The 72089-nt window shown below is 34.0% G+C and overlaps 1 protein-coding gene, 1 non-coding gene and 1 pseudogene across 2 annotated transcripts; 2 read left to right on the top strand and 1 right to left on the bottom strand.

Moving 5' to 3' along the window:
* Positions 1 to 35681: 35681 nt before the first annotated feature.
* Positions 35682 to 37101, bottom strand: LOC112709012 (protein RETICULATA-RELATED 4, chloroplastic-like; annotated as a pseudogene).
* Positions 37102 to 39001: 1900 nt separating this feature from the next.
* LOC112710699 (Golgi apparatus membrane protein-like protein ECHIDNA) lies at positions 39002 to 42008 on the top strand. Its single transcript, XM_025763064.3, has 6 exons — positions 39002 to 39222; positions 39709 to 39765; positions 39869 to 40072; positions 40175 to 40234; positions 40616 to 40742; positions 41659 to 42008. The coding sequence occupies exons 1-6, from the start codon at positions 39208 to 39210 to the stop codon at positions 41745 to 41747; spliced, it is 552 nt and encodes a 183-aa protein (XP_025618849.1). The 5' UTR covers positions 39002 to 39207; the 3' UTR covers positions 41748 to 42008.
* Positions 42009 to 56246: 14238 nt separating this feature from the next.
* On the top strand, positions 56247 to 56354 carry LOC112713826 (small nucleolar RNA R71). Its single transcript, XR_003158786.1, has one exon. It is a non-coding gene; the product is annotated as a small nucleolar RNA R71 (small nucleolar RNA).
* The last annotated feature ends 15735 nt before the right edge of the window (positions 56355 to 72089 follow it).

Raw genomic sequence — 72089 nt, 5'->3', positions numbered from 1 at the left:
TAGATAATGCTTCTGCAAATGACAACATGCAAAACATCTTAAAAACTCATCTACGTAAGCAGAATAATTTGCTTTGTGATGGAGAATATTTTCATGTACTTTGCTCCGCTCACATTTTAAATTTGATTGTGCAAGAAGGGTTAAAGGTAGCTGCTGGAACTTTATTTAAAATCAGAGAGAATGTAAATATATGTGAAAGCTTCTGATGGGAGAATGGTGAAATTTAAAGATTGTATGCAGCAAGCATAAATTGAAGAAGGTGTTGGTCTAAATTTAATGTTAAAAAGTGCAATTAAATTTGAAAAAGTATTTGACATCCTTAGTGTTGTAGATGGAGTTTATAAACATTATCCGACAAATGAAGAATGGATCTTAGCAAAAAAAAATGTATGAATTTTTTAGAGCCATTTTATGAAACTACAAACCTCATTTCGGATTCATCATATCCAACATCAAATTTCTATTTTATGCAAGTTTGAAAAATTGAATGTCTTTTGGAAGACAATCAAATTTGTGATGATATTATTATGAACATGGCTTTCAGAATGAAGATGAAGTTTGATAAATATTGGAAGGATTATAGCACCGTCTTGCCTTTTGGGGTAATTCTTGACCTTCGATTAAAGTTAAAGTTCTTGACGTTTTGTTACAGAAAACTATATCTTCAACCTTTGAATTGAAGACAAATTAAGTATTGAAGAAATTTAAAAGGTTGTATGGAGAGTATATAAATACTTTTGGTAGTTCAATAATTTCTCAAAGTGGTAACCAATCTCTTAAGTCACCTGAATAAGGAAGACTTACAAAGAAGAGCAAAATGGTGATGAAGGTATTTAATTTTAATATAGTATTATTTTTTTCCTATTATGTTTATTCGTTACTTAAATAATCTTTATACTATATTTTTTTAGGACTTCAGAGAATTTGACTGTGAAACCCAAACTTCTAAGGATAAAGATGAATTAGGGATTTATCTAAAAGAAGGTTTGATTCACACCAATGAAGATGATTTGAAGTATAATATGTTGAATTTTTGGAAGACTAATGAGGATAGGTTTTCCACTCTGTCAGTTATGGCTAGAGATGTTTTAAGTATTCCCATCAGTCCGTAGCATCTGAGTCTGAATTCAGTATTAGTGGACGTGTTTTAACAAATATAGAAATTCCACTCTTCATGAGCATGTCCAAATGCTTATTTGCACAAGGAGTTGCGTGGATTTGTTCCAAACCATAATGGTAAATATTTATGCTATTTTTTAAATAATATTTTAAATTGAATTTCTAACTGTTTTTTAATTGGTTGATTTTAGATGATAAAATTGGTGAAATTCATAAAAAAGAGGTGTCAACAGAAACAATGCATCCCCCTTGACATTCATGATTTTAGATGATGAATTTTTGTGTCAACATTATTTTGATTTTCTAAAGACATTATTGATGGTAGATACTAAAGAGTAAGAAGAAGGGTGATGAGATAGTGAATACCATGTTTGATTTCTTGATGTATATAGTTAAAAATTGGATTTACTATGATCAATGCACATTATTAACATTTATTTTTCAATTTCTTTATTTTCTACGCATAAAAATAACAAAGGGATAGAGTAAACTAGTGACTTTTAATAAGTTTTATGTGTGTTGTTGAGATAGAGAATGTAATAAAAAAAAGAGGATTAGGTGGCCCGTGGATTGGTCCTAAGACTTTTGGCCCATGAGAATTTTTGGCTCGGAAAATTTTTTAAAAATTTGACCCTATTAGTTATAGGATTTTTTATTCTTTTGGCACTATAAAATAGGGCCAAAGTCCTGTAACGTCAAACATATTGACACATATAGTAACAACTAATAATACTAGTCATGCCTTTGGGATTATTTTTCCTATGTTGTTCTTCCTTTTACAATTTGTTGCAGCTATAATAATATAGTTTGATTTGTATAATAAATAAAAGGAAAGGAAAATGCTAGGAAAAAAATAATGTTGTATTTTGATTTAAGTTACAGCATTTCATTTTATTTTTGTAAAAAATTTAAGTTTAGTTTCCCATGATGTTTGAAAGTAATACTGAAAAGTCATACCCAACATAGCTTTTTCCTTCATTTAGTGTTTCATTGTTCTAAAATTCCAAATTTATTATTTAATTTGATGTAGAAAATAAATTCAACAATATCTATATGATAAGGTTTAGTAGCTATTTATTATTGGGTATAAAGCAAAAATATGTTCAAATGTAATTCGATGTTATTTCCTTAAACATCCAAAAAATATAATAAAAAGTAAAAGGTAATTTTATAAGCAAAAAAGACTACATGTGGCAAGATGGTTTAAAGTGTAAACATATGTAAAAATATTTACAGCTCATTAAATTGAACTTAAAAAAATCTAGTGTGATTTGAATCTATTTCTTATCCTCTACAAAAATATGGATATAGATGATTTGTACACAATGGACAAACAAGGGTTTTGCTTTTATTATTATTACTTTAGCTTAGGCTGGGACAGATGAAGCAAGTACACGTGACCATTTGGAGGGTAGTGAAAAACAAATTGTCAAATAGACCAGTTGACTCAATGTAATTGGAAGGCCATGATTAGACTTCATGAATTTGGTTATTCAATCAAATTACTTTTATGCTGGTTGGTGCTTGTGTCACCATATGAATATTATTTTAATTGATAAATTTCTCCATGATGCTGTCTTTTTGTCAAGAACTGGAAAAAGTGAATTATGACTTTTAGGTTCATAAACTATTTACATATTTGAATGGAGAATACGAACATGAGTGGCATAACATATGCCTTCTTAATAACCACACCTGAGTTTAAGTCTTATGAGAAAAAATGAATCCTTAAATAAATTCATGTAGTGTATGAATATATTGTGTGGATGTGTAATACATGAATAATATCTAGGATTAAGGGCTGTCTAATCTATCTGACAAAAAAAAATGAGTACATCAATAAAAAATAATGATTCATACTAATAGATATTGTAATTTTTTATTTTAGGATTTGGTACTTTTATATTTTGTAAGATATCATACAAATATATTTATAGGTATGGTATCCATGTCCTGTCTAAAAAAATTAGTAGATAGAAAAAAGATGAAAACATTTACTGCCATGGATGATATGATATGACTTTTTATATTTATCTTTGGTGTAACTATATAATTAGACTCAAAACTCTAATGTTTATGTGTTCTTAGCTCAAAAATATATTTCACAATATATTTCAAGCAAGTTTTAATGAAACAAATATCAACTCAAATCAATTAAGATATCAATGCCTTATTAAAAATGTTTTTCTTGAAAAATTTTATTATTCTAACTAAGCTTATTATATATGTATATATGAAAAAAATGCAATAAACTAAGAAGAATGCAATTAAAGCTCTAAAATATATACAAACTAAGAAAAAATAAAATGTGAAAGTATTTAGAATTAGAATTATTTTACCCAAAATTGCCAATCGGTCGGACAACCTTCCCACACTTAAAGGTTTACACCGTCTTCGGTGCCTTTAGAGGTGAGCAAGGGGATACGGCGACTATATAGATCATAGTTATCAGAACTGAACCGGTAATTGACCCGGTCATACGACCGGATCACTGGTTCAAAAATAAAAAATAAAATGCATATTAAAAATTAAATTAAAATAAAAAATTAAAATTATAAATTAAATTTAAAATTATAAAATTAAAAATTAAAATTATAAATTAAATTTAAAATTATAAAAATAAAAATAAAATTAAAAATTAAATGCATATTTTTAGAAAATATATTAATAACAATCAAATATCAATTCTTAGATATAATTTATGGTGTAAAAAGAGATAATAAATTAGTCACTAGTACAAAATACTTTCTCAATTTAAAAGAACGAGTGAAAACAAATGACAACTAATATCAATATGTTTGTATATTATGTGTTGTTACTTGTTTGGTATCCATATTAATCCATGCTTAAAAGAATAAAAAATAAAAATCCATTGATGGTTTATTATATATTTAGTTTTTGTCACATATATTATTAAGAAGTAAGATAACACAGTGGCAAAGGAGAGATGTTGTAAACTTGCTTACCCCTGTTTGAACCTTTCTGGTTACATTTTTAGTGTTGCAGGTACGGTCTAATTAACTAATCGAATCGGCCAGATTACCAAACTGATTTTTCAATTAAATTGGTTCGGTTCTAATAACTATGATACGGATTGCCATCTTCAGCTGGTGGGTCAATTGGTTATTGCGTGTCCTTTCTTCCGCTTCCCTTGTTGCTAATGATGACTCACCCATGAAAGATAGAAAATAAGTTTGTGATATGAAGGAAACAATGGTTTAGCACACACACTAGCAAAGAAAGTTATGTCACAATTACACAAAAGAAGCATGCACTTCACTCATTCTAGTATACTTGAGATACTTTAAAAGGAAACTTATAGGTTAAGATAAACAAACAAGTACTCAAGGAGCATAAAAGCAATCAAGCAATAATCAAGCAAATTGTGAAAGTATAATAGATGAAAATTAGTTGATGTGCAAGAGAATTCAATGAACCAAATGAACTGTAGAACTCACACATCAAGCAATAACACACTTTGAAATTTGTTTGCATCACCTAATTGACATGAAGTGGAAAACATGGTTGCCATGCAACTTAGGAAAAGAGAGATATAAGATGAGATGAATCACATAGCAAGCATGGTCCACAAAACTCAAAAAGCTCAAAAAAATGTTATTAGGTAAGCTTACGATCCGATTTCACAATTCCTCAATTTCAATGCATCAACTAGGTGACGTAAATAAAAATCAATCATAACAAGTATTACCTAACAAAAAATGCATCAACTACATACAGTTGCCTAGTAGTAGACAGTGAATTCAAATTACATGGTGGCTAGCTACAACATGCAATTTAAAAATTCAACAATATTGTTGAAGGCAATATCATAAGTACTTGGTATGTACAAATGTTTAACATTCAAAATTCAATACCAAGCAGCAAAGTATGACCTCAATAAAGATATCCAACAATATTTAGCAACAACAATATCAATAATCCAACACTTATCACAAAAATCTAACCTATACTGACAACCTAATCTACTAAAAATAGAAAATTTAAACTAACTAATAAATGGAGATGGTGGTGGATGGTAAGTGAGAAGAGAGGAGAAACATGGAAAAAGAATAGAGAAGAAAGAAGAAGAAAAGAAGTGGGGTGGTTGTGTTAAAGCAACTCTGCGTATGCACAAAAGGTGAAAAAAAAGGGGTTTGTGCGCACGCACAAGCATGTGCAGACGCTCCCGACAAATGTGTACGTACGCACACTAAGATTTCTTTTTACCTGAAAAAGGATCATGTGTGCATGCACACATAAGCGTGCATATGGACGGAGAGGGTAAAAGGCTGGGGTGCGACGCACAAGTGTGTGCGGACGCTCCCGGTAGAGGGTGTGCAAACGGGTGTGTATACGCACAAGATGTAAAATTTTGGGGTAGGTGTGTGTACGTATAGGGGTGTACATATGCACACTGCTCTGTTTCTCTAAAATTTTTTTTCCAAACTCTAAGGTACCACACTTGATCTAAACAAAGGGTTTCAACCTTAAAATATATTATTCCTCAAGATTCCATGATCAAAACTAAAATTCAACTAAACCAAGCTAAGCAAAAGAAGAAAAAAACTCAACAAACTAATGCAAAAGGAGAGGAATTAGAATGGTGTTACCATGGTGGGGTGTCTCCCATCTAGCACTTTTATTTATTGTCCTTAAGTTGGATAATTGGGGATGCCCTTGCTATGGTGGCTTATACTTGAATTCTTCCTTGAATCCCCATCAATGCTTGTATTTTCAATAGCTTCCAGAATCCCAAATCTTGTACACCCGATCTTCTTGTTGACTCATGTAATTTCATCCAGGTGACGAGCACTTAGAACTCTCAATTAAGCATCCAAACATTTTCCGAAATCCATCCAATTTGGCATCACACCCACCATTGAAACAAGCTTTAAAGACTTAACATCAATGAACCTAGGATCATGTTTTCAACCACTACCTAACTCCTTCTTACTTTCCAATCCAGAAAGATTCCTAAGTTGCCTATTCGTTTCAATTAAACCATACTCAAGCAGGATAATAAAGTTTAAAGTTAAGGATTTTACCCACTTAAATGAAGGAGTAGATGTTACTTCTTGTATGATCTCCACCTATTGACAAGCTTTCTCAAGCTTGTTTCCTTGTTCAACTTCTAATTCTTCAACCATTTTCTTCTAATTGCTTGATCTCAACCTCATCCACTTGTTGCAACTCAAGCATTAACTCATCTTCTTTTTCTTGTAGTTTTGAGCTCTTTTCCACTCCACGTGCTTCAATTGAAGTTGGTTCTTCACTTTTATCCATGAAGGTGCTTGCTTGAATTGTTGAAAGAATGTAGTGAGGCTAGGCGAGATAGAGCTCTAGCTAAGGTAGCCATGATGTTTTATTGCTTCTTTTGGTACTCGTCTTGCTCTTGAAGGAAGAATTAGAGTGCTTCCTCCGTTGAAGGTTGTGGAAAAAAAAGAAGGTTCATCATGTGGGAAAGGGTCCTCATATGTAGAAGGTAGTTGATATTGATGAGAGTATTGAGGTGGTGTGGGGTATTGGTATTGAAATTGTGGTGGTTCTAAGTGTAGTTCATAAGGTTGTTCATGAGGCACATAAAGTTGATGGTATGGTAGGTATAGGTTAGGCTCATATACAGGTGTTTGGTGATAGTGTGATGTGACTTATGAGTAAGGTTGATCATAATATTGAGGGTTTGATTTGTATTGATGTGCATCAAAAGGTGGATAGTAGCTATAAGGATATGAAGGAGGTTGTTGCCAAAAGGGTTGCCTAGAAGTATATGGCTCCTCACTCAATTGATCCCACAATCCATGATGCATTCCATCATTAAGGTTCTCACTTCCTACAACATCATAACAACCAAACTCCAAGTCAAAAGGGTGAGAATTTATAGAAAAGAAGGAAAATAAAAAATAAAAGCTAATAAGAACAAGTAAAATAAACTCCTAAAACTAGCAAAAACAAGCAACCAATCAAAAACAAATTATTCACACATTCACATATTAACAATAGCCAACAATGTAACACCATTAAAACTCTCTGACAATGGCGCCAAAAACTTGATGAAGAGGATTTATGCCGATTCGGAATTCATAAAATAACTTTCGTTGCAAGTATAGTCCGAACCGGCAATGGATCCTCACATCAAAGTTTAAACAAGGAATTGTCATAATTCAAATCAAATAATCGGGAGTTTTAAATCCTGAGTCATTCTCCCTAGGAATTGCCATGAAATGCTTAATTATTGGCTATGAGAAAATGGGGGTTTGATGGCAAGAGGCAAGTAATGTAAATAGCAAGAAATTAAAGAAACAAATAATAATAAAATCTAAAGTATATTAAATTGCAATAAAAATAAAATCTAAAGCTACCAAATGCAAGATAACAATAACAATAATTCAATTAACAATAATATGACAAGTTCAATGCACATTCACATACATATTAGTTATTGAATAGCTATTGTTAGTTATTCAATAATATTTTTAACACTCAACATAATTGTATCTTAAATTCAACAAAAACATGAAGCTTATACCTATTCGGCTATTCCTTCCACAAAATTAAAAAGTAAAAGTAACAAATCTCTCATAAGCAAGGACTAAAATAGAAATTTGTCACAGTCATGCTTTTGTGCATTTAGTAGATAAATTTGAATCGTCAAACATCAAGATTTAAATAACCTAATGCATTTAAGTTATGATTTTTTAAATATGAAAGTCATGGCAATATGAATTGTTTTTTATTTTTTTTTTGTGCATGACAAAATCAAAGTATGTATTTTCTGTCATAGTCTTACAAAACATCTTTTCGATTATAGACTATTTATTTAAGTTTAGGAATAGTTATAGAACTTTATTTATAACATAAATTTGCATTTATTTTTTTATATAGTTTTACTTAATGAATTAATTTGTGGATTATGAGAATATTTCTTCGATTAAAATCAATTGTTGAAAAAATATTTTAGGCTTTTTTTGGGTTGTTAAAACAATGAATTGTTTTTTACTATTCACTTTTTTCATGGTCTAACAAACAAAATTTTTTGAAAACAACGTACTAGACTCCATCTTATATATTATTTATTAGACCCAACAAAAAATTGAAAATATTGCCACGTAACACCATACTTAACCATGCTTAATTAATAATTATAGCTAACACACACCTACTCCTTTCAGTTATCCACAGCTACCAATCTGTGAATCTTCTGCCATGATGTAGCGCTTGCAACCCTATTTGCATGTCCCCATGTGACCACTAATACACAATCTATTTATGAGAGGCTGACATGTGTCTTCTATATGTATAGAAAGAATCTTTCTTCTACACCATAGAACTTACTTAAATAAAAAGAAACAAAATAAATGCCAAAACTTAGGTTAGCTTGGTGGCTAACGCTACTCTACTCTTTGAGGAGTACTTGGATTCATTTCCCATAATACAAGAGAAGGAAGCGGTTATAAGCCTTATGAGAGAAGCTCGGTGTATATCATGTAGGAGCGTGGGTGTTGTGCAGTTACTACAGTTATATCATAGGATATGTAGGTGCAGTGTTTTTTTTTTCGGTTAGGTGAGGAGCTTAATTAGGCAGAATTAAAATGCTGTACAAATTTTTGGACTGCTAACACTGAGATATAGAGTTGGACAAATTATGTTGGGCTAATTATTTTTTTTCCAAAACTTTGTGATAGGGTTATGAGAGGAAAAAAAGGTGGATAATCCATTTTATAAAATTTTTGTGCAAGATTTTGTTTATTACTCTCTTAAACCTTTTCACTTGATAATACTAAGTTATAAAATTCTATGAATTTTTTAAATATGTTGATTTTGAATAATAAAATAATTATATTTCTAAATAAATAAATAAATCATTCAAAAAATAATAAGAAGAATAAAAAATAAAAATAAAATCTTTCAATGTCACATGCATCTTTTTTTTTAAAATTTTTTTAGAGGCCTAATTATACTAGTATTTTCAAGTGGTTAGCAAGAGATATATGCTAGCTAAATTTTAAATAATTAATAATTAAGCTTTATATAGCATACATAGAAAGTACTCCTTTTAGTTATCCATAGAGTGTGATTTTGCTTCTTATTAGTTGATGATGTAATTTTTTATTTTATGTTATTTTTATCTTAATCTCTATGAAAAAATTTATAAAAAATAAAAGAGTAAAATGAATGATATATGTGCAAAATGATAAAAAAAAATGTATTTTACCAAAATAGTTACCAATAAAAGTCATAATAAAAATCTACCAACTCTTCAATCCATTCTTACAAAAAAAAGGGGAATGGAATAAGAGAAAATACTCATTTTATAGAGATTCATTAAAATTGTATGACACAATTATTAAATAATCATTAATTTTTATATTATATAAATTTAAGACTAAATTAAAAGTTATATTCTAATTGAAATAACAAATCATGATGGATATAAATTTTTATGTTATGTTTTTCCAATTGTGTTATTATTTTAATGAATAAATTATAAATTTTTAGTTTGTATGTTAGATTATATTTATTCTATTGTGTTATTTTTAAATTTTTTTATTTTTTGGTTAATATCCATAAACTTAATGATATAATAACATTTTTCATTAAAAAAAAAACAAAGATAAATGAGGATATACAAACAAAGGAAATAAAGATAACATGCGTCTTATGAGTAATAGCAAATTAGATATAAATATCAAAGTTTAAAAAAGAATATTATTGTTAAAAAGAAAAGAAAAAAAATTACATGAGAGATTATTATTGTTGTTATTAAATTAGAGTGTAATGGGACGTTTTTTACTATTGTGTTATTTGTGTATAGGTACAGTAGAATAACGAAAGAATTTTGAATTTTTAAAGTAGCAGAGACAGAGAGACTATTTTAACATTTAAAAATTATTTATCCGTATTTTTTCTCCATTTGAAATAAAATAAAAATTATATAACTTAAACAAACTGGGCCTAACCCTCTAGCTACTATATTCCTTGTAACAATCCCGACAACCTACTCAACAAAACAACTTAACTAAGCCTAATTAAGCTCTCTATCTCCAACAAAGAATGAGGCAATTATCATTCTATTATAGAACCGCATCACATTCGGATCCCATTCCACATATGGTGATTCACGTGTCACTCTCTTATCTGGACACGCAGGAATATCATCATATACTTTCTTCTGTCGTTAGCACCATAAAACTTTCCTAAGATAAATTCATTAAAGATTGTCAATTAAAAATGATAATTTTCTCATATTTCATCCATATTAAGTAATTTGTAATTAATTTTCATATTTGATATTCAAAAATTAATTTATTAATGGAAGTTAAAAAGGTGATGTGCAACTATATGGTGAGTAATCCACAAATGTGAAACTGCTGAAGTCAATAACCTGCAAAACGCAGATTACGTTTTGACTGAGCTGAAATAAAAAAAGTTGCATGCATTACAAAATGCAGCTTGCGTTTGGCATGGGAGGAGAACGAAGCTTCGAAACGTGTCTCCGCCTCTTGCATGCTAACACCTCGAAACTCCAAAACGCAACATACGTTTGGTAGGGTGTACGGACAAAACGTAACCTGTGTTTGGCAGCTTCCTGGTGTAGAATGTATAACCTACAAACTAACCGGCAAGTGCACCGGGTCGTACCAAGTAATACTTCAGGTGAGTGAGGGTCGATCCTACGATGATTGATGGATTAAGCAACAATGGTTAAATAATTTACTTAGTTAGACAAGCAGAAAATGGTGTTTGAGAGTTCAATTGCATTAATCAGTAAATTCAGTAAATCAGAGAGTAAGCAGTAAACAAGTTGTGAAATATATAATGAGAAACAGTTAAGCCTTCAGAGATATCTATTTTCCGGATTGACTTTTCTTACTAACTATTTTAATCATGCAAGATTTAATTCATGGCAAACTATATGTGACTAAACTCTAATTCCTTAGACCATTTTAGTCTCCTCTAAAATTTATCAACCGCCAATTCCTTGGTCACTTAATTCCAATTAGAGGGTGAAGTTCAATTCTAGTTATATGCCACAGAAATCCTAATTACCCAAATATAAGAGGATTATATGTCACATATTCCGTTAAGTCCAGATAATTAGAAATTTAGGAGAAATTATTTTCAAGCTGTTGTTCAAGTAAAGGGATTTTTCAAGTTATACAAGAACTCAATTAGAACAAGGGTCATACTTCCGTTCCACCCAAATTCATAAGATAAAGAACGAAAACAATTCTTAAATTATAAATCAGTACATGAATTAAAATAGAAAAATAATAGTATCAATCCATACAATAGATAGAGCTCCTAACCTTAACAGTGGAGGTTTAGTTGCTCATGGTTCAAAGAAAAAAACTAGGATTCAGGTAAAAACTGTAAAGTGCAGAATGAGGTAGAAGAGAAGAGAGTGCCCGAAGGGATGATTCTTTTCCCCTTTTATATCTAATCCTAATTAATGTAAAATATATTTTCTAAAACTAAAATAATATCTTTTTCTATTTTAAAATAATATACAAATTTAATCAAAATTAACTAATCATTCGTGCAAGCTCTTGAACGTACGTGGGGACCATTGGCGTTATTGGAGTCCACCCTGTACTTGGCTTTTCCCAAGTTCAGCGTGGGATGTAGCGTGTGCTTTCCTGGGAGTTCTCAAATCCACGCTAAACTTGACAGGAGCCAAGTTCAACGTGGAGAAGGCAAAGGTTGCTGGAAAATAAATGTGCACTATTATATATCGTTGGAAAGCCCTGCAAGTTAGCTTTCCAATGCCGTTAAAGTCATGTCAATTTGACCTCTATAACTCAAGTTATTTCTGTTTGAATGCAAGGAGGTCAGAGTTGATAACATCATTCGCTTTCTTCTTTTTCTGCTACAAAACTCCGTCAAATCCATCTGAATGCTACCTGAAATAAATAGAATTGTACACAAATTAAAGTAACATCCATAGTGGCTAAAAGATATTTAAATTTTTATTAAACTCAACAATTTGAATACAAATTTACTAGGAAAAGATAAAGAAGATGCTCACGCATCACAACACCAAACTTGAATTGTTGCTTATCCTCAAGCAACCAAAATAAGTGCATGATTAAGATGTAAATTTGCATGAGAAGTGAGAGTTTAGTTATGCTCAAGTTTATTCTTAAAGTGGGGTTTATTCATTGTAACTTTGAACAGTTTTGGCATCTCACTCTCCTTTGAATCAGAAGAATGTTACTGTCATTTGGAATTAGAATCCGAATAATATTATGAATTCTCTAGTCTTTTATACTTCAGTTTAATCCTTGAACACAACAAATCTCCTTTTGGTGTTTTGCACCTTGAGCCTAGCCATGACCTTAAATGTTTTGTCTCAAGGGTTACTTGACACAAAAACACCACAAGCACTTAACTGAAGAATTCTCTTTAAGTTTGATTTTTCTTTCAGTTACTCCCAGACAATGGTGCTCAAAGCCTTTGGCATACTCTACTGAATGCATTTGGTCATGACTTTAAATATTCTGTCTCAAGGATTACTTGACACAAGAATACCACAAGCATATGACTACGGAAACAACTCTTTGAGCTTTTAATCATGTCTGACCTCCTTACTCATTGATACTCAGAGCCTTGGACCTTTCTTTTATTTTTCTTTTGCTGTTTTTTTTTACTTCAAGGATTAAGCTTTCACTAATTTCAGAGAAGTCATAATAGTTCTCTAAATTCTTGTTCCTTATACATCAACATCCTTTGATTCAAATTTAGATATGCACTGTTCATGTCATGCATTCAAAATTACAAAAAATATCACCACATTTAAGTAAATAAGACTACTCTTAAATATAAAATCAATTTCTCCTACAATACATCTCTTCTTTTCTTTTCTTTTGATTTCAAGCTCAGTGAGCAATACATGAGACACCTTTTCAGAATAAAAACCAAATATCAAAATAAACAGTAAATTAAACTAGAACCTAGGAATTAAAATAACAAATGATCATGCAGTAACTAAAACAAAGCAGCAGAAAATCGAAACATAACATAGTAAGAACGTGAAGGAATATAAAATGAAAGGAACTCAACCACCTTAGTTATCCTAGTGGCCGTTTCATTCTTCAAGCTGTGCTCCTCTGTGAAGATGATTCACCTCCTTTGGTGCCATTAAAATAAACAGAAAAGTCACCAGCGAAGCAACAACACCAAACTTAAAAGTTTGCTTGTCCTCGAGCAAAAGAAAATCTAAAAACAAGGAGGGATATAAAAAATACATGAAGGATGAAAAACAAAAATAAAAGAAAAAGAAAATAATAAAAGGAAAAGAAAAGTTAAAATTAATATATATATATATATATATATATATATATTTTATTAAATATATATGTAGTTATTTATGTATTTATTTATTTTTATTATATTTTTTCTTTATATATATATATATATATATATATATATATATCGGCCGGGGGGTTATATACGGAAAAATAGGGTAAAACACTGTAATAAGCTAAGGAGAATGAAATTTTACACAAATAAGCCAAATGAAAAATTGGTTCATGAATCCACCAACGCACATTACTATATAGTTCGAATCAGGTTCATTCGAACTCTATTCACACATAATTCGAATCATGTTGATTCGAATTATGCACAAACGTGCACACACACTAATTCGAATCATGTTGATTCGAATTACATTCACACACGCTGCACATAGTAATTCGAATTGAATAGATTCGAATTACTCATGATTTAATTATGTTCATTTTTTATTAAAAATTTAATAATTGGTTAAAAAAATTAATAATTTAAAAATTAAAAAATATATATTTTATTTCATGCATTAAAAAAAAGCTAACAAAATATTTTATTACGAGACTTCTTTAAAATATTAGTGAGCTATCAATTCGAATTTCATACAATACTCTTTTGCGCATTTTTAATAGCTCATGAATATTTTTTTTATAAATTTTTTAAATAAATTTATTTAAATTATACCACAAAAAATATTTTATTCTATACAAAATAATTTTAAAAATGGCTTAAAAGATGTTAGGAGTACTATAAAAATTTGTAATGTCCTAATGACTTAGGACATTAAAGAAATACTCTACATAGTCAATAATAATTTAGAAATTAAAAAAAATATAGTTATAACCAGTATTTACCTAAATTAGTAGAATATTACAAACTTTCATAGTACTCCTAATATTTTTTAAGCAATTTTTTTAAAATTATTTTGCATAGAAAATGGCTTAAAAATGCTCTTTATTCTAGGCAAAACAATTTTAAAAAATAGCTTAAAAAAATATTAGGAGTACTATAAAAATTTGTAATGTCCTAGTAATTTAGGTAAATATTGGTTGTAACTATATTTTTTTAATTTCTAAATTAGTATTGACTATGTAGAGTATTTTTTTAATGTCCTAAGTCATTAGGACATTAAAATTTTTTATAGTACTCCTAACATTTTTTAAGTCATTTTTTAAATTATTTTGCCTATAATAAAGTGCATTTTAAGCCATTTTAAGCCATTTTCTATACAAAACAATTTAAAAAATGGCTTAAAAAATGTTAGGAGTACTATAAAAATTTGTAATATTCTAGTAATTTAGGTAAATACTGGTTATAACTATATTTTTTTAATTTCTAAATTATTATTGACTATGTAGAGTATTTCTTTAATGTCCTAAGTTATTAGGACATTACAAATTTTTATAGTATTCCTAATATCTTTTAAGCCATTTTTTAAAATTATTTTGTATAGAGTAAAATATTTTGTTAGCTTTTTTTTAATGCATGAAATAAAATATATATTTTTTAATTTTTAAATTATTAATTTTTTTAATCAATTATTAAATTTTTAATAAAAAAATAGACATAATTAAATCATGAGTAATTCGAATCTGTTCAATTCGAATTACTATGTGTAGCGTGTGTGAATGTATTTCGAATCAACATGATTCGAATTAGTGTGTATGCACGTTTGTGCATAATTCGAATCAACATGATTCGAATCATGTGTGAATAGAGTTCGAATGAACCTGATTCGAATTATATAGTAATGTGCGTTGGTGGATTTATGAACCAATTTTTTATTTGGCTTATTTGTGTAAAATTTTATTCTCCTTGATTTATTATAGCGTTTTACCCGAAAAAATATATAGGAGGGGGGAGGGGGATAATGTATATATACGTATATAAAGGGTGGGGTGGGGGAGAGGGGGTAGTAATATGATTATATATGTTATACAAGGGGGGAATTAAAAAGAAAGGGAATGGGATAGAAAGGAAGGGAATCTGGGATGGGGATTTGGTGAAGATTCGTTGGGGATTCACTAAGTATATGCCATATTAACCGAATCCACGCTGAATGTGAAGAAATGCAAGTTCAACGTCACTTGCTTCGTGGGTGTATTCATATGCATATCCCATGTTCAAGTTCAGCGTGGACTCTTCCCTCTTTGCCCCTTTTTGACGTCGTTTACCATGCTGAATTTGAAAATTTCAAGTTTAGCATGGACTTGATGTCAATGAGCCTTGGCTCTAGTGACATTTCTCTCCCCTCCCCACTTCAAAGTCTAGGGTTCAATATGCTCCAGAGAGAGAATTCTATTTACTGTATAAGTCAACACTGGATCGCTAGTCAACACCACTTTCACTTTTGGAGAGAAACTTTCAGTGGGAATCTTTTTGTTTCTCCATCCCATAAGTACTTTCTTCTTTCTGGGGACCTCCTCCTTGGTAGATGATGCATTCCCAACACCAAACTTAGGTTTGATGTCAGGAGGAATTTTATTGGTTGTCACTAAAGGAGGTTTGAGCTGCAATTTCTGATGTGCATCATCAGGGGGTTCTTGAAGGTTTGAATCAATAAGATCAGTCTACATGCACCTCTCTTCTTCACCTGCTGAATGTATATCTTTGAAGACGTGAAAGACTAGTTGCTCATCATGCACTCTAAGCACTAATTCACCCACTTCTACATCAATTAGAACCACTGTCTCGTCTCCCTTTAAAGGCTTCTTCTTTGACAACAACTCCTTCATGAATTTGACATAGAGAGGCATTTGCTCCAAAACCTCAACAAAAGGAATATTGATTTGTAACTTTCTGAAGACTTTCAAGAACTTTGAAAACTGCTTGTCCTTGGTCTCCTTTTAAAGTCTCTGAGGATATAGCATTTTAGGCTTGTACTCAGGAGCCTTTGGCAATGTAGGATAAGTGTCAAGAGAGTCTAGGAATGGGTTGTCTGCACGCTTTGGAGGGACGTGCTCTACTTCTTCCTTCTTCTCTTTTGGAGCTTCTTTTTCAACTGGCTCCTCATTAACTTGTGATTCCGTACTTGCCACTTGTCCACTTATCAAGGTGATAGCCTTGCATTCCTCTCTTGGGTTTGGAATTGTGTTACCAAGAAGGCTATTAGGGGTCCTCTGATCAATTTCATTAACTTTTGTGGCTAATTGTCCCATCTGAATCTCCAAGTTCTTGATTGATGCTCTGGTTTTCTATCTAAAACTTGCCAATATTGTTTCCAAATCATTATTCTGCTGGGGCTGAGAGGTTGCTTGCTGAGATGACTGAAACTGGTGGTTATTAAAATTATTCTGTTGAAAACCACCTTGAGAATTATTATTAAAATTTTTTGGCCTCTGAGGTTGCTCTCTCCATCCAAAATTTGGGTGATTTCTCCACCCAAGATTGTAAGTCTTAGAATAGGGATCATTATTGAAATTTCTAGGAACACTCCCCATATAATTGACCTGTTCAGAAGAAGATTGAGCATAATCATAATTTTCATTTTGCATAAAATTACCTGTCATGTCATAAGGGACTTCTTGATGTGCATTCTGAATGTTGACAGCTAAAACTTGCATTCCACTCAACTGTTGAGTAATTAGATTTAGTTGCTGAGTCAAAAGCTTGTTCTGAGCAAGAAGAGCATCAATAGCTTCCACTTCTAAAACACCTCTCTTCTAAGGAGTCTCAGAGTTCACAGGATTCCTGTTAAATGAGTATAAATATTGGTTGCTAGCAACCAACTCAATAAGCTCAATAGTTTCTTCCAGTGTATTCTTCATGTGCAATGAACCACCTGCAGAATTATCTAAGCACATCTTGGACATTTCACCCAAGCCTTCATAAAAGATATCTAGTTGGGTCCATTTGGAGAATATGTCCGGAGGACATTACCTGGTTAGTAGCTTGTATCTTTCCCAAACTTCATAAAGAGTTTCACTATCCTTTTGCCTGAAGGTCTGAACCTCCACCCTAAGCTTAGTCAGCTTCTTTGGTGGGAAAAATTTAGTAAGAAACCTAGTGACAACCTTATTCCAAGTATCCAAACTCTCCTTGGGTTGAAAATCTAACCACAGCTTTGCTCTATCCCTCAAAGCAAATGGGAATAGCATAAGTTTGTACACCTCAGGATTCACCCCATTAGTTTTTATAGTATGACAAATCTGCAGAAAATTAGAGATGAACTGATTGGGATCTTCCTGAGAGAGTCCATGATATTGACAGTTTTGTTGCACCAAAGTGACTAGCTGTGGCTTCAGTTCAAAGTTGTTTGCAGCTATAGGAGGCACCACAATGCTTTTTTCATAAAGATCTGCAGTAGGAGCAGTGTATGAGCCAAGCACTCTTCTAGGTTGTTCATTCCTAACTGGATTTGCCACATTGGCATTAGCAGTATTATTATGATCCATAGTGGACTCTGCAGCCTTGTAAAGTCTTGCTTGTTGCAAACGCCGCCTGAAAGTCCTTTCGCGTTAAGGATCAAAGTCTAAAAGAGGTTCCTTGTCTCTATTCCTACTCATAAACAAACAAAAAACAAGAAAAGATGGGAATCTCTACGTCATAGTACAGAGAATTCCTAGTGAGGTAACCTGTGTAAAGAAATAAAAATAAAAATACTAAATAAAATAATTAAATAAATTTTGAAAATTATAAGTGGAATTAAGACAGAAAAATTCGAAAATAACATGAGAAATAGACAGGAAAAATTAAAATAAAAATTAGGTAACACCAAACTTAATTTCAAAAATTAAGGGAAAATATTAGTGCTATTTATTTATTTATTTTTTAAATACTAAAGCAAAAATTAAATAAAATTAAAACTAAAATGCCTAATCTAAGCAATCAAACAACTAGTAGTTGTTAATCACTATCAATCCCCAGCAACGGCGCCAAAAACTTGGTGTAGAATTTATAACCCACAAACTAACCGGCAAGTACACCGGGTCGTACCAAGTAATACCTCAGGTGAGTGAGGGTCGATCCCATGAGGATTGATGGATTAAGCAACAATGGTTAAGTGATTTACTTAGTTAGACAAGCAGAAAATGGTGTTTGAGAGTTCAATTGCATTAATCAGTAATTCAGTAAATTAGAGAGCAAGCAGTAAACAAGTTGTAAAATATATAATGAGAAACAGTTAAGCCTTCAGAGATATCTATTTTTTGGATTGACTTTTCTTACTAACTATTTTAATCATGCAAGATTTAATTCATGGCAAACTATATGTGACTAAACCCTAATTACTTAGACCTTTTTAGTCTCCTCTAAAATTCATCAACCGCCAATTCCTTGGTCACTTAATTCCAATTAGAGGGTGAAGTTTAATTCTAGTTATATGCCACAGAAATCCTAATTACACAAATATAAGAGGATTATATGTCACGTATCCCGTTAAGTCCAGATAATTAGAAATTTAGGAGAAATTATTTTCAAGCTGTGTTCAAGTAAAGAGCTTTTCCAAGTTATACAAGAACTCAATTAGAACAAGGGTCATACTTCCGTTCCACCCAAATTCATAAGATGAAGAACAAAAATAATTCTTGAATTATAAATCAGTACATGAATTAAAATAGAAAAATAATAGTATCAATCCATACAATAGACAGAGCTCCTAACCTTAACAATGAAGGTTTAGTTGCTCATGGTTCAGAGAGAAAAACTAGGATTCAGGTAAAAACTATAAAGTACAGAATGAGGTAGAAGTGAAGAGAGTGCCCGAGGGGCTGATTCTTTTCCCTTTTATATCTAATCCTAATTAATGTAAAATATATTTTCTAAAACTAAAATAATATATTTTCCTATTTTAAAATAATATACAAATTTAATCAAAATTAACTAATCATTCGTTCAAGCTCTTTGACGTACGTGGGGACCATTGGCGTTATTGGAGTCCACGCTGAACTTGGCTTTTCCCAAGTTCAGCATGGACAAGGCAGTGGAGTCTGGTGCGTGTCCCCTTGAGTCCATGCTGAACTTGACTTTTTCCAAGTTCAGGGTGGGATGTAGCGTATGCTTTCCTGGGAGTTCTCAAATCCACGCTGAACTTGGCAGGAGCCAAGTTCAACATGGAGAGGGTAAAGGTTGCTGAAAAATAAATGTGCACTATTATATATCGTTGGAAAGTCCTGGAAGTTAGCTTTCCAGTGCCGCTGGAGTCAATTGGACCTCTGTATCTCAAGTTATTTCTGTTTGAGTGCAAGGAGGTCAGAGTTGACAGCATCATTCGCTTTCTTCCTTTTCTGCTACAACACTCCGTCAAATCCATCTAAATGCTACCTGAAATAAATAGAATTCTACACAACTCAAAGTAGCATCCATAATGGCTAAAAGATATTTAAATTTTGATTAAACTCAACAATTTGAATGCAAATCCACTAGAAAAAGATAGAGAAGATGTTCACGCATCACTTCCTCACCTGCATGTGTGACACGTGTAAAGGAGAGTGGTGGAGCCGGCATTTAAAACCAAAACACAGGCCATGAGAGTTTCAGTTTTCCTTTCATTTTACTTGCTACGAGTGAGAGTTTTGAGAGTGAAAGGGTTGGGGTTAAAGGTGAAAGGGAGTAAGTTTGTGAGGAGGAAGAATCAGTGAAGGTTTGGGACTTCATTTAGTGAAGAAAGAAAAATGGTTCGTAATTTTACTTTACCTGAAGATCACATTATTGAATATTTGAATCATCCTCAATAGATAATTAAATTTTTTTAATTTTATAATGAATAAATATATTTATTTTTATTTTCTTTATTTATATGTTTTAACTAATAAATTGATTATTATTATATTATTATTATTATAATAATCATGTCTATGATATCAATAATAATTTTTTTTGTCATACTGTTAGTCATGAGATATTATTATTATTATTATTATTATTATTATTATTATTATTATTATTATTATTATTATTATTGGTGTTTTTACTATTGTTATTGTTATTATTACTATTATCATTAGTGATATTTTTATTATTGTTATTATTATCATGCTTAAGTCTCGAAAGAAAAAAATGGTATCATGATTAGTGTAATAGAATACTATTTAGGATGATAATAATAAATGATTATTATTATTAGTGACATTATTATTATCATTATTATTATTATTATTATTATTATTATTATTATTATTAAGTCTGTTGAAAAAAAATTGTTATCATGAGTAATATAATAATAAAATACTATGTAAGATAATAATAATAAATTTTTAATTTTTTCTAATAATAAATAAATAATACTGTTTAATAATAATAATAAATCGTTATTATTTTGTAATGATAAATAAATAATGTTTAATAATTTTTTATTATTTTTTAATAATTTTTTATTATTTTTTAAGATAATAATAGTAATAATACTGTTTAGTTATTATTATTATTATTATTATTATTATTATTATTATTATTATTATTATAGAATGTTGTATAATAATAATAATAATTATTTTTTAATAATAAATAATAAATAAATATTTATTATTTTTTAATAATTTATTATCATTTTTAATAATTTATTATTATTTTTAAGATAATAATAATAATAATAATACTGTTTAATTATTGTTGCTATTTTTTTTAATAAATTATTAACTGATATTATTTGGAATTTAATAATTATCATTTTTCTTTTTGCGGGCTATCAGAAATTTGTTGTCCAGAAAATTTGATCCGCTAGATACCCTTAACGAGGTAGCTGCAGTGGTATTGGCATTGACTGGGTTTCAACACATTTCGCGAGTAGGCGAAATGAGAGGTCATTCTGCACTACTGAGTGCCTTGGTGGAACGCTGGAGGCCATAGACTCACACATTTCATCTTCTGGTAGGTGAAGTGACGGTGATGTTGGAAGATGTGAGCTATATTCTTGGTCTCCCGATTAATGGAGAGACCATTACGGTCAGATCAGACAGCAGTCACCAGTTTTTGGTAGAGAACTGCATTGCGTATTTTGGTCGGGAGCCCGGTCCACAAGATCACGTGTTAGGGAAGGTTAATCTTGCATGGGTCCGACAGTGCAGAGACACCGAGCCTTGTGACACTCAGGAGTCTGTTGAGCGGTACGTCTGGGCGCACATTTTCTGCGTGCTCAGAACAGTTGTGTTTCCAAATAAGTCGACAACTTCATTGAACTCGAAGTATATGGGAGTGGGGGTTCTGGATGTCCTCGTTGCCCATTTGGTGATGTGCTCCACCCAGTCACCGCTAGTGTCATTCGGGTGCCTAGAATGACACCCGACAGACCGAGTTAGACGACAGTTCGGGATGTAACAGCTTCCACTAGGCCCAGCGTTCGGCCTTGGTCGTGATCATTGCAAGCAGTTGACAGGAGCACAGAACCATGACTGGAGAGAGATTTACAGTCAATGGGTTAACAGGAGGAGATCTGACCGGTATAACACATTGCAGTTAGGTAAGGAGATTATTGACTTTCATCCTCTCCCAATGTACTACAAGTGGTACACACAGCAGTATGGGATTCACCTGCGACTGTCAAATAGAGTTGCAGGTGAAAAGATTGGCACTGATGAAGCACAATAGCAACAGGAAGAACCAACTGGCCCTCAGCAGCAAATCCCCCCTCCTGAGCAGCAGTTTCAGGTATTATTATTATTATTATTATTATTATTGTTGTTGTTGTTGTTGTTGTTGTTGTTGTTGTTGTTGTTGTTGTTGTTATTAATTTTTACCGTTTTAAATTATAATTAATTATTATTGTTTTGGTTTATCTATTATCATTAATTACTATTAATTGTAATTAATTGTTAATTAGGTTCCGGCATATGAGCACCAATATCATATGCCAGCATAGGGCTAGCAGTTTCAGGATCCAGCATATGCCTAGCAGTTTCAGGATCCGGCCTACGGCTAAAAGCAACAGCAGTGGCCGGCATATCAGCAGCAGGCACCATATATACCGGAACCACAGCCAACTCAGGCACCTGAGATATACAGATTATCTATTTCTGATGCCACTGCAGAAAGGGCCTGCTACATCTCAGTAGTCTGGTGGTCGTCGCGCCACTTCAGGTCATGCCAGTGACTTCGACTTTGATCAGTCGACGGGTCATATAGATCCGCCCGGTCCTTCCGCACCACCACACTCCCAGTTGTTTAATTTGAATGAGTACCCGCAGCAGGAAGAGGGAGATTTGGGAAAGGACTTGCAGCACTGGTATGATCTTGGTGGAACGAGTGCTTCGGGGATGAGTAGTTTCGGTTTGTATGACACCAGTGGTGCAAGCATGATAGATCTCGGTGGTCCTGACGTTAGCAGTGGGCTGGATGCCGGTGTGTCTCAGGGTCATCCATATAACTTATGGACACATTATTATTACATATTTAGCTTTGTTCTCGTATAACTCTGTTTGAGATTATCATGTTGCACTTTGGAACGAAATGTTTATTTATTAAAAAGTTACATAACGAGGTTAAAAACTTTATTCATTATAAATTGTTAACTAGGTTAAAATGAATGACGAGGTTACATTAAAAGTAACAAATAATTATGAAGTACGTCATAACAAAGTTACATTGAAAAACTTAACCACTAATGACCTCTAGCGGAGCTTGGACCTGCACCCTGAGGACATCGGCTCCGGCTATATCCCTCGTGTCCACATATAGTGCACAACGAAGACCACGCATATCCCGCGAATCCATCTCATTCAAGTAGCAGGTTGACTTCGGTCTTCCTTTTGTCATGTGCATCAATGTTCAGTTGGCAATCACCTTCGCTCCTTCATATCTATCCCATGTAGATGGGTCACCCATTGGAACAAACTCGCCTTTGTACACCTTGCAATTTTCAGACATCTTGTACACGTCGTGCACGTATACTTGCCAATTAAGACACTGGTTGGTGCAACATGCAAGCACGTGGCGACATGAGAGTCGCTCGACCTGGAAATGGCCACAGCCGGAGTGTCGTTGTGCAAAGGTTAACAGTGTAAATGGTACTATCTTGCATTTCGTAAACCTCAAACATCTTGTTGCGCCTGTCGAATCGGTTGGCCACAATGTTTCCTGCACATTGAAAGCTTTCTTCAACTCTCTTCGTTGCAAATTCTGAATACGTGAATCCATTGCAGAGACGCTCATGAGCCTCGGTACTCTTCCAAGTGAACAATTCATTCAGCAGATAGAAAGTTGACCGAATAATGGCAGTCACAGGAAGGTTGCGTGCACCCTTTAGGACAGAATTTATGCACTCTACCAAGTTTGTCGTCATATGTCCCCAACAATGACCATCATCGAATGCCAACACCCATCTCTCAACACCGATGTCATCGCACCATTAAGTATATGCCTCACCCCACTCTTTAAGCCTTTGGTAGTTTTTGTTGTACTCCTGTTCCATCCTAAAATAGCCTGTTGAACAAAATATTTAATCATAAGCAGATGCTACAAATTTACTATGAATTGAACCATAACAGCGAGTTGAAATACTTGTGTTCACCATGAGTTTATGCAAATATGGAGCCTTAAACCTCCTTAAGAAGTTGGACCCGATGTGCCTGATACAGTACATGTGCCACGCTCTTGGTGGTGACCATGCACCGTTACTGCGAGCTATTACAGCGTTGATAGAGGTATGACGGTCAGAAATAATACCCACACCATCAATGGTAATAATATATCCTAACAAATTGGTTAGGAAAAACTCTCATGCATTTGCCGTCTCGCCCTTGACTATCGCAAATACAATAGGCACAATGTTTTGGTTCCCATCTTGTGCAATCGCTACCAGAAGTGCACCTTTATATTTTTCGTACAAGTACGTGCCATCAACCTGCACCAGTGGCTTGCAGTGTCTGAATACTACAATACACGGATAAAAGCTCCAAAAAATGCTGTGTAAAACTCTTACACCTTGAACCTCCTCACTCTCACAGTAAAGGGGGAGCGTTTTAATTTGAACACGAGACCTTGGCATCTTCACAGTCATTTCTTTCAACGATACTAGCAGAGCCTGGTAAGAAACTTTTCAATCACTGAAAACTTTTATGACAGATTTCTGCTTTGCTAACCAAGCCTTGCGATAACTTACGGTGTAATTGAACCTGGATTAAACTTCTGCAATAATGGACTTCACCTTTATCAACGGGTCTGCTTCGACCAACGGCCTAATAGTTTCTGCAATTGTGTCTGAGTCCAACTTGGTATGATCTTGTGAAATTGTGCCCATGGTGCACGCGTGTTTGCCATTATATCTTCTGATCTCCCAACAAGCTTTCTTTCGAATCAAGCTAGCTCGAATAAGCCAGTCACAACCTGCACCATAACCCTTGCATTTCGCATAGAATGTCTGTGGCTCAAACTCATACATAGTGTAATCAACTCCTCTAGAAATAGTGTAGCTTTTGATTGCAGATATCACCGACTCTCTCAAACTAAATTTCATTCCAACACTAAACTCACCATCTTCCGCCGCATTGTTGCCTTCACCTATGACATGCACACCACCATCAGTCAGACAAGGCAAATAAAATAAACACTGTAGGTAACTCGAATTAATAATCATAACATACCCATGTTCGCATACTCAGGAAATTTCGGGGCATGCATGGCTTTGAGATCTAGAGTCCGCATAAAAGATAGAACACCAAACGGGTGCTGGCTTACAATTCCATCCGCCTTAATTTGTACCGCCGAATTGCTTGCCAGATCTCTGTCATCGTTTTCGTCATCGACTTCATAGTTGGCTTCGAACTCCTCTTCACTAACATTGTTAGCTTCTTCCCAATCTATATCCCCGAGCTTGTCAACGTAGACCTCCTCATCAAACGCATCCAGCCCCGTATGTTGTTCGAACTCAATGTACAGCTCTATCACCGGCACGTAAAATCGAGTTTGTCGTAAATATAGAACATTTGCTGCATGCTTGCTTCGTCAGTGATGGACATTATTTGAAACTGTATCAGCCCACCAAATACTTGTACAGGATTCCTGTACAAAATATTGCTCACCCTTTTCGAAATGTGACTTTGTATGTTCACACAAAGACTATTTTGCAACTCTATAAAACTTGTGCTGTATGAAATAGCAAATAAAAACTGACATTTACAAACAAAAGCCACTCCTTTGTGTGTATTCTGTATAATCTCACCGTTATAATACACTCGTATATTTACAATATGCTCCATATTCTCACTTTTTTTACCCTTCTAATAACCAAAAATTCTCACAAGCATGAGATACATGAAAGAAAGGGGAATGTGAGTACAAGTGAGGGAGTAGAAGTGAGGTGCGAGTTGGAATTGGCTGCGTTAGCAATTTATATGCAAGGCTCTTTATTAAAATATTATTTCGCATACAAAACGTAAGCTGTATTTTGTAGATTTCAAAAAATTTTTTGGCCCAAATAAAGCGCAACTTGAGTTTTCTCTTCATGTCTGATAAATGCAACCTGCGTTTTACTTTTAAAAAAAAATTTAATAAATTCCCTCTTTCAAACGCAACCTGCATTCTTACTTTTCTGAAAATAAAAAAAAATTCAAATGCTGCAGGCTGAAAAACGCAAGTTACGTTTTGTTTAATTTCAAACAAGAAAAAAGGAAATGCTCGAAAATGAAAAACGTAAGCTGCATTTTTTTGCTGACACCCATAGCAGTGAATATTTTTGCCAAGACTCTATTTCATGGTGTTACACCATGCTTTTTTCCATTTGCAAAAAAAAATGAGCCGTTTTTATTTTTATTTTTTTAACAAATAAAAATAATTTATCTTGTAGCAATGGGTATACTTCAGAGGTCTAACAACAATTGTATTTTCATAAAATGAATAGAGGTAAGACCATGCTCTTGGCGTTTAACAAAGCTTCAAGAAATGAGAAAAGAAAAAAGCAACCTCGAATAAATAAAGACCTTCCCTAGCACTATGCCACACTTAAGTTAACCCCCGTGTTACTCTGACGTTAAGTCACTGTCATGGTCTTTATCACCAAACGTCCCACGTTAACAATTTTTTGTGAAAAGTGTGGGGTCACTAGAGTGTTTCATAACTGTTTGTGTTGGATTAGGGGTGATGTAACAATCTAGATTTTTAGTGACTGACTTTTTGAATTTTATATGTTGAAAAATCACGAAAATCAAGTAACACAGTTAGATTTCAATTGACGAGTCGGATCTAGATCTATAGAGAATAATAATAATAATAATAATAATAATAATAATAATAATAATAATACTAATAATAATAATAATATTTTATGATAATAATATATAACCAAGTCCAAAATTTAATCCATAAGAATTACACTAGAAAATACTAGAGATATTTTAGAATAGAGATAATTATAATATTATGATACTAATGTCATGTATACTGGTAAATGAGTTATTTGATCTAATGAAGTAGAGATGTGATCAGATAAGTACTATCTTTAGTAGTTATCCCAAAGAGTAAAGTGATAATTAGGTCTCTGAGAATTTTCGTTCGGACAAGTTAGACTCTAAAGAAAAAAAAGTAACAATTAGGTCTCCCGAAAAATGAAACGTGGACACGTTACATCTTTCTGTTAGTAAGACTAACGGCGCCTCTGATGTGGACGGTTAATATAAGTGAGGTGTCCGTTAAATGCCATATTGGAATTACGACTCTAAATAATGATGACAAATTGGTCCTTGAATGTTGTTTGATTTTAACATGTCCCAAACACTAATTGTCCAGAATTTCCAATTATTCACCTTGAAACAAAACAAAACCCTAGCACAACGTAGAATGAATAGCATCTGAAGCTCCCAAGTATAACTACCAATTGTATGCAACAATATACAAGTCTAGAACAATGAAAAATCCTTGTTTCTGGGATGTCCAAATATTAGGGTAATTGCTATCTCCTTTTTACAGTTGCTTTGAATTGTTCAACGCAAAAAGAAAATGTTTTCATTTCTTTAATTCTTTTTTGACAGGAGAATTTGCCATATTGTAAATTCTTTAAATGGCTGGATAAAGCTGTTGGGGATAAAGAAGTTATAAAAAGTAGAAAGCATGATTGGGAGCAGAGATTGATTGATTTGGAGGAAAGAATTTTGGCATTAGAGAAGCAAGAGTCTCTTAGAATTGTTGTTAGTCGATTTAGGGATGTTTTCTTTTTCTTTTTATTGGGTTTATATTTACAGTAGTTGTGTTTGTCTTGTGTAGTGGTACTAGGTGAATTAGAATTGTTACTGTAAATGTAATGTACTTTGTTTACCATGAATGAAGTTAGCTGTGAAGGGTGATCCATTTTTGTAAGCATGTAGTTTGTTTACAATGAATGATATTATCTGGTTGTTTTAAATGTTTGCAAAATCTGATAAACAACCACATCAATGATAAAAGCACAATATGTAATCCGAAGTGAAACATAATTAACATAGATAATAAACATTACCCAAAGTGAGTTAAGTACATCAGTAGACTTATGGAATTGCATCACCTAAATCCAAAATATGACTAAATTCACCCTAAAAACATAAAGCACAACACTACTGTGCTAAATCCAAAAGAAAACATCACCCCCAAAATAATATTATATCTACTAAAAAGAAATATCATCCCCAAAATAACATTATATCCATCAAAATAGCATGTCCAAATCAAAGTTTTTAAACCCAAAAAAATTAAGTCATGATCCATTCAACCTTAGGAGATCAATAATATTCTAATGCCAAGGTCTAGGCCTAAAAATTTCAACATTCTTTAGGTTGGTCCAGTTTGTTGTTGTTCTTGTTTTTGTATAGGGATGATCAGTTGGTCCTTGAGCTATTTGTGATTGTAAGGCAAGCTGTGGGTGAGGAACTTTTGCAGGCCTAACAATAGCTTCTTTTTTCCTAAAGAGAGCTGGATTTTGTGACTTGTTTGATGAAGGTCTTGATTGAACTTTTTCTTTCCTTGATTGTCTCCGATGATTGCTCCTACACAATGCCAGACCAACATCAATGGCTGATATATTCTATAATTAGTAGATATAATAACAGGGTTGACATTGTTAGCAATAGCAGCAACACTAACTATAGTTGTGCTTGTGGATTGTAGGATATTCATTGTTGGAACTTGATTTGGTTAAAACATAGAATAACAGTTGCATGAAACATGCACAATTCCATCTTTTACTATATAATTAAACCCTTATAAAAATTATAAAAGGGACAATTAAACCCTTATAAAAGTTATGAAAGATACAATTAAACCCTCATAAAATATATTGCATGGACAACTAAATCCTCACGTTTGAAAGAGTTAAAGGTTAACCTCAGGATCGACAGTAATCTCTTGTTGTCAATGTTGGGTGCACTCTGAGACAGTGCACACTCCTATTGAGGGGCAGACTCACGCTGAGCTTTGGTCCTTTTTTTGGTGTCTTTCTTTATTGTTGGAACTCTCTTGTAAATCTTGTAGTTGTGACTCGGATTGCCATACATGCTGCAAGTGACCACAAGATTTTTGCCAATATAAAATCATAACCACTTGCTTTACACACTTTCAAACATAAACTATAAATTCTTTACTTCATTGGGACCACACAAAAAGAAACCACAACTTTCGAAACACAAAAATGACTAAAAAATTTTTTACAGGATGAATGTCACGACAACACACACTGTCTTCTTCTTTCTACAATGTCACAAGATCGTCACGAAAATCACAAATTTTGTAGGGAAATTTTGATAGTCTATAAGTATTTGTGGGTAAATAAAGAGATATGGGGAGGGTTAAGGGGAATTTTTGAATTTAAAGGGGGAGGGGGATTTCTCGAAATGACGACGTTTTTATTCCCACTTGGAACCAACAGACATATCACTATTAATAACGGTATACGTAGTCAATTCCGTTCTGTTTTGTGTCAAAACTTGACAGAAGGATCTAATGTGTCCAACGTTTATAATCCTTGAAGATCTATTTGTGTTGTTTTTAAAGGTCTATTCTGTTCAAAGTGCAAATTTTCAGGGACTTAATTGTCACTTTACTCTATCCCAAAATAACTTTTGATCAAGAGAAAGGAAAGAGAAAAATCTCCATGGAAGGCAAACTCAAGCCCGATTCATAAAAGTTCCAAGATTTAGCTCAAATTTTTAAACCAATTAAAATCTTCCTCTTCATCCTCATATAAATTTCTTAGAGGTAAATTGAAGTATAACTCTCCTTTTCACTCTTCTAAGTTTCAACCCTTTTATGTTCATCGAGGAAACTTCATATTCTTGATGTTCTTACTTAAAAAATTCTATCAAAAAGCCTCAAGAAGTAAGGAACTATCATTCTCAAGTTTGAAAGGTAAAATATTTTCTCCCTTTCTTTAAAATAGATTCATCCATAGTGCATCATAGGAGATAATCATGTTTGATTTTATTCTCTTTACAAATCATGTTTTATGTATCTTAAGGAGTAAGCTACAAGTCTCAAACTCAAAGAGTGAGTAAAACTCTCCTTTTTTCTCATGATTAAATTCAGCCTCAAGGGCTTCTATGTGTTTAAAAATTATTTTTGATTGAAACATCGGAAGAAATTGTTGCTAAAGAACTTCTAAGAGGTGGTTAAAAAGCTTGGAATCACGGAAAGGGTTAGATTAATCTAAAAGACTTTAAGGTAGCGTTTGTTTTTGGAGACAGGAAATAGAGACATGGACAACGAAAGTTTAAAAAGTGTTTGTTGGCAGAGACATAGACATAAAACACATTATCTCCGGGATAATTTTTTATATTTTTGTGTTTACTTTTTTATGAAGGACAATGATGGACATGGAATTTAATAAGGTGGACACAGATTTTTTAATAATTTTTTCTTTCTTTTTTACCCATAGATATTTTTATTATTCCACCATTACCCTTTTTTAAACCTATCAAAAAACTCTAATTTGACATCTTCTCTACAATGCCGATCTCCTCCACGGTATTCTCTTCTCCCTGTTCTCTGTCTCCTATCTTTTACTTCTTCTTTCTTTGGTAGGTTCTTTCTTCATCTTCCTGTTCTCTGTCTCCTTTCTTCTTTTTCTTCTTCCTTTGCCAATTCTCTTTTCATCTTTCTCTGGCAGGTTCTATCTTTTTCCTACTCCCTATAGTCTGTAGTCTCTGTAGCTGGCTCTAAAATCACCTTGTAGCAACCACAACCTCTTCACTTTGTATTTTCAGGTCGGTCTCTCTCTCTCTCTTTTTCTCTCTCTCTCTCTCTCTCTCTTAAATTCATTGTTGTAGTTTGTTCAATCAAAGAGACTTGCTATTTAATTGGTTTCTGTACCTACTAAATCTCAAAAACACTCTCTCGATTTCAAGAATCTCAAATTCTTTGGTTTTTTTCATTTGGGTATTATCTATTTAAGTCATTTTCAAATTCCCTATTTATGAAAACATTGCATGTTTTTATGCATGCCACCTATTCAACCATTTACATAGCCTAACCTAAATATGAAAAGGAGGATCCTGTAGAGAAACCAAATAATGTTGAGTGAATTGAAAATCTAAAAATTAAATATGAACAAGAAAAATTGTATTTTGTATGATAAAATTGGTGATTTTTTCAATTATGCTATGAATGAATGAATAGACAAAATTATATGTGTTTCATTTGAATTGTATGTGTGACAAAATTGGTAATTTTTTCAATGATGCTATGAATGAATGGACAAAGTTGTATGTATGTTGTTCTTAATGGAAGAATGAATAAAAAAATTATACTGAACTCTTCTTATTTGTTTGAATTCAAAAATAAAATAATTAGTAGGTTATGTTGCTGTTATTCTTATTGGTGGTGATTATTTTTAGTATTTGTGTAATTTTATAATAATTTATTATTTATATTTTTGACTTGTTAATTAGAGAATAATGGAACCATTGGACCGCTCCAAGCAATTTAGACGATTTCTTGTTTTTTTTATGATTCAATCTGACGTTGAGGCAGTTTTGATATTAGTTTTGATGTTTATATTTTTTTATTTGAGAAATAGGAGAGGAGTTCATTTATTGATTAGGAATAGAAAAATTAATACTAATCTCTTAAGACGAGATGTGTTAAAGCACATAATAGGAGGAGGCAATAAAAATTGTATTTGGGAATTAAGGATGAGTGTAGATGCATTAGGAAGATTATGTGAGTTACTTAAAGTTTAGGGTGGATTAAGCTATGAATGTCGTATAAGTATACCTGAGCAAGTGATTACATTTTTGATAATATTAGCTCATCATAAAAAGAATCGCACACTTCAAGTTAGATTTTATAGGTCAGGAGAAACAATAAGTAGGTATTTCAATAAAGTGTTCTACCTGGTTATACGTGTTCAAAGCTTATTGTTTGCAAAGGCTGTTCCTGTTCCAGATGTCTGCATAGATCCCCGATGGAAATGGTTCAAGGTAAATCTAGTGAATAACTGCGGTAGTGGTTTTGTCTTATGTATAATTTTGTAGAGTTAGTGTTGACACTTAAATTTCTTGGGTTTAGGGTTGTCTAGGAGCATTAGGTGGAATATATATAGATGTGACTATTCCTGAAGAAGATAAATCAAGATACCGAACAAGAAAGGGTAAAATATTAACCAACGTCCTAGGCGTATGCAATCGAGATATGAATCTTGTGTACGTACTTAGTGGATGGGAAGGATCCGCATTGGATTTAAGAGTCCTTAGAGATGCTATTTCACGTAATAATAACCTCAAGATACCAATTGGTATGTAATAGTTAATTTTTAAGTAACAAAAATAGTTTAAAATGTTAGTTCATACAAATTTTTTAATCCCCATAACGTATCTTTTTTAATTTATAGGGAATTATTATTTAGTGGATGCTGGTTATACTAATTGCAAGGAATTTCTAGCACCATATAAACAAACTCGATATCATGTATAAGAATGGGCCTATGGAAGAAATGCACCTAGAAACTTTTGAGAATATTTTAACAAGAAGCACTCTTCAGCTAGGAACATTATTGAGCCTTGTTTTGGTTTACTTAAGAAGAGATGAAAAATTTTGAGTAGTCCTTATTTCTACAAAATTAAGACACAAAATAGAATAATAATTGTTTGTTATCTACTGCAAAACTTTATTCGGCTTAATATGACCATGTACATATTGGAGAGGAGCATGGTGGTAATGAAGATGGCGACGATGAGATGATTGACAGTGTAGAGGGCAGCAACGAATGAACTGCTTGGCGAGACAACTTAGCACATAAAATGTACATTGAGTGGATGTATAGCCATATAAATTAGTTGGTTGAATTGTTGTATGTGTATTTTATTTGAATTATTTTGATCATTTGTTGTCTTGGATATTTATTGTAAGACCTAACAGTGAAACTGTAATCATTATTGATGTTGTGTTTTGACTACATATACCACTTGCTTTAAATGTATCGTATTCCTAAGTTTATTTGTTGTATGTCTGTTTTTTTTTGAATTAGTATGGTAATTTGCTTACAATAATGTCATAATATGTTTAGGATGCTCACTTGAATTTTGATTGAGTTAATCTATATAGTAGAGACAAATAGACAAACATGTCTGGATTGACGAAGAGATCGAGACTTTGTTAGTTTTATGGAGGAGCTTTTCAGTGGAGGAAGAATAATTGATGTGGGTTAGTCTAAACCTGGATCTTTTGAGAAGCTTGCTACGAAAATGAATAAAAGATTTCTATGTGGTGACTTTCAAATAAGTCATTAGAAGAACAAGGTTAAGAGGCTAAAAGAAAAATATCAATTTGCTGCTGATATGGCAGCCTGTATCGATTTTGGATGGGATGATGTGAAGCAATGCGTGGTTGTGGACAACAAAGAGATTCTAGCTGCATATATGAAGGTTAATTTTCATGTTTGATTTGATTCACTTAATTTTATTCTACTTGATAATTAGTTCTATCCCTTTTTGATGATCTTTTATTTGTTTTCTAGAAAGAAGGAGTAAGATTGTACACTCCAGGAAAATATTTTCCCTTTTATCCATGTTTGGAGAAAATATTTTGTAAGGATAAGGCAAACAGTGTTGCTGCTGTATGTGACAATAATGCTAAAGAAGAAGTGCAATAGGATGGAGATGAAGAAGTGGATGCAGAAAATATGGATATATTTAACTCAAACCATGATTTTAGTGAATCCATACTCCAACAATCGAATTCTGTGGCTTCATCTTTTGAGAAGAAACAAGGAAAAAAGCCATACTCATCTAAAGGGGCAAAGGATACGAGATGATGAAGGAGTTAACTGACACCCTGATGTATGTGTTTGATCAGCAGAAAAAGTGTTTGGATGCTTTTGCTCAAGCTATGGTAAAGACTTGTGAGGAAAAAAAAGGTTGGTGATATGCTTAGTGAGCTTGGGTTCACCGATAATGAAATTATTTCTCTTGCAGTCAAGTTCTCCATAAATCCTCAATTAGAAAAAATCTTTTGGTCACTGGGAGATAGTAAAAAAAACTGGATTTGTTAGAGCTATATTTCATACTTAGAGTTTAGCTCTTTTCAAGAAACGTTGTTGGAGGTTAGATTTATAGTACATTTGGTTTTTTAGACTTATCAATTTGGCACATATTAATACATAATTATTATTGTCCACAGAATTTGGTATCTTAGACTTATAACAAGTTGGCATTTTTGTGTAGAGTTAGTTTTCAATATGTGTAGAATTGTTTCTTTTGTTAATGTTAATGAATAATTTTAGTTAAAACTACTGCATAATTTTGTTTAACATTACTGCAGATAAGTTATAATCAGTTTTGAATTTCAATTCAATTGTGCGGAAATTTCTTTTGTATGTTTAAATGTAGAATTTATTTTGAAAATTAGAGCAAGATTAGTTTCATATTTTTTTTCAATATGATGAAGTTTCTTTTGTTAAGCTAGTGCAAAAGTACCAATAAAAAATAGATACACTGGGTTCTATATTACACTCTAAATCTACATCATTCCTAATCAGTGTTGTCACAACTTTGTTGATTCTTCCTGGTATAGCTTTAAACATGAAGCTCATACATATCTCATGAAGAAGATACGCTTTTTTTGGCAGTTTAATACCTATTTAGTTCTGTATTTCTATTATCATTTTGAAGACACTCTGGAGATCTCAAAATTTAACCCTTCAAATTGGCCACCTGAGTTGGCTAAATACTTGCTTCATGAAATGGAAGGTTCAAATTATGTTTTAAGATAGTTTGCAAAAAGTACACATTTTAAGCATCTTTGTATTTGCTTTTGTTTGTTGTCTACTTGTCAAAAACAGATTCCTTAATATGCGGCAACTACTACTCTGCTCTGAGATTTTTCCAACAAGGTTGTGCGGCCTCTGCATAGCTATATGTGCTCTAGTGTTATGGATTGGAAGCATAATTGTCACATACACACTGCCTGTGATGCTCAGCTTAATCGGACTCGTGGTTTCTTTGGCATATATATTGTTTTTTGTTCCAACTCCTGGATATTTGTTTCCTGAAGGTTCCAAAAACAAAGGGCATGCTTCTGCCAAGAATCTGTGACAAAATATTGATCTCATTCTCATAAGTTTAGCATGTATGCATGCATGTCAATTAGTCAGTTAGAGAAAGATATCTTAATTGTGGTTCAATTTCAAATGTATATGTACCATCCTTCTTAAGGTGGAATGCAAGTTTATGATTACTTGATTTATATGCACCTCATCACAAAATGATGTCTCCGTCTTTTCCACTAATTAAAGAAACCACTAATGTAGCATTTACTAATATGCATTTAAAATTAAATAATAAAAAATATAATTATACAATTTTGATAGGAATAATGAAAGAAAAAATAAAAAATAAATTGTGTTTCTTGTTTAATTCATCCTCCTCCAGAGAACATTCAATTAATAATTGATTTTGAATGTTCTACATTTTGTTTAGTCGAAATTCAAGTCCATATCAAAAACAATTCTAGTCTTTTTTTTCAGATCCACCTCTAGAGAAAAGAAAACTTTTTTCTTTGTATCATAAATAATGTTACATCAAAATCAATTCTAAACTAAATCAATTTTGCTATAATTGATTCTACCAGCAAATCGCAGGCACACTTTAAAAACATTATGATAATACTAATATCTACTATGATTCACTCAATTGCACAAATTTCTGATGAACAAACATAGGAATATAATGAACTAAAAAAATAAAGGATCCCCACAATGATGGTAAGGGAGTCAATTGAGTCTCTTTAAGCAACATAGAAGTAGCTTGTGACAATCCAGATGCCTGTAGGTGTTCATGAATTAGGAAAAAAAGTTCCCTGCATACGAAAAACATAACAGTGACATCAGAAGGGTCAGAAAGGGACACGTAGGAGGAGAGGAGGAGGGAAGGTATTGCTAATTACATAATTTATCTGAGGTTTCTAGAAACTGCCATATAGACACCATAGGCAGCACTGGTAGATAATATTGGAACATTTTTTATTTCTTCAAAGGGAGACTTATCAACAGCCTTCTTTGCATTAATCAAGGCATTTGTCACAGCTGTCCCGACTTAAATATATACAGAACAGAGTATGTGTCAATGTCTAGACTCAATTGATACCATTTTCCTTTAAAATGGTAAGGAAGAACATTTGGTTGGATTAAATGTTTGAGCGCAATGTTATGGATATATATCACATTATCAAGGATCCTTTAAAGAAAATTGATCAGTGATTTACATATTCATATTTGAAGAATATTTATGACAGCATTTCGCATTATATTTTATTTATAATTCATGGAGTTAAAAACAAGTTCAACAACGGAAGAAGCACAAGCAAACAACCACAATTTAGATTAGAACTACATCATAGACAAATTTAACCATAAATACAGAAGCATAGAGCTAACTAAACCATACCCCCGAAACAAAAAAAATGAAAAAAGTTAATTAAATAACAACCATAATTATCAGGTGTCAAAAGGATCATTAATCTCACTTAAGAGAAACATATATTAAAGTGAAGGGAAAAGTAGATTCAAAACTTATTAAAAGAAAGCATAAAATGTAAGAGGATGAGAAAAATCACAGAGGAAGATGAGAACAAACCAGTGATGATGCAGTTCCAACAGCAAAAAGCTTAGCCCCATTACGCTGTATAGTGTAACCGTTTGTATAACAATTAGTTGCATAAAGTAAAAAAATATATACTAAGAGAAGGCAACAAGAAGGAAGAAATTGAATTAGAATGATAACATGTAATAAGACAAAAGTTATGAGATTATACATACCGTTATTGCACCAAACCTCTGTAACAAAGAATATGATGTCCCAGAGAGAGCAACCTGGAAAAGAAATTAAGAACAATAAAAATATTTAGTAGGAAAACTAAAATAACAATAATAATTGCAAAAGTAATCAACCTCAATTAATAATCTACAAGATTATATAGAGACCTGGAATGCATTATCGTGCAGTTGTGGAAGAACTTAGCAATGGGGCCTGCATTGATTGCAAGCTTCCGTCTAAGAGACATGGTAGATGTAGAAAGATAAACCAGCATGAAATCTGCAAGTATGACCGTCACCTAAGAATAACAGTATAGGGAAAAAGGGTGTTATACCATTGAATTCCTCACTTGACTATATCCTTAACAAATAGTATTAATAGTCAAATTAGAAATTTCAGATTTTTAGATTTTAGAAATTGACGAAGAAGAAAGACTGAGTTGGTGTTTAGGGAAGGGTTAGGGCAAGGAGAGAGAGACAGGGAGATATGTCTATTTTGGTCATTTTGCATAATATTTTAGTTTTGTTCATGTCTATCCAAATATAATACTGAACATTACATTAGTATCTTGTATATTGTATCCAAACACAATACACAAAACATATTTAGTGTTTCCGTTCTATTGTTTCTATCTCAGTGTCATGTTCTGTCTTGTCTACAAAAATAAACGCTACCTATATGTAGGGGTGGCAAGCAGGGAAGCCCGCCCCGCCCCGCTCCGCCAAAATCCTGCCTTTTGGCTGGCTAGCCCGTCTCGCCCCGCCTAACTGTAGGCTGGTGGGATAAGTCCGCCAAATCTCCTCTTTTTTTACTATTAACTATTAAATAATATATATAATTTCACAATTATTTTAATAAATTTATAATTTTTACATTCACTAACATTAAAGTCTTTGTAATTATAAATATTGTTTCCAAAGTAAAATAAACATAATCCATAACACTCAATTTTCATCTTCATTCTCTTGTATGTTGGGTTGGAGGAAGTTGGATTTTGACAAAAAATTACAAAAATACCCTTGTCAAAAAAAATACTAAGTCCGGCGGAAAAGCCCGTCCCGTGATGTCAAAGGCCGCAGTGCGGGTTAGGCGGAATTTTACTATTTGGTGGTCTCAATTTTCCACTCTGACCCACCTTTTTTGGCGAGTACGCGGGCCGGCCCGGTAGATTTAGGCTCGTTTGCCACCCCTACCTATATGTGCCTTGATGTTTGATTGATGATTTTGATTATTGAATGATGAAACTGAGTGCTTTAACGAATAATTGATGAGGTTTAAATGCCATTAGAATGTTTGCAAATGAGTAAGGTATTGAAAACACTTATAGCCGAAGTTTGTTTCGATGAAAAACACTATATTTAAGTTTGTTTAAGAACTTTTCAAAAGGTAAAAATAAAAGATTGAAGTATAAGAAAGAAAAGTCTTGAAGAGATACACAAAGAAAATTTTAAGAAAAGTACTCGAAGATTTAAAGTGAGAAAGAAAGAAAAAAAATTAAAAGAAAAAATTAACTGGTTTATTAAAGAGAGTACTTTAGAAAGAAAGATTCAAAATGATCAAGTAGAAAGCATTAATGGTTAAAATTGGCCAAGAATAAAAAAACAAAATTTGAACAAAGAAGTTTTTAAGGGTGAAAAGATCTTTATGTAAAAGGTTTGGAGTAAAAATGTAATTAAAAAGAGATATGAATGTAATTCGGTCATTTAATAAAAGTTTAAGAATAAAAGCGTAACTAAGAGACATAAAGAATAAAACAGTCATTTAATAAATTATTAGGAGTAAGATAGTCTTATGAAATACTATTTTTTAAAAGTTTAGATATAAAATTACAATTTCATAAATATTTAGAGAAAAATGGTAATTTTAAAAAGTTTAGGAATATAATAATAATTTTAAAAAAATAGGGGTATAATAGTACTTTTGAAAAAGGTCAGAGGTATAATGATAATTATATAAAAGTCTAAGGACAAAATAGTAATTAGACAATGAAAGGTGAAATGGTCATTTAATAAAAAGTTGGTGCGGATTTTCGAAATATCGGATCGTATTAAGTAATAATTCAGATGAGTAAGTGTCGATCCCACAAGAATTAATGGATCAAGCAATAATAATTGAGTAATTAGGCTAGTTAGACAAGTTAAATTGAATGATTTGGATTCAAATAGCATAAACATTAATTAAGGAATGCAAAAAAGTAAACAGTTAATAATATTGTATTAGTAGTTAATTAAGATTCTTATGTATGTATTGTAATATTACTCAACTTGCCATATTAATAAAGTTTAGTGTTGTCAAAAAAAAAATAATAAAAAGACTAACATGATTAATTTAAAATTATTGATAAACAAATTTTTTTTTAAAAAACTAATTTAAAAAATAAATAATTTTTTAAAAATAAATTTAATTATTTACCTTTAATTTAATTGATAAAATCTTTAAAAACAAACTTAAAAGATGAGCCAGGTGACTAATTTGATTATTAACATGTACAGGAGAAATAAAAAGAGGTTCATGCGGTAATGCGGTATAAGTATAACAATAACAAATAGAGGGAAGTTAACGCAATTTCATTATTTTGGATCGGAGTGAGCGCGTGAGGAGACTTGCTTGGACTGAAAAATCTCTGCGGGGTTTTGAGATCTCTTATGCTCCGTTTTCTCTCATGGATCCCAACCAGGTGAGTCACTGAGTGAACCAGCTCCTTAACACGATGTGATTCACCCTTATTCCTAGATCTGGCTTTCACCACCGTTAGCTCTATGTAGCGTCTCTCAATTTTCGTTCATTGATGCGCTCTTTCTAATGATACAAGCTAAGGAGGTTCCAATTTTTCGTTAATCAGGAAATTTGGAATCGAGCAGCGTAGATGTAAACGCTGAATGGTTTATTTTGCTTTGATTTGATTTTGTTTGGTGACTTGCTTTGATTTGATTTGATGACTCAATGCTTCTTCCCTCCCCCCCCCCCCTCTCTTTTTTGGCTCTATTATTTTACTTTCTGTTGCCGCATCTAGATTCGGATACAGATCCAGACTTTGTACTACTCTTTTGTTTATTGGAGAGAATTAATTTAAGGAGGGTTATTGTCCCCTTTCTGAATGAAGCTGAAATTATTTCCTTGATTTGAGTAATTAATAATTAATTAAGTTCTATTGCATGTGCAGCCTGTAACTGAAAACTACGCCAATCCGAAGACATGCTTCTTTCATGTTCTCTTCAAGGTTTGGTGTATCTGATTATGATCTCTTTGCATATCTTCCTATGAGCCATATTTATTTCTTAATAGTCAACAACATATTTAACAAAACAAAAAAAATTCGGCAGGCTGCAGCCTTGGCATTTTACATACTCTCGGCCCTCTTTATTGATAACTTTGTCATCATTTTTGTGGTGACTGTCCTTCTTGCTGCCCTTGATTTCTGGGTAGTAAAAAATGTGAGTGGGCGGATTTTGGTTGGTTTGAGATGGTGGAATGAAATAAATGATCTGGGTGAGAGTGTTTGGAAATTTGAATGTCTTGACCAAGAGGTACGTATTCCTTGTTTTGATGGCTGTAATCTTGTATTCTTGATTCAAATGCTTTATACTAGATAACTGAGTCTTAACTGTACTTGTTTTGTTTCCCAACAGTCATTGGCTCGGATGAACAAGAAAGATTCGTGGCTTTTCTGGTGGACCCTTTACCTTACAGTAAGAAAATATAGATTAGTTACTGTTTGCATTGCCATTCTGGTTTTTCCTATGCCCTTACAGTGTTAGATGTAGTTTATGTGATTACTCAGTAAGGGGAGCAATATGTACAATATCGAGAGGTAGGAGTACATAATATGCTAATTTCCTTATAGATTGGCCAATTGTCTCAAGTTCTAGATCCGGATGGAGAATTAACATGGTTCTCACATCTATTAATAACAAAAAAAAAAGCTAGCATGGTTCTTCCCACTGATTGAAGCTTAGGTATCTAATAAATAATTGTGAATTAACATGGTTTCCAATATTGTTTGTAATTTAGGTGTCTACTATCTTCCTATCTGGTAATCTGTGTAACCATTTATCTGTATTGCTCTATAGGCAGTTGCATGGATTGTGTTGGGAATCTTCTCACTCATAAGGCTTCAAGCTGATTATCTCCTTGTCATAGGAGTTTGTGTGACTTTGAGCATTGCAAATATTGTTGGTTTTACCAAATGCAAAAAAGGTGAGTTTATTATTGATGTTCTTCAATTTCTTTCAGCTTATTGCACTTGTTGACCAACAGAATCTTTATATAATTCTTGGCTTGTAACTCCAAATGTTTAGATCTGGTATTTAGTATCTTCAGTTCTTCACTTATTGACATTCTGCTTTCCATCCTTTTGTGTATGCTAATACAGTGAAAAGTAAAGATTTAGGTTGGGGGGGCTCTGTGCATGTTTGGTAACAGCTTAATTTTGCAAAAACAATCTCTTCAAACTTGTTGTTTCTGCTTGTTTCTAGTGAAGTTGTTGACATATTAAGTTTCTAATTAATGCATGTTTTGAGTTCATTGTTTATGTGTTTCTTAACTGAGTCATAATTTCTTATGGTTGGGACATTGCTATGCCTGCAGTCCATATTTGTTGCAAATTATATGATATTATTATTACTGTTGTTATAATTATAACCATAATGGTAGATTACTGGAAATGGTGGAGTGACAAGCAACATTATTTTAGTCTCATAATGTAAAAGGTTTGATAAAGTGGAAGAACTTGTACTGGTACCCATACTTTTTGTGCGAGTTGACCATTGGGCCTTGTGTGACAGTGTGTGTGATGCTGTGTCAGTTATTTCTGCAATTCATCTGGTCTAATTTCTCCTGCTTTATATGAATAATTGTCTTTGTTCAAATGATATGAATACATGTCAAACATGCATGTTTGTGTTCCATTTCATCTACGAACATGCTATCTCTAAGTTTTCATTGAACCATTTTTACCATCCTCTCTTTGCGGATAAGAAAATAAGAAAACACACTTCTATCTATTTTCTTTTTAAATACGAAAACTTGGAAAGCCTGAAGGGGATATACTGGTGCTTTTGGTGCTATTTAACAGTAAAACTTGTTATGACTAAACAACTTGGTTTTCTTTCAGATGCCAAGAAGCAGTTTCAACAATTTGCTTCTCAGACACTTGCCTCTCGGTTCTCATCTACATTATCGTCAGCATTCAGTGTTGTTTGATGATCAAAGATGGAAATGCAAACTGATCCCTGCAATATTTGAAGTATTGAGATGCGTTGGAGGTATGTGCATTGTTATTATTTCGGCCAGCATCGGATTTTATTCTGAGTGACTATGGAACTTGCTTAGTAACTGATACAGGAAATGCAAAATTTTGTACCTTTTATATGAATTGGATAATGATTATCAAATTACAGTGTAAAAGAGTACTTATAGTTGTAGATCTTTTCTTTCTTCATCATTTATTCATTTTGTGGAACAGTAGACCTCTCACTGGTTACATTGAATTAAATGCGATGACCAAAGTAAATAGCAGAACTAAGATTAGGAACTTCTAACCTTGTAGTTTGGCTATGCAATTTTACCAAGGCCGAAGTTAAATACAATTTTATCTTGATTTGGAAAGAAAATAAGAAAACCCTGGGAGGGCCAAAGCCCCATGCTCGCCCTTCCTCGCATCCACCACCGACCATATATATATATATACATACACACACCGACACATAGGATTGAATGTGATGACCAAAATAAATATGAACTGATATTTAGTAATTTTTATGCTTTTCATTTGGCTATGCTCAGAAAAACAAGAATAATTTATGGCTTATTCATATTTAAAATAAATCTCCAAAAACTATCAGGTGATGATGAGAATATTATGTTCTAAAACAGATCAATAATGTGGAAGAAGATTTTGTAACAATTGATAATGGGCTGCTGTGAGTCTCTGTCATGTCATATCTATATTTTAATAAACGAAGTAGGGTTTAGCTATAAGCTTACCATTAATAGAAGGTTTTAATTTTTTTTATTTAATAAATACAAAATAAATGTATTAAAATTTTAAATTTTTTATATGTTTAATAAAAAAATTTTCAATTTGTAATCTTAAATGCTCTTAAGTTGGGGTGTTCAAATTTAAATTGATCCAAATTAAACCGTTCATCCAATTTAAATCGAAAATCGATTAAAACCGTACTAATTCGAATCTGATTGGATTTTATTTTTGCAAATAGTTGGATTGGATTGGATTTTGGATCTATTTTTCATAATCGATTTAATCCAATTTAAATCGCACAATGTGTTATAATATTATTTTATTATTATATTTACAATTATATTAATAACATGTTCAATTTGTTATATATTTTTATATTATTCATGTATTATTTAATAAATATTTTATCTTCAAAATGTTATTTATTTATTTATTTTAACTAACCTATAATTTTATTTCTATTATGTTATCGTTGGCTTTTTAAGATATTGTTGAGACTTGTTGTGTCATTGTTGATTATTTAAAATTTGATGTTGAAACTTGTTATATGTATTTAATTTTTTTAATTTACAAAACCGCAAATCTAATCCAATTCAAACCGCTTGAAATTGGATCGAATTTTTTTAAATCATTCAATTCAAATTGCACCGCAAGTAAAATTAGTGTTCAGATCGGATGAATTTTTTACTAAAAAACTTATTCAAACCGCACAGCAAACACCCCTACTCTTAAGGCACAAGATAGTGTTGTTAAAAAAAGGCACAAGATAGATAAACCCAACAAAGTAATACCCCAAATATGTCGACGAAGAATTTTGGACTGAACATTTTAGTTTCTAAGGATTAAAAATACACAAATTGATCTCCAACGTTAGATGTCGTTATCCGTTGCAGTCTTCATCCGTCAGAAGTTAATGTCCACTGCTCAGGTGTATCATTAAGTCCTCCTTGAATTTGAAACCCTAAGTAGATTATTCATTTGCAAAATACATCACAGCTATAATGTCAAGGGAAGCACTTCGGCATCAAGTGGCCGTCAACGAAGAGCGACCCAAAACGGAGGTGATAACCTAGGCAAGGATACATGCGAAATTCCCAAAGTACATTGTGGATTATATGTAATCGTATCGAAGTCAAAGATTCTTGATAATTCAGAGAGATTGTTCTTTGGTTGCCCAAAGTACAAGGTTAGATTTCAATAAGAATGTTCTTCGAAAAATCATTGTTGATGCATTTGTTTGTGTACTGGTTCTGAGCAAAAGGATGAACTTTTGTTGAGCAACAAAAACAAATTCACTGCAACTTCTTTGTATGGTTTGAATTAGTTTTTGACATTAATTACAAGAAAGTTAGTGTGGAAAAGGTTGTTGATTTTCATGGTAGAAGTGGTGATGATGGCTAGGTTGAAGAGATTGTTGGAGCTTGAAAATAGGGTGAGGGCACTAGAAAAAACCTCATAATTCTGGGACAAAAATTAATTGAAAAAGTAAAATGTGTAATGTGCTTGTATTTGTGATAGGTTTAAGGATGATAGGTTGACTTTTTTTAATCAAGCATTCTAGAAAATGTTAGTAGATTAGACTTGGACATATATTGACAAGCTTGTGTATTTTTTTTTAAATTCCTAATGAGTGGAAAAGTAATGGTTTGTTTATGATAAATCTATTTATAGGATGGATTTATCCTACTTCAATAATCAATGATGAGTAAATTAATATGAATTGAGATATCTAAGTAAAATATGAAAAACCAAACAACAACCAGGATAGATTAAGGTATACTCAACCTTTCTCAACTTGGAGTCTATCATCTAGAGTCCAAGTTACGTGATACACGGTGGTTAGAGCTAAATGCCTTGTTTTATTCCGATTCGCTGCTAACTCCCGTGAGAGTTAATAGTCGAAATGAAATCCATTCTTGTAGCTGCAAAGATTCTGTTCTACTGACCTGACCATGGTCAAGTGCTCTAAGCAGTTTATCTTCTTATTCACTGCAATGATCTAACCGCACCTCACCATAACGTAAAAAAGCCTATTATGAGTAAGTGGAAAGATACATGCATGTGCTAATAAGTTTAATTGTCTCAAGAAGCCTATTTTGGCAATGCTAATTCCATCAAAATGTGATGAAGATACATGCATGCACTAGCATCTGCATGAACCTAAAAAAAGGATTAAGATTATCCCAATATAACCAAAAGACTACTTAAAAGTTATTTCAGACAACACGATTATAGTTTGAAATTAACAAAACAACACTTACGAGTAGGATTGGGTATGAACTAGAACATCTATGAGCGAGTTTTCTTACTTGTTGCAGACAGTGCTTTTGGCGAGATGCCTTGAAGGGTTTGATACCGTAGAATTGATGGTGGGGTGCTTGACTGAACTGGTGGATTTACTATGTTAGGTGGCTTCACAATAGGCTGCTTTGCTCTTGGACTTGAGCATTTTGTCCAATCCAAATGGTTTGTGGCACTATTTCAATGTTTTGCAGATCGCCAAACAACGAACGAATGATATAATGGTTAAGTTCTCAGATAATTTAGTGTCCTTTAGCAACAATTGTAAAAATTTTGTTCAACTTGACTAGCCATGCTTGTTGCTGATGGTCCTGGCAAGGTTAAAGGCCCTTGAGATTGAACAATTCCAGAAGCACCAACTTGAAAAAATGATTATCTAGTATAAGTCCCTATCAGGTTTTAAAAAAAGACAGTTTAGTCCCTAATTATTTTTAAAATAGTAGTTGGCATCTAAAACACCCCTTCAAGAAACGACCATCAAGATCGATCAACTTTCTACATCCAACCTTGAAGCCCTTTTTACATGCATTGAGGCATATATATAGCTTGTCGAACAACGGGGGAGACTAACTTCCTTTGTTTTCATTTTTGTCTTCTTTTTTACAATCACACAATCCTCTTCACTTTTGTCCTCCATTTTTGGTAGAGGTGGTCTATACAGCTCGTCCTCCTTGCTCACATACTCATCATTGTTGGAGGCCTGGACTCATCATCAACGTCAGCCGTATCAAATAGAAAATATAAATCATCCAATGGAGTGTCCATTATTGGATGATCAAAGTACAAGTGAAACACATCAATTTTCTTGTTCTTCTGTTTATTCTCTCGCATTTCATTATCTCCTTGTCTCCATTGATTGGGTGTAATCCAGACTCAAAGTATGAAGGAGCAAGATCAAACCAATACATTATCTTGTAATCACTGTATTCTAGTCCTTTGAACAGAGTTTGAAGATCAAAGAAGCAAATGAAGTCAATATCCATCTTAGGAAACCTCTCAAACTTTCCATCAATGTATAACATAACACCTTTGTTATCCTTTACAATATATATATCCCGTCATGCTTTACGTTTTAAAATTTGAAATCTAAATACATATAACTCGTGATAGGTGTAGCGCTTTATGTGAAATATGGAAAGAAAAAATATAGGTAACCAATTCTATATGCAATCAAGTGGTTATCCTAGACTAACTTTCAAAAAACCTAGTTAACGCTCAAAAAACACACGTGCTACTACAACCCATAGCGTTGCGACGTCGTGACTTGTAACAACCCAATTTTGTGACGAAGCAACTTTTTACTGAAAGTACAGTAGAACAGGCATCTCAAATAATAATAATAATAATAATAATAATAATATATTATTATTATGTTATTATTTTACCTAATTTAGTACAAGCTGAGTTAAGTTTATTAATATATTAATTGAGTCTAAAATCTACCGATATGGATTAAGACTGGCACTCTCTGATGAACTTAGCTATACTAAAAGAATCTAATAAATCCTTCATGACTAAGATAATTATATTGTTAGTATTAAATATATTAGTAACTCATATATTTATTCTAATAAAATAAATACGGGTCATCTAATATATCTGATTTTAATAATTATCTATCAAATGATATTTTAATAATAAAACCATTCTTATAACTCCAATTAAGTGCCATGGCTCTGTTGTTATTAAACCACCTCCTCTTCCAAAGCTCTAAGTTCAATTTCTTTGTAATGAAAACTCCCATCAAAATTCCAAACTTATTAAAGTGTTCTCATTTTTCTCTTTAATCTCATACCAATTTCTTTGAAGAAATTTGACGTAGGATTATTATTATTTTTTGGGTAAAGTATATTTTTTGTCCTTGAAGTTTGACAAAAATTTCAAAAATATCCCTAAGTTTTATTTTGTTTCAATTTTGTCCCAAAAGTTTTCTATTTGCATCAAATATACCCCTGACGGCTAATTTTTTAAAATATTTAAGACCAATTCAACAACAATTTCATAAGAACAACCCTCAACACAAGCAAATCAAGTATAATTTTCATGCATTATTCTTAGATTGGTCTTAAAATTTTTGAAAATTTAGCCGTCGAGAGTATATTTAATGCAAATAGAAAATTTCTGGGACAAAATTGAAACAAAATAAAAATTAGGGGTATTTTTGAAACTTTTACCAAACTTCAGGGACAAAAAATATACTTTACCCTATTTTCCTTCTTAATAGTTTCGGCCTTGAAGTAATGTACAGAGAAAATTTGATTTTTTTTTTATTATTTTGATTGAAAACTAGGTAAGAAATTGGTGTTAGAAGTTCCAAGAAGAAAACCGATTGCGAACCTAAGAAAAGGTAAGGGTTTAATTAAATTAACTTGTGTGAATTGTATTTTAGATATATAATTTATGAATTTGATGTTTGATGATTGGAAACTTATATTTAAGTGCTTGTTTGAGGTTGATTATTTGTTGCATATAAGCCTAAAAAGTTGATATTTCTCAAGAATGTTTTAGTCGAGTCTTAAATGTCTTTGAAAGAGGTTGATTTAAGTTTATTTTAATATTGTTCATGAGGTGAAATTAAAGGTTAAATCCAGAAAAATGAATGATTAAGAGTTAAGGAAAACATTTAAAGAAAGTGTTAAGGAATAAAAGTTTAAGTTGAAGAAATTAAGGTTTACAAAATTAAGGTCTAAGCTTTAAAGTTTAAGGTTTAGAGTCTAAATTTTAAGGTTTATGGTTTAAAGAATTAAAGTTTAAGGTTTAAGAAATTATGGTTTGAAGTTTAAGGATTTAGGGTTTAAGGAATTAAAGTTTAAAGTTTAAGGGAATAAGGTCTACAATTTAAGGAATAGATATTGAGATAAAGGATTGAGAAAAATAAAATAAATTGAATTAAAGCATTTGATTTTGAGCACAATCTCGTGAGGAAGGCAAAATGTAATGCTCACTTGAGATATTGTGCATGAGGCTCAGTGGGAACGGCGATATGTAACACCCATTTGAGACCCAAAGGATGAGGCTCAGTTGGAACGGCGATATGTAACACCCATGTGAGACCTTCAGTGGTGATAGTGATACGTATCTCCCACTTGAAACCAGAAGGATGGTTTCTCTATTAAGATGACGGTACGTAACGCCAATCTTGAAAAGGTTGTCGGGTTACGGGCAATCAAGTGACACGTGAGCTCATGACTTGTATTGAAATAGACATGTATCATATTTGTTTCTTGCATAACTTCTTTGATGATACTACTATGTGTGTGTTTATGTTTGTTTTTGTTTGTATGAGATTTTATGATATTCTATAATATGCTTGAAATGGATGATTTTAAATGCGTTTTATTAGAATTGAGAAGAAATAAATTGTTAATCTCAAATAAGGTAAAAAGAATACTGTTGTGTAAAATCCTTGCTGAGAATTCCAAAGTCCTCACCTCTTGTCCTCTTTTCCCTCACAAATGGAGACGGGAGTCATGATTTATGAGATGTATAGGCTATTTGATTATGAGAATCCTATTTTTGGAAGTTATTTTATCTATTAGATACCTCGTGTTAGGTTTTATATACTACATAACAGACTGTTTCTGCACCCCAAAGATAGTCCAGATTTTGATCTAGATATGTCGTACGACTTTACTTCATCATGGTTGAATCCTGATGGACCTACACATGCATTTCCTACTCATCCAGTGCATGAGGCTTCACCTGAGCTCGACCCAAATGGTGTGCATGTCTCTGAGCCTCCACCTGAGGCACCTGCACCTCCAGAGCCACAACCTCCGCTTTTTTCCGTGGATCATTTAGTCACCCAATATGGACTACTAGGTGAGACCCTCGTGCCAGTCTATGCTAACATACTTATCCATGCAAACAGAGACATTAGCAACTTTGCTAGTGAGGAGGAGGAGGAGGAAGATCTAGAAGAAGACCCTAAATGGTTTGAGGGAGATGTATAGCCAGCGGGCAGGCCACCTGCAACCTGCCTAATGGTGATGTGTGATCTTGGAGTCAGACCAAGACGACACCACACTTTTGATGGCATCTGGTTAAGCACGACTTGAGTAGCTTTAAAGAGTTAACCTTACTTTTGTTAGAGTATAGGAGGGGCTAGAGATGCCTAGACGATTAGGTTAGCGTGGGTGCTGATTAGAGGCTTTTTGGATGGGTGATGACATGTCACCATGTCATGTTTTTCTATGCTTTTTCATACAAGAAATTGATTATTAGTGCTTAAATATTGCATTATTTTGTGCTTAATTGGAATATTTCCTTGATCTTTTAATTTTATAAATCTTGTAGGAAATAAGAAGAAAAAGAAGCAAAGAAGCACAAAATAAGCTAAAAAGGAGAAAAAAAGAGCTTTGGGGCACACTTTGAAGTTGCGACACACTTTGGAGCCTTAGGCCACGCTTTTAAAAGCGTGGCCCATGACCAAATTAAAGGAGAATAGGCAATTAGCACACAATGCTGCGCTCTTGCCAAGAGCAGAGCATTATCGTGATGCAAAGTGAGATTGGAAGCAAATTTTCACTAAGTTAAATTTGGGGCGCTCATAACATGACCATGCCTCCTTCAAAGGGCTATAACTTGAGCTACAGATGTCCGATTGATGTGCTTTCAGTTGCATTGGAAAGCTAACATTCAGAGATTTCCAACGATGTATGGCAATTCATATTTGGCATGAAATTGAGGCACAAGTGGAAGGCCTCTTTAAGGACCAAAAACAAGCAAAAAAATCAACCAATGCTTCCACCAAGGTTCGAAGCTGGAGCCTCACTCCAAAGCATAATGCTCCGCTTTTGGAGAGAGCATTGTCGTGCTCTCTTCATGAAAATTCAAGGAAAATCTCTCCCCAAATGCTTTCACCAAGGCTTGAACCTGGAACCTCACCCAAGCAAAAGGAGTGCTACGCTTCCAAGGAGAGTAGAGCGCTACTCTCTTCATTCCTTGCACAAGTTTGACACGGCCAGGAGGACTTGGTGCGCGCACAAGACACACCACAAGCAGCAATGCTCCGCTCCCCACAAGAGCAGAGCGCTATCTTGAGGCACCCAACTTGGCACGCAACAAAGAGGCCAAAGACAAGCCTCAATGCTCCGCTCCCCACAAGAGCAGAGCACTCTACTAGGCGCAAACACTCATGGGCCAAAATTCAACCAAAATTCCATTTAAATTCAATTCCTCACCAAATTGAATCAAGGCCAACCAAACCCATTTCTCCTCAAATCCAAAGCAAGCTAAGCCCATTATCATCACTAAAAGGCACAAGAACAAGCTAGAATTAGGATTTTCATTTAATTTGTTTTTTATTTCAATTTCATTTTATTTTGTAAAAAGCCTATATAAAGGCATCATTCTCATTTTCATAGGAGGGACTGGCTCCACTAGGGAGCAATAGGAGTAGGATAGAATAGCTCTCTCTCTTTTAATTTTCCTTGTTGAATTTGAGAATTAAAAGTCACATTTGAGTTTTCTTTTCTTCTCTGCTTCATTTTCCTTCTTCTGCAAGTTTTCCTTTCTGCAAATTTCACAATTCAATTCCCATTGAGCTTGAGTTTAATCTTCTGTTCTCATTGCTTTCTACACCCTTTGCTTCCAAATTTACTTTCATTGCAGTTTAGATCTTCCTGTTCTTCTGCAATTTACACTCGATGTTTGCTGTGATCTTGGTTTATGGTGCACGAAACTGTGATCAATACTTTTCACAACTCAAATAATCCCCGGTGATGAAACCAAAAACTTGGTGTTCAATACCATGGCATAAACACAACTTCGCACAACTAACCAGCAAGTGTACTGGGTCGTCCAAGTAATAAACCTTACGCGAGTAAGGGTCGATCCCACAGAGATTGTTGGTATGAAGCAAGCTATGGTCACCTTGTAAATCTCAGTCAGGCAAACTCAAATGGGTATGGTGATATACGAATAAAGCATAAAGATAAAGATAGAGATACTTATGTAATTCATTGGTAGGAATTTCAGATAAGCGTATGAAGATGCCTTCCCTTCCGTCTCTCTGCTTTCCTACTGTCTTCATCCAATCCTTCTTACTCCTTTCCATGGCAAGCTTAAGCAAGGGTTTCACCGTTGTCAGTGGCTACCTCCCATCCTCTCAGTGGAAATGTTCAACGCACCCTGTCACGGCACGGCTATCCATCTGTCGGTTCTCGATCAGGCCGGAATAGAATCCAGTGATTCTTTTGCGTCTGTCACTAACGCCCCGCCTTCAGGAGTTTGAAGCACGTCACAGTCATTCAATCATTGAATCCTACTCAGAATACCACAGACAAGGTTAGACCTTCCGGATTCTCTTGAATGCCGCCATTAGTTCTAGCCTATACCACGAAGACTCTGATCTCACGGAATGGCTGGCTCGGTTGTCAGGCGAGCACTCGGTTGTCAGGCGATCAACCATGCATCGTGTATCAGGAATCCAAGAGATATTCACCCAATCGAAGGTAGAACGGAGGTGGTTGTCAGTCACACGTTCATAGGTGAGAATGATGATGAGTGTCACGGATCATCACATTCATCAAGTTGAAGAACAAGTGATATCTTAGAACAAGAACAAGCGGAATTGAATAGAAGAACAATAGTAATTGCATTAATACTCGAGGTACAGCAGAGCTCCACACCTTAATCTATGGTGTGTAGAAACTCCACCGTTGAAAATACATAAGAACAAGAGTGATCATTGGCTTCGGTCCCAGAGAGGGAACCAGAAGAACCAAGATTTTAAATACAATAGTATAATGTCCTACTTATAGATAACTAGTAGCCTAGGGTGTACAGAGATGAGTAAATGACATAAAAATCCACTTCCGGGCCCACTTGGTGTGTGCTTGGGCTGAGCATTGAAGCATTTTCGTGTAGAGACTCTTCTTGGAGTTAAACTCCAGCTTTTATGCCAGTTTGGGCGTTTAACTCCCATTTTGGTGCCAGTTCCGGCGTTTAACGCTGGAAATCTTGAGGGTGACTTTGAACGCCGGTTTGGGCCATCAAATCTTGGGCAAAGTATGGACTATCATATATTGCTGGAAAGCCCAGGATGTCTACTTTCCAACACCGTTGAGAGCGCGCCAATTAGGTTTCTGTAGCTCCAGAAAATCCACTTCGAGTGCAGGGAGGTCAGAATCCAACAGCATCTGCAGTCCTTTTCAGTCTCTGAATCAGATTTTTGCTCAGGTCCCTCAATTTCAGCCAGAAAATACCTGAAATCACAGAAAAACACACAAACTCATAGTAAAGTCCAGAAAAGTGAATTTTAACTAAAAACTAATAAAAATATACTAAAAACTAACTAGATCATACTAAAAACATACTAAAAACAATGCCAAAAAGCGTACAAATTATCCGCTCATCACAACACCAAACTTAAATTATTGCTTGTCCTCAAGCAACTGAAAATCAAACAAGATAAAAAGAAGAGAATATGCAATGAATTCCAAAAACATCTATGAAGATCAGTATTAATTGGATGAGTGGGGCTTTTAGCTTTTTGCCTCTGAATAGTTTTGGCATCTCACTCTATGCTTTGAAATTCAGAATGATTGGCTTCTTTAGGAACTCAGAATCTAGATAGTGTTATTGATTCTCCTAGTTAAGTATGATGATTCTTGAACATAGCTACTTATTGAGTCTTGGCCGTGGCCCAAAGCACTCTGTCTTCCAGTATTACCACCGGATACATACATGCCACAGACACATAATTGGGTGAACCTTTTCAGATTGTGACTCAGCTTTGCTAGAGTCCCCAACTAGAGGTGTCCAGGGTTCTTAAGCACACTCTTTTTGCCTTGGATCACAACTTTATTTCTTTCTTTTCTCTATTTTTTTCGAAATTTTTTTTCCGAAATTTTCTTTTTTTTTTCATTGCTTTTTCTTGCTTCAAGAATCATTTTAATGATTTTTCAGATCCTCAGTAACATGTCTCCTTTTTCATCATTCTTTCAAGAGCCAACATTCATGAACCACAAATTCAAAAGACATATGCACTGTTTAAGCATACATTCAGAAGACAAAAATATTGCCACCACATCAAAATAATTAAACTGTTATAAAATTCAAAATTCATGCAATTCTTTTTCTTTTTCAATTAAGAATCAAATTTTTTTATTTTTATTTAAGAAAGGTGATGGATTCATAGGACATTCATAACTTTAAGGCATAGACACTAGGACACTAATGATCACAAGACACAAACATAGATAAACATAAGCAATAATTTTCGAAAAACAGAAAATAAAGAACAAGGAAATTAAAGAATGGGTCCACCTTAGTGATGGCGGCTTGTTCTTCTTCTTGAAGATCCTATGGAGTGTTTGAGCTCCTCAATGTTTCTTCCTTGTCTTTGTTGCTCCTCTTTCATGATTCTTTGATCTTCTCTAATTTCATGGAGGATGATGGAGTGTTCTTGATGCTCCACCCTTAGTTGTCCCATGTTGGAACTCAATTCTCCTAGGGAGGTGTTTAGTTGCTCCCAATAGTTTTGTGGAGGAAAGTGCATCCCTTGAGGAATCTCAGGGATCTCATGATGAGAGGGGTCTCTTGTTTGCTCCATCTTCTTCTTAGTGATGGGTTTGTGGTCATTCCTTCTTAGTTGAATTGGCTTCCTTTTTCTCTTCCATTGAGCGCCCTCTTCACAGATGTCTATGAGGACTTGGTCCAACCTTTGATCAAAGTTGACCCTTTTTGAGTTTGAAAGGGATCTCGGGGATCACCTTCTTCAAGGCCACAACTTCATAGAAGTGGTCTTGATGCACCCTTGAGATGAATCTTTCCATCTCCCATGACTCGGAGGAGGAAGCTTTTGCCTTCCCTTTCCTCTTTCTAGAGGTTTCTCCGGCCTTAGATGCCATAAATGGTTATGGAAAACAAAAAGCAATGCTTTTACCACACCAAACTAAAAAGGTTTGCTCGTCCTCGAGCAAAAGAAGAAAGAAGAGAGTAGAAGAAGAAGAAATGAGGAAGAAGGGAATGGCCTTGTGGTCGGCCAAAAGGGGAAGAAGTGGTGTTTAGCTTGTGTGAAAATGAAGGAGTGAAGGAGGGTTTATATAGGAGTGGGGGAATGGTAGGGTTCGGTCAATTGAGGGTGGGTTGGATGGGAAAGTGGTTTGAATTTGAATGGTGAGGTAAGTGGGGTTTTATGAAGGATGGATGTGAGTGGTGAAGAGAAAGATGGGATTTGATAGGTGAAGGGTTTTTGGGGAAGAGGTGTTGAGGTGATTGGTGAATGGGTGAAGAAGAGAGAGAGAGTGGTGGGGTAGGTGGGGATCCTGTGGGGTCCACAGATCCTGAGGTGTCAAGGAAAAGTCATCCCTGCACCAAATGGCAAGCAAAATTGCGTTTTTAGCCATTTCTGGCATTAAACGCCGGGCTGGTGCCCATTTATGGCGTTTAACGCCAAGAGTTTGCCCTTTTCTGGCGTTTAACGCCAGTCTGGTGCCCCTTTCTGGCGTTAAACGCCCAGAATGGTGCCAGACTGGGCGTTAAACGCCCATCTGCTAGCCTCACTGGCGTTTAAACGCCAGCAGGTTCTTCCTCCAGGGTGTGCTATTTTTCCTTCTGTTTTTCATTCTGTTTTTGCTTTTTTCATTGATTTTGTGACTTCTCATGATCATCAACCTACAGAAAACATAAAATAACAAAGGAAAATAGATAAAATATAACATTGGGTTGCCTCCCAACAAGCGCTTCTTTAATGTCAGTAGCTTGACAGAGGGCTCTCATGGAGCCTCAGAAATGCTCAGAGCTATGTTGGAACCTCCCAACACCAAACTTAGAGTTTGAATGTGGGGGTTCAACACCAAACTTAGAGTTTGGTTGTGGCCTCCCAACACCAAACTTAGAGTTTGATTGCGGGGGCTCTGTGTGGCTCTGTTTTGAGAGAAGCTCTTCATGCTTCCTCTCCATGATGATAGAGGGATATCCTTGAGCCTTAAACACCAAGGATTCTTCATTCACTTGAATGATCAGTTCTCCTCTATCAACATCAATCACAGCCTTTGCTGTGGCTAGGAAGGGTCTGCCAAGGATGATGGTTTCATCCATGCACTTCCCAGTCTCTAGGACTATAAAATCAGTAGGGATGTAATGGTCTTCAACTTTTACCAGAACATCCTCTACAAATCCATAGGCTTGTTTTCTTGAGTTGTCTGCCATCTCTAGTGAGATTTTTGCAGCTTGCACCTCAAAGATCCCTAGCTTCTCCATTATAGAGAGAGGCATGAGGTTTACACTTGACCCTAAGTCACACAAGGCCTTCTTGAAGGTCATGGTGCCTATGGTACAAGGTATTGAGAACTTTCCAGGATCTTGTCTCTTTTGAGGTAATCTCTGCCTAGACAAGTCACCCAGTTCTTTGGTGAGCAAAGGGGTTCATCCTCCCAAGTCTCATTTCCAAATACTTTGTCATTTAGCTTCATAATTGCTCCAAGGTATTTAGCAACTTGCTCTTCAATGACATACTCATCCTCTTCAGAGGAAGAATACTCATCAGAGCTCATGAATGGCAGAAGTAAGTCCAATGGAATCTCTATGGTCTCATTGTGAGCCTCAGATTCCCATGGTTCCTCATTGGGGAACTCATTGGAGGCCAGTGGACGTCCATTGAGGCCTTCCTCAGTGGCGTTCACTGCCTCTCCTTCCTCCCAAAATTCGGCCATGTTGATGGCTTTGCACTCTCCTTTTGGATTTTCTTCTGTATTGCTTGGAAGAGTACTAGGAGGGAGTCCAGTAATTTTCTTGCTCAGCTGACCCACTTGTGCCTCCAAATTTCTAATGGAGGACCTTGTTTCAGTCATGAAACTTTGAGTGGTTTTGATTAGATCAGAGACTATGGTTGCTAAGTCAGAGTTGTTCTGCTTAGAACTCTCTGTCTGTTGCTGAGAAGATGATGGAAAAGGCTTGCCATTGCTAAACCTGTTTCTTCCACCACTATTGTTGTTGAAACCTTGTTGAGGTCTCTGTTGATCCTTCCATGAGAGGTTTGGATGATTTCTCCATGAAGGATTATAGGTGTTTCCATAGGATTCTCCCATGTAATTCACCTCTTCCATTGAAGGGTTCTCAGGATCATAAGCTTCTTCCTCAGATGAAGCTTCCTTAGTACTGTTTGGTGCATTTTGCATTCCAGACAGACTTTGAGAAATCATATTGACTTGTTGGGTCAATATTTTTTTCTGAGCCAATATGGCATTCAGAGTGTCAATCTCAAGAACTCCTTTCTTCTGACTAGTCCCATTGTTCACAGGATTTTTTTCAGAAGTGTACATGAATTGGTTATTTGCAACCAATTCAATTAGCTCTTGAGCTTCTGTAGGCGTCTTCTTCAGATGAAGAGATCCTCCAGCAGAGCTATCCAAAGACATCTTGGACAGTTCAGAGAGACCGTCATAGAAAATACCTATGATGCTCCATTCAGAAAGCATATCAGAAGGACACTTTCTGATTAATTGTTTGTATCTTTCCCAAGCTTCATAGAGGGATTCTCCTTCCTTCTGTCTGAAGGTTTGGACCTCCACTCTAAGCTTACTCAATTTTTGAGGTGGAAAGAACTTTGCCAAGAAGGCATTGACTAGCTTTTCCCAAGAGTCCAGGCTTTCTTTAGGTTGTGAGTCCAACCATGTCCTAGCTCTGCCTCTTACAGCAAAAGGGAATAGCATAAGTTTGTAGACCTCAGGGTCAACCCCATTAGTCTTGACAGTGTCACAGATTTGCAAGAACTCAGCTAAAAACTGATGAGGATCTTCCAATGGAAGTCCATGGAACTTGCAATTCTGTTGCATTAGAGAAACTAATTGAGGCTTAAGCTCAAAGTTGTTTGCTCCAATGGCAGGGATAGAGATGCTTCTCCCATAAAAGTCGGGAGTAGGTGCAGTAAAGTCACCCAGCACCTTCCTTGCATTGTTGGCATTGTTGTTGTTTTCGGCTGCCATAGGTTCTTCTTCTTTGAAGATTTCTGTTAGGTCCTCTACAGAGAGTTGTGCTTTGGCTTCTCTTAGCTTTCTCTTCAAGGTCCTTTCAGGTTCAGGATCAGCCTCAACAAGAATGCTTTTGTCCTTGCTCCTGCTCATAAGAATGAGAAGGGAACAAGAAAAAGTGGAATCCTCTATGTCACAGTATAGAGATTCCTTTAGGTGTCAGAGGAAAAGAAAAGTAGAAGACAGAAGTAGAAAATTCGAACTTATCAAAGAAGATGGAGTTCGAATTTTGCATTAAGGAATAGTGTTAGTCCATAAACAGAAGGATGTGAGAAGAAGGGAAGTAATTTTCGAAAATTAAGTAAAAGATTTTGAAAACATTTTTGAAAAACACTAATTGATTTTCGAAAATGAAAGTGGGAAAAGAAATCAAGTGATTTTTGAAAAAGACTTTGAAATTAGAAATCAAAAAGATTTGATTGAAAACTATTTTGAAAAAGATATGGTTAAGAAGATATGATTAGTTTTAAAAAGATGTGATTGAGAAGATATGATTTGAGAAACATTTTAAAAAGATTTGATTTTGAAAATTAAAAACTTGGCTAACAAGAAAAGATATGATTCAAACATTAAACCTTTCTCAACAGAAAAGGCAACATACTTGAAATGTTGAATCAAATCATTAATTGATAGCAAGTATTTTTTAAAAATAGAAAGAAATTGATTTTGAAAAAGATTTGATTGAAAAGATATGATTTGAAAAAGATTTGATTTTGAAAAACTTTGAAAACTTGGAAAAAAATTGATTTGAAAACAGAATCTTCCCTCTTGTGCCATCCTGGCGTTAAACGCCCAGAATGGTGCACATTCTGGCGTTTAACGCCCAAAACTATACCCTTTTGGGCGTTAAACGCCCAACCAGGTACCCTGGCTGGCGTTTAAACGCCAGTCTGTCCTTCTTCACTGGGCGTTTTGAACGCCCAGCTTTTTCTGTGCAATTCCTCTGCTGTATGTTCTGAATCTTCAATTCTCTGTATTATTGACTTGAGAAGACACAAATAAAAATATTTTTGGATTTTTAATAGTAAGGAAAAATCAAAATGCAACAAGAATCAAATAACAATGCATGCAAGACACCAAACTTAGCAGTTTGTATACTACTGACACTAATGAGAATGCATATGAGACACATAAACACTCAAGTCAAGAGAACTCAAAGATCAGAGTAAGAAATCATCAAGAACAACTTGAAGATCCCTAAGACACATGAATGGATGCATGTAACTGACACCAAACTTAAAATGAAACACTAGACTCAAACAAGCAATTTTTTTGGATTTTATGATTTTGTAATTTTTTTTTTTGCTTTTTCGATAATAAAGTGGAAAAAAGTATCAAAATTCTTAATGAGAATTCCAGGAATCATGCAATGTTAGTCTAAAGCTTCAGTCTAAAGGAATTATACATGGTCAGCCAAGCTTCAGCAGAACATTGCATTCAAGAGCTAAATTGATGAAGATCAATCAGCTTTGGTGATGATAAGAACATCACCTTGAAACACTAGAATTCATTCTTAAGAACTCTGAAGAAAAAAAATACCTAATCTAAGCAACAAGATGAACCGTCAGTTGTCCAAACTCAACAATCCCCGGCAACGGCGCCAAAAACTTGGTGCACGAAATTGTGATCAATACTTTTCACAACTCAAATAATCCCCGGTGATGAAACAAAAAACTTGGTGTTCAATACCATGGCATAAACACAACTTCGCACAACTAACCAGCAAGTGTACTGGGTCGTCCAAGTAATAAACCTTACGCGAGTAAGGGTCGATCCCACAGAGATTGTTGGTATGAAGCAAGCTATGGTCACCTTGTAAATCTCAGTCAGGCAAACTCAAATGGGTATGGTGATATACGAATAAAGCATAAAGATAAAGATAGAGATACTTATGTAATTCATTGGTAGGAATTTCAGATAAGCGTATGAAGATGCCTTCCCTTCCGTCTCTCTGCTTTCCTACTGTCTTCATCCAATCCTTCTTACTCCTTTCCATGGCAAGCTTAAGCAAGGGTTTCACCGTTGTCAGTGGCTACCTCCCATCCTCTCAGTGGAAATGTTCAACGCACCCTGTCACGGCACGGCTATCCATCTGTCGGTTCTCGATCAGGCCGGAATAGAATCCAGTGATTCTTTTGCGTCTGTCACTAACGCCCCGCCTTCAGGAGTTTGAAGCACGTCACAGTCATTCAATCATTGAATCCTACTCAGAATACCACAGACAAGGTTAGACCTTCCGGATTCTCTTGAATGCCGCCATCAGTTCTAGCCTATACCACGAAGACTCTGATCTCACGGAATGGCTGGCTCGGTTGTCAGGCGAGCACTCGGTTGTCAGGTGATCAACCATGCATCGTGTATCAGGAATCCAAGAGATATTCACCCAATCGAAGGTAGAACGGAGGTGGTTGTCAGTCACACGTTCATAGGTGAGAATGATGATGAGTGTCACGGATCATCACATTCATCAAGTTGAAGAACAAGTGATATCTTAGAACAAGAACAAGCGGAATTGAATAGAAGAACAATAGTAATTGCATTAATACTCGAGGTACAGCAGAGCTCCACACCTTAATCTATGGTGTGTAGAAACTCCACCGTTGAAAATACATAAGAACAAGAGTGATCATTGGCTTCGGTCCCAGAGAGGGAACCAGAAGACCCAAGATTTTAAATACAATAGTATAATGTCCTACTTATAGATAACTAGTAGCCTAGGGTGTACAGAGATGAGTAAATGACATAAAAATCCACTTCCGGGCCCACTTGGTGTGTGCTTGGGCTGAGCATTGAAGCATTTTCGTGTAGAGACTCTTCTTGGAGTTAAACGCCAGCTTTTATGCCAGTTTGGGCGTTTAACTCCCATTTTGGTGCCAGTTCCGGCGTTTAACGCTGGAAATCTTGAGGGTGACTTTGAACGCCGGTTTGGGCCATCAAATCTTGGGCAAAGTATGGACTATCATATATTGCTGGAAAGCCCAGGATGTCTACTTTCCAACACCGTTGAGAGCGCGCCAATTAGGTTTCTGTAGCTCCAGAAAATCCACTTCGAGTGCAGGGAGGTCAGAATCCAACAGCATCTGCAGTCCTTTTCAGTCTCTGAATCAGATTTTTGCTCAGGTCCCTCAGTTTCAGCCAGAAAATACCTGAAATCACAGAAAAACACACAAACTCATAGTAAAGTCCAGAAAAGTGAATTTTAACTAAAAACTAATAAAAATATACTAAAAACTAACTAGATCATACTAAAAACATACTAAAAACAATGCCAAAAAGCGTACAAATTATCCGCTCATCAGTTTACATTCCCTGCAACTTTACATTTTCTGCAATTGCTCTAAGTTACTGATTTACTGATTTCTTTACTTTCCAACCCCCAGCCCCTTTACATTTCATGCAATTTACATTTCTTGTCATTTAAGTTCTTTGCAATTTACATTTCTTGCTCTTTAAGTTGCTGTCCAATTTTACTTTCTGCACTTTATAATTCATGCAGTTTACTCTCTGTTGATTAACTTCACACAATTCACTCAATGTTAGCTTGACTAAACTAATCACCCACTAAAGTTGCTTGATCCATCAATCCCTGTGGGATCGACCTCACTCATGTGAGTTATTATTACTTGATGCGACCCGGTACACTTGCCGGTGAGTTTTGTGTTGGATCGTTTTCCACACATCAATGGACTAGGCCCTGAAATGCCGGATGTACATATATGTATGTATTATGTATCTATTATGAAGGAGTGTAGTATACCTAAGTCTGGTTCACGAGTTTGTGGATAAATGTACTTTGTAATATATATGTGTGTGTGTGTGTGTACATATATGTATGTATTATGTATTTATTATGAAGAAGTGTAGTCTACCTGAATTTGGTTCACGAGTTTGTGAATAACTGTACTCTCTAATGTGTGTGTTGATAACTATGTCTTATATTTAAAATTTGTACTTACTGTCTCTCATGATATGTTATTAACCATCTTGTACGAACTACTTCGTCTTTTTAATAAAATTTCTCTTTAATAACAATATATATATATATATATATATATATATATATATATATATATATATATATATTAAAGCTATAAGGTAAACAAGTTAGTAACAATTTACCTTTAGTATGATCATGACATACTGGGAGAAAGGTCGTTACACGACCTTCCCCTCTAACACCTCTTACCGTGATGTCGTACCCTCCCTTTCCAAGTCGTGTTGTCGCGCTGCCATGCCCTCCTGGTTCATTTCCTATTGCCGCGCCGCCAAACCTCACCTTGCTTATTCTTTTTGCCACGACGCTCCATCCTTTCCTCCAACTCCTCTTGTCCTGTCGCGACACCGCCATGTGAAAATTCTCTCGACGTAATGCCGTTTAGTGCCTTATCCAAAGAGAAAATTCATAAAAAAAGGACTCGACAGACAGTGATGGGCAGCAATGACAATTCTGAAAGGACAGATGGTGGTGGGCGGCGCGGACGACTTTTGAGCTAGGGAAGGTGGTAGACGACGCGTTTTTGGACCGTGATGTATGGATTTAGATTTTTTTTCTTTTTCGTTGGATTTTTTTTGTAGTTCATATATTAATTGGCAGCAGTTGGCTGGTACCCTAATTGATTATCTAACAAAATTGAATTGGAAATGCACCATCCATGATCATTTATGACCATTATATTGCATTTCTGAATTTTTAAAATAAAAAAAAATCAAATTTAAATATGTATTTTTTTAGTTATTTTAATTTTGTATTTTATTATTTATCTTGTTTATAATGAAAATAAGAGTAGATTATTGGATAATTAAAAAAAGTATTTGTAATATGGCTTGAATTTATTTAAGGCCATGGATTCCTTACTCCCACTTTTATGTAGGATATGATTAACCATCATAAAAATAATTACAAAATATACCCCATTTTGTTATTTTTGGAAAAATTAATAATTTGATATTGATCCATCTAATTTCTACTTTTTACACTTTTTTTCCTTTTAATTTCAGATTCAAAGAAGAGAAGTATTTGGTCTGCTAGGGTTTTTGCCCCTTTTTCAATCACTGCCATTCTCTCATCCTCTTTTTTTGCTATATCTTTCGTTCGCTTATCCTCGCCGCTGTAACACGCCTCAGACGACGTCGCAACCTGCTTCCGCCGCCGCCACACAACATGCTGTCGCTGCTGCCGCGTAACACACTGTCGAATGAAATAGATACTTGACTGATTCTCTTGGTACGGGTGAGACCATTGATTTATGCCTCTCTCACCACCTTTTAAGTCTTCCCTTTTCTTAATGGCTTCCTCATCTTAGTAGAATTTATAATCTTAATACTTAGGAAGCACTAGGAGTCACAATATTGAATCTATTAGCATAAAGTTGTGACGTATATAGTTTAAATTTTTGAATGTTAACTTTTTGGTTTAATACATTGATTTGATTTACTTGATTACACTATTTCATCTCTGCGTTGTAGTGATTCGTCTCTGCCCCTGCGAACTACTCAAGTTTCATTTTGATCATAATTCAAAGATGAAAGAGATGTCTCTGCTAGGGCTTTTCCACTAATATTCATGTTCTTGTCCCATCTCTGCAGCTACCTCCATTGCTGTCGCTGCTTGCAATTAGCACCGCCACTACTCCTTCTACTACTGCCACACCACACTTCCCGGTCCCTCTGCCTTATTGTGCTTCGTCTCTGTCCGTGTGAACTAGTCAAGTTTCACTTTACTTTATTTTGTTTTATTGTTTTTTCTATGGAAATTTTTGTGAATTTGGAGATTTTTCTGCCGTCTTCGCACCATTGTTTATTTTAAGGGTGGAAAAGAAAATAAAACAACTACTTCACTTCAATGGCAGATTAAGAGTGAACAAGAAAATGCACTACCCTAACTGAGCATTGCAATTGGCAACAAGCACAATGAATTTTTCTTTACAAATTTGTGATTATTAATTGGTGTCTCATTGTGTGAAGATTTCATATCTGACTTGACTTGGAAAACTATTTTTGAAAAAAAAAGACTTGTCCCTTTGATTTAACCAAACCAAACACAATTTGAATAAAAAGTGCAATTTTTCCTTCCTTTTGTTTTTGATTGAATCAGAACTTTACATCAAATATAACAAAATCGTATCATATGTATAATTTTAAGTATTTATATTATATTATTTTATATTTATTTGCTTTGCTTAAGAAGAGGAAGAGTGTTAGTGAATGTGAAAGTGGTGGGTCTTTTAATTACATTACATTACTCTACTCATTATATTAGTGGAGTTACCCTCTTTGAGAAAACCATGTCTTGTTAGCTTAATATATGTTAAAATAGTTTGATTCGTTGTGATTCTATGAGCATTGCATCAATGGCTTTTAACATTCATTATCTACAAATTGAAATAATTATTTTTTGTAGATATAAATGTGTTCTATATTTTAAAAAACTTGGTTAATTGATTTTCTTTTAGTGGGATTGTTCTCCATTTCATCTTATTGTGCTATCTTACTTGAGTTATTTGTCAGAGACATTTTTCTTCTGTTTATATATGCCAAACAGATTGTGAGGGAGACCAAATGTTATTGAATGCATTTTTTACTTCTTTGGTACCATTATCTTTTTGTCAAATTTGTTCTGAAGCATTAGAAGATTTCATAGAGTGATCATTGCCTCGGCATTGATGCAGAGATAACCTTTGATTCATTCTATCATTATTTTTAAATTTTGTGCTTAATTTATGACATGCTGTGAATTTTAGGACTTTTTGGTTTTGAAGTATTGAAGCAAAAAAAAAAGATTCACCGGTGTAATAAGAATAGTCGCACAATCTGAATTATATAACAAAATTTATTTATCTGTTAGTGCTTTCTCATTTTGAATCCATTTATCTGATGAATGAGCTAAATATTACTTTACTGCATTGCCATTCATCAGATAAATTAGTTTTTTCTTTCCTGCAAACAAAAACACTCCTCTGCACCGAAACATCAGGTTAAGTGGGTTTACTATAGCATTGAAACCATATTAAAAGAGTAAGCATCTACAAAGTTATGCTCAATTTACAATAGTATGTCAGACTGTGTCTATTTGAGGATTAGATTGTATATTAGAGAATATTTAATACGTTCTCAAGAAAATTTACTCAAGCAAGGTGCATTGCAAGGTCTCTTAACGGCTACAAGATAACATGCTTTAGCCGAACAGTTCCGACATTAATATTCACAAACATCATACTTTAATAATTCTCGAAATTCTAGGTATTAACTTGATCACCTTTTTTAAACAAATGACAAGCATGAACTTGACCTCAAGAAAAAACAAGTCCTTTGGACAATGAAACCAAAACTCTCTAGATTGTGCAAATAACCGCGTTCATATGATAGACTAATAGGATTCGACAGCTACATAATCAAGACTTATGCAGCATAAAAGTAATATGCATGAACAAGGTTATATTTGGTTAGATATGGAAGGCTAGCCATTCCAAATTTTTGGCAACTAGTTAATGCAGCATAAATTTGTTTGTTCTTTTGTTTGCAGGCAAGAAGTATTGCATCTTTACAAGTGCAAGGTGAAAGCAAGAGTTATTATTGAACCAATAACAGATAATTGTATTCTAAATATAAAGTTCTAGAGTATTTCAAGTAAAATGGTCTTGAAAAATAAGTTTATTCATAATTGCTTTATGAACTTGAAGTTGACTGGCACAAAATGACTTTTACTATGTTGGTTGCCTAAAATTGGAAGTGGTCGAAATGCTTACGGGCATTGAAGTAGTAGGGAAAGGTGCAATTGGTTCTAAAAAATTGGAGTAATATCCTGGTGTAATAATTGTGTGACTTTATTTTATGATTGATGTTGTACTTTGTAGCTTTATATGATTATTTGTATTAAGTTATATTGTATTATATAACTTAAATAGATCAATTATATCTTATAAATTCAGGATATGTTTGAACTTTGCTATTTCTCATTCTTTTGATTAAGTTATATTGTATCTATCATACACATCAATAATTAGTTACGATAATATATAGGGCACTAATAACTTATATTAATTGACAAAAGTAAAGAAAATTAGTAATATAGAATTGTAACATGTAGAGGAAGGATAAATTAGTGTATAAACTAATGAAAAATAACTCAGTAATTTGATTTTCAAAGAAAATAGTAAAAATATCTAAGAGATGTATTCATCATTTCCAAATATCTTCATGCTTTGCTTCCACGCTGCTCCTATATTTCCAAGCATTATCTTGGATTATGGGACTTAAATCGTTGTACTCCTCTAAAACTAAATCCACGACAAATCTCATTTGTGTGGAGCCGTTAATCTGATTAGAACACCAATAATATAATTATAATTAGGGTTAAGTACGATTTTGGTCCTTAAAGTAGGGGCTGAAAATTTGTTTCATCCCTGGCCTTTTTTTGCTACAAAATAATCCCCAAAGGTTTAACTTAGTTTTAAAATTATCTTTTGGACAAAAATACCCTTCCCCATTCTTCCCTAAAATCAACCACAAAGCAGAGGCAGAAGCAGAGGTAAAAGGAGAAACAGAAGCAGAAGAAGAATCAACAACATCAACAACGGTGAATCAACAACAGCAACAATAAAAGCAAAAATAGAATCAACAACAGCAACAACAAAAGAAAAAACAGAAGCAGAATCAACAATAAAATAACAACAACAATGGTGAATGGTGAATCAACAACAGCAACAACAAAAGTAAAAATAGAAGCAGAAGGCAAAAAGAAGAAGCAGAAAGCAGAAGCAACAACAAGGCTCGATGGCGACAGGACGACGTGACCTCACTTCAGTGGCGGCGATGACGGGACAGGACACAATGGCGACCGACAACAGCGGTTCGTGACTGAATGCGGTTTTCCTCAGCGCCTCCATGCCTCTCTTCTCTTCCTCTCCGCTTCTCTTTCTCTCTCCCTCTGCTCATAGTGATGCAAATCCAAGCCATCGGTGACGCCAGCGAACTGCGGTTGTACTGGTGCGACGACGGAGAGGAGCTACAGTGGTGGTGGACGGTGGTTTCGGTGGTTTCGGTGGCATGATCTCCCGCCTTCTCCTTTCCCTTCTTCTTCCCTGCCCCCCACCCTCTGTGTGATTCCCCCATTCCCCTTCCCCTTTGTTTTCTTTCTTTTTTTTCTTTTTTCTTTTTTTAAATTTGTTTAGTTAGGGTAATTTGGTAATAAAAATTAAATTTTTGGTAAAAATGACGATTTTAAAACTAAGTTAAACCTTGGGAACCATTTTGTAGCAAAAAAAAGGCTGGGGATGAAACAAATTTTCAGCCCCTATTTTAGGGGTCAAAATCATACTTAACCCTTATAATTAGAAGTGTGTTGAAAAAATAATGTTAAAAATACAAATAAAATAAATATTACCTGAATATTGAAGTCCTCTTGTAAAGTACATTCTCTGATCCAATTCGCCACACAAACTCCGCTATCATTCCTAAGATATAAAGCGTTTAACAAATAGTAATTATATACATGTAAGATATAAACTGTTGAACTTGTTATAATATTCAAAAGAAAAAATGAGGAGACTTACGATCTATTTTTTTTGAGTGGGTAGGCCAAAAAATAGAGCAATCTTTAACTTTAGACCTATAATAATAAAAAATATGATCATCTAACATCGCTTCTAAATAAGTTGCTTGTACAAGAGTTAATTGTATGTGATTTAAATTGACTAAGAGTACTAGTTACAACAAACGGTTATTTAAATTGTTAAATTGTTAAGCGATTCAAGAGTTAATTGTTTAGAACAAATAATTACCACTTTAATTGCGTTCCTTTTGCGTTGTTGATGTTTTCCGACACTAGGGAGTGAATCCAATAAGATTAGGCGACGACTCGTAAAGTTAACAATAACCAAATACCAATGTGGATCCTCATAAATGGAGACAAAAATCTGCAATTAACCTTAAACCATTATAAATATTAGAAAAATAAAATAGTATATTAATGGAAAATAAATTGGTCATTTGTACCCTAATGACGTGGCTAACTTTCAGTGATATATAAACTCCAAAGAAATCATAGATAACCTTGGCCGGTTTGTATTTGTCGCTTAAAGCATATCGATGTAAACACAAAAATACTTGTTAAATTGAAATATATTTTAAATTTAACAACTATTTTTTAATTGATAATTTAATTTTAAACTTTACTCGTGTGAGTACATGGGATGGTTTAGTCTAGAATTAAGAACTTCTCTATAAATTAGTATATCTATATAAAATATTAGACCAAAATATTAACAAATAATTTAAAAATATTATAGGATAAATTTACTGCAAAATGCTCAGCCATAAACAAGCAAATTGGATCTTCATTCCTACATCGAAATACACGTGTCATCATAAGTGCAACCAGGTTTATAACCTACAAGATGTTAAATTTATATGTAAAACATGTTTATAAATAAAATACAAATCACAAAATTATAAATACAAGAAAAAGTATAATATGCATTGACTTCTATACTTACTCATGATTCGACACATTTTTCTGGCACAAGACATCTAAATATATTTCTATAACCTTTTTCATATGAGATTACTAACTCTTCAGAACTGTCAAAGTCATAAAATGGTTGGTGTGGAGAATCATAGAATTTTTAAATTATTATATATTACACATAAAAATAAATCACACGTACGTATCTAGCGTATTCGAAAAAATATAGGTTGCAACATCAGTTTCAAACTTGGTTAACATCATCAGAAGTGTAGGATCGAATGCAATAAGTGTCCACCACTACAGTTAAAAAAATAATTTTAAAATTAAACAGAAAAATAAAGGAAAGAGGGAAAAAAAAGTAAAAGAGAGAAGAAAAAAAAGGCTTACATTTGGTAATACAGCTCCTACTCTAACATGTGGTTGTCCATTAAATGGAGTTGTTGCTTCATGAGTGATATTTGAATGGGACAACTATTTGGGTTGAATAGGTAAGATACTAGTTGTAAGATCCAGAAATTTCAAAAAATCTTATTATGAGCTAATTTTGATTTATTTATTCATTAAGTACTTTAACTTCAGAAATTATTTTATTAAAGATAAATTAAAGCAAATTTTGATTAATTGAGTTTAAAATAATTTAAGATCTTATCTAATTTTATAATTATCGAATTATTTTCTATATTTGAATAATAAAGTTTAACAAATATAAAATAATAAGAATTTTATATGGCTTGGTTTAAGTAATTGAGATTTCGGAATTTAATACTAATATTTTTGTAAATAAAGAAAATTAATTATATTACTTTATAATTTCAATTAGAGTATTTGATTTCAAATCAATTAGTATTTTGATACAAAAAATTCTATTTTAGAATAATTTTAGAGATTTAATTAGATTTAGATTAACCCTAAAAATCCCCAAATTTATCACAAAATCCTAATTCCCAAATCAAAACCCTAAATCCCCAAAACACAACCCTAACCCTAATTTCCCTAACCCTAGCCACCATACCCCTTTCCCCAAAATAACCCAAACCCATAGCTTCTGAACCCAACACCTACAGCTTCAGAAAACCAAAAAAAAAAAAAGAGAAAGGAAGAAAGGGAGAAGAGAGAACGGGGAGAGCAGAGCAGAGGAAGGAAGAAGAAGGAGGCGGCGCGGTGGGTGTCACTGCCACCGACACCGTCGTTGTTGGCAGAGGAGAAAGGAGATCCGAGAGAGAGAGAGAGAAAGAGAGAGAGGAAGGGAGCGCCAGGGAAGGAGAAGCTCGCCACTGTCAACCTCTCCGCCGTCGTCGTCCAGGGAGCTGCCACCCCTGTTCGTCGTCGCTATTCGCCCTCAGCAAGTCACCGTCGTCCTTGAATTCTTGAAGAGAGGGAGAGACTGACGGAAGAGGTTGACGCACACGGGAGAGGAAGAAAGTGCCTCCATACCACTGTCGTTCAAGAGCTCAACCGCCTTGCCATTGTCGCCATCGAGGGTCTTGCCGCTGGTGAAAAGATGTCGTCGCGTTGGTTGCTGCCATCGAGCAACTGATAAACCACTATTTCATGGTTTATCTTGTGCTCAATTGAGTGGTTTTTATCAACTCTTTACCCACTTATTCATATGATTTGCATGTTTTACATTTTCCTTCCTGATTTTGTGCTATGATTGAAAACATAATTCTTTGGTCTTAATTTTGCTATATTTAATCCTCTCTTATTACCATTTGATGCCTTGATATGTGTGTTAAGTGATTTCAGAGATTACAGGGCAGGAATAGCTTAGAGGATGGAAAGGAAACATGCAAAACTGGAAGGAATACAAGGAACTGAAGGAACTGCTAAAGCTGTACAGCCTGACCTCTTGGTACTAAATCGACTATATCATGAGCTACAAAGGTTCAAATGATGCGGTTCTAGTTGTGTTGGAAAGCTAACATCCGGGGCTTCGCAACGATATATAATTTGCCATAGCTTCCCCAAAGTTAGGCAACGCGGATGCGTGAATGATGCGCACGCGTCGCATCTGCAAAATCTCAATCCACGCAAACACGTGGACAATGCATCCGTGTCACTTTGCCGTGACCTGTACGAACCAGCAGCGATTACTGGGCTGTTTTTGACCCAGTTCTTGGCCCAGAAAATACAGATTAGAGGCTATAAAGTGGGGAATGCATCGATACATAACACAATATACATTCATAAGTCACACTTTTCATAATTTAGATGTAGTTTTTAGAGAGAGAGACTCTCTCCTCTCTCTTAGGAATTAGGATTAGAATTCCTCTTAAAGGATTTAAGAATATTTTTATCTTCTTCAGATCATAGGTTTAATGTTCTTTTTATTTATTTTCTCTTTTATTTGTTTATGAACTTTCCATGTTATGATTGATTTTCTTAATTAATACACATTGAGGTATTTCAGACTTATGATTGCTTTCCTTTATTTATATAAATAATTTAGATTTTTTACTATTGGCTTTGGTTGATTAATTGGTGACTCTTGAGTTGTCAAACTCATCGTGATTGATAATTGTTATTCTTGCTGATTAATTTAGATTCCTATAACTCTAGTCTTTTCTTAAGGAGTTGACTAGGACTTTAGGTGTTAAATTAATTTGTCCACTTAACTGACCTTCATAGTTAGATGTTGACTTAGTGGGAGCAAAAATATGATTTTGATCACCATTGATAAGGATAACTAGGATAGGACTTCCAGTTTTCATACCTTGCCAAGAGTTTTATTAGTTATTAATTTATTAATTCCTGCAATTTATTTCTCCTGTTCAAACCTTTTTAAAAATCCAAAATTATATCTGTTTACATAACCAATAATAAATCATACTTCCCTGCAATTCTTTGAGAAGACGACCTGAGGTTTGAATACTTCGGTTTATAAATTTTATTGGGTTTGTTACTTGTGACAACCAAACATTTGTACGAAAGGATTTTCTGTTGGTTTAGAAGCTATACTTACAACACGACTATTTTTATAAAATTCTTTACCGACAGAAAATCCGATTTGTGAGCAATAGAACTGTGAAGAGAGAGAGAGAGAGAGTGCGCGAAGAGAGAGAGGGAGCCGGTTATGCCACCACCGCCGTGTCCAGTCGCCGTCGCTTGCTTCGTTGCCGCTCCTGAAGGTGGGTGGCCGAGCCTCTACTGTCAGAGAACACCACTGTCGCCATCAAGATCCACTGCCAGTCGCTGCTGCCGCTCAGGGTGGCTACCAGGGGGTGCTGCCAGATTAGTTCAGAAGCTGCCACTGCTCTGTTTTCTTTTACAGTAAGTATTTATGTTCTGTTAACCTCTGCATTAGTGTCCTGTTATGTGTATTAAAGTCCTTGTGATATTAATGTGTTAGGATAGTAATCGAGCTTGCATGTAGAGATTGAGGCTATTTCTACCATTGAGAAAGCAAGCGGAGCTGCGATTTCGGTTAACGCTGATTTCGGGCCGAGACGAAAGGGATTTTTTGACGTGTTGGGTTGTGGTTTCGCTTAATCGAGGTTAGGGGCTTTTATAAAACTAATTTATTTTAAAGTGGAATTGTTATAAATTGATATGACGAGTGAAATACTTTTCTAGTGATTATGTAAGTCTTATGCATTGTCTGATTTGTCCTGGATGAATATGGTTGTCTGCTTGGCTGAAATAATGTCTAATTTTCTCAAAATTGAGATTTCTGATAGGTTTGGCCTGAAATGATTTTTGATATATAAAGCCTGGATTTGGTTTTATTGGAAACTAATTTGGTTTTGAACCTGTTGGAAAGAGTTGAGAATTGGTTTGGTTGGGACCCGAAAAGGGTAACAAGGTCCAAGTTTTATGGGAGATGCTGCCGAATTTTTTTATGAAATTAAGATTTTGTTTTAAAATACGATTTAGAAAAAGAATGAATTTGAGAGGTTCCATTACTTGGAAGTTTATATTTAAGATTGATTTAAATATGAAAGAACCTGTGTTTTGAAGTTTTGACTAAAGAAGTACTTTTGGGAGAATTTTTAGTGGATTTTAAATGAAATTAAACCTTGATTAATTAAGTTCATTTTGCTTTTAAAGTACTCTTTAAATTTTGATTTAGCAACATTAAACAATTCTGACCTTTGGGAAGGTTACCGATTTAAGAATGAAATGGAATTGATTTGGAACTTAGTATTTTAAACATTTTTGGATTTTAAACTTGGTTTGGAATTATATGCTTTGGTTTAGAAACTTCCTTTGAATAACTCAATTTAAGGAAACAATGTTTTTAAGAATCTCTACTGAATTTATGAAAATGAGATCGGTTATTTTTTCCTAAAGCCTTGAGACTGTGTTGAAGAATTTTATGACCAAATTTTGACTTAGAAAGAATTATTTTGAAAGAAAATTGAATTGAGGAAAAGTGGTCCTTGAATATGTTTGTTATTGAAAGTATATGGGCTAAGAATGATTTTTTTAAATAAGATTTTAAGCCTAATTGATTATGGATATTATTGAAAATATGATAAGGGTTTCTGGCCTGGCAAGGATGGCGGTATAGTCCCACTTGCTCAGTGCGTAAGCCGTTGTGCAGGGATGGTGGTCTTATCCTGCCTGCAGTGAGGATGGTGGTTTCGTCCCACTCGCATATTATTTGTCAAGGATGGTGGTTTAATCCCGCTTGCATGTTCCGGGCAAGGATAGTGGTTTAGTCACGCTTGTTTGTGGAACCTACGGATAAGGATAGTAGTTTAACCCTGCTTATCCGAGTCGGGTCTGGCAACATAACCGACGCGTGAGCTCATGGCCAGTAGGACATGCATGTATCATATGCATTTATATGACATTGTTTCGGTGTGCATATTGTAATT

This window comes from Arachis hypogaea, chromosome 9 (assembly GCF_003086295.3).
Source record: "Arachis hypogaea cultivar Tifrunner chromosome 9, arahy.Tifrunner.gnm2.J5K5, whole genome shotgun sequence".
Classification (NCBI taxonomy): domain Eukaryota; kingdom Viridiplantae; phylum Streptophyta; class Magnoliopsida; order Fabales; family Fabaceae; genus Arachis; species Arachis hypogaea.
Note: the sequence above shows the minus strand (reverse complement) of the source record. Positions and strands in the feature narration are given on the sequence as shown.

Bases quoted from the DNA above. Each gene is read 5' to 3' on its own strand.
- LOC112710699 (XM_025763064.3), top strand. The intron at 39,766-39,868 runs GTTTGGTGTATC...AAAATTCGGCAG, and splicing joins TCTTTCATGTTCTCTTCAAG to GCTGCAGCCTTGGCATTTTA. The intron at 40,743-41,658 runs GTGAGTTTATTA...GTTTTCTTTCAG, and splicing joins TTTTACCAAATGCAAAAAAG to ATGCCAAGAAGCAGTTTCAA.